Source organism: Cryptotermes secundus, unplaced genomic scaffold (genome assembly GCF_002891405.2).
Source record: "Cryptotermes secundus unplaced genomic scaffold, Csec_1.0 scaffold1754, whole genome shotgun sequence".
Taxonomy (NCBI): domain Eukaryota; kingdom Metazoa; phylum Arthropoda; class Insecta; order Blattodea; family Kalotermitidae; genus Cryptotermes; species Cryptotermes secundus.
In genome coordinates, this window is record NW_019729940.1 from 85,680 (window position 1) to 153,269 (window position 67,590).

At 37.7% G+C, this 67,590-nt stretch overlaps 4 protein-coding genes across 9 annotated transcripts in view; 2 read left to right on the top strand and 2 right to left on the bottom strand.

Moving 5' to 3' along the window:
- LOC117282430 (transcription factor RFX4-like) overlaps positions 1-3,177 on the top strand; it is a 20,354-nt gene extending 17,177 nt beyond the window's left edge. Inside the window, exon 3 of the mRNA XM_033752030.1 lies at positions 2,898-3,177. Within this exon, the coding sequence (XP_033607921.1) occupies positions 2,898-3,121 (224 nt within the window). The 3' untranslated portion in view covers positions 3,122-3,177. The remainder of the gene's footprint in view (positions 1-2,897) is intronic.
- Positions 3,089-10,748, top strand: LOC111865904. Its single transcript, XM_033752031.1, has 4 exons — positions 3,089-3,110; positions 3,562-3,750; positions 8,284-8,396; positions 10,299-10,748. Exons 2-4 carry the CDS (start codon positions 3,573-3,575, stop codon positions 10,452-10,454), a joined length of 447 nt encoding a protein of 148 aa, XP_033607922.1. The 5' UTR covers positions 3,089-3,110; positions 3,562-3,572; the 3' UTR covers positions 10,455-10,748.
- A 5,960-nt stretch (positions 10,749-16,708) lies between these two features.
- LOC111865905 (5'-AMP-activated protein kinase catalytic subunit alpha-2) lies at positions 16,709-55,582 on the bottom strand. 5 transcript variants are annotated; one of them, XM_033752029.1, is made up of 13 exons: positions 55,502-55,582; positions 52,743-52,884; positions 52,012-52,105; positions 45,229-45,373; positions 41,214-41,420; positions 39,400-39,505; positions 34,659-34,764; positions 32,381-32,609; positions 28,712-28,807; positions 24,389-24,459; positions 18,647-18,839; positions 17,110-17,206; positions 16,709-17,015 (listed from the first exon to the last, which is right to left on the bottom strand). In XM_033752029.1, the coding sequence occupies exons 3-12, from the start codon at positions 52,069-52,071 to the stop codon at positions 17,115-17,117; spliced, it is 1,305 nt and encodes a 434-aa protein (XP_033607920.1). In that variant the 5' UTR covers positions 52,072-52,105; positions 52,743-52,884; positions 55,502-55,582; the 3' UTR covers positions 16,709-17,015; positions 17,110-17,114. The 5 variants fall into 5 exon arrangements, with proteins under 5 accessions (XP_033607920.1, XP_033607919.1, XP_033607918.1 ...); XM_033752028.1 differs by lacking the exon at positions 55,502-55,582 and adding an exon at positions 55,109-55,471 and having other exon boundaries at positions 28,712-28,804; XM_033752027.1 differs by lacking the exon at positions 55,502-55,582 and adding an exon at positions 55,109-55,470.
- Positions 55,583-64,880: 9,298 nt separating this feature from the next.
- The window catches only part of LOC111865903 (mitogen-activated protein kinase kinase kinase 1), a 53,138-nt gene continuing 50,428 nt past the window's right edge, over positions 64,881-67,590 (bottom strand). For both annotated transcript variants that reach the window (XM_023854341.2, XM_023854342.2), the window contains exon 15: positions 64,881-66,241. In XM_023854341.2, the coding sequence (XP_023710109.1) occupies positions 66,074-66,241 (168 nt within the window). In that variant the 3' untranslated portion in view covers positions 64,881-66,073. The remainder of the gene's footprint in view (positions 66,242-67,590) is intronic.

The window sequence follows — 67,590 nt, forward strand, 5'->3', positions numbered from 1 at the left end:
CCCCTACTTAGCACATCACATCACATGGTCTTCATCGCTCTCAACTTCTCGACAGACATGGAAGCATCTCTTCCCTCAAGAGAATCCAACTAGCCACACCAGTTCTTCGTCATGTCATTGACGTCAGTAGCCTGTCCTCAACCTACCGGTTCTTCTTGTCTACCGCACTTCCTAGTGCTATTGACCTCACGTTTCCTGGATTAACTGGCCGTTCCCCCACCCTCCCTCAGTCAACACAACACCATATATGGTCTTAATCGCTCCCCGCTGCTCCCATTGGTCCGTTCTCCCTAACCACCCCCCCTGCCTACTTCGTATATAAGCAGCGATTTCACATCCTATCACTATAGCTACTGCTCTCCGCATTCCAAGCTATTCAACTGCTCTGAAGATGGAGGCGCTACGTTCCTCCGAAACGTCGGCCAAAACGAAGAACACACGGTGCCTAAACCCAGAAGACGACTTTCTTCATTGTCATCGCCGTGAAAACCTCAAAACTTAAGAAACCTCATCTTGTTTAATCAGTGCAGTGGCTGAGAATAAAATATAAGCATATGAAACATGGTAACTGGGATAAAATAAAATGAATAAAATTCGACAATTAATTTCTTACAATAGGTAAAAGTTCGCGTCACACCTTCCACCTTGTGATGGCACACCGGTTGCGGAACACTGCTTTAAAGTACGTTCTTTCATTAGCTAAACATAAATTTTGTCTATCAGCAATAATTTTTCTTTTCTTCGCCTTCAAAAATTTCTGCACCCCACCCTGTATGAAGCCTGTCTGATGTACATGTTTTGCCTGATAGAAAAAATGTATTTAGATTCAGCATTAATATTAAAATGAAAGGAAATATGTTTACACATTGCAACAGCATTACCTGTATAACAGCAATGCAATGTATGAAGTTTCACAAAAAAACTGTGAAGGTGCTCAAACTATATAATATGAGAAATTTAATTTAGGTCCCAACATGAAGCAGTCCTTAAAATAGCCAACTCTGTGCAGCAGGGTCCTTCATGATCAGTTAGCCAGGACATTCTCCACCTTACATGGAATTCAAACGTTCACTGCTGTGTCCACAAGAACCTGTCACTGGTCATTACCATGGGTCAGATGAACTCAGTCCACACCCTCCTTCCCATTCTGTTAATATTTAGTTTAATATTATTCTCCCATCTGCACCTAATTCTGTCAACAGGTCTCTTCTTTTTAAGTTTCCCAAATAAAATTCTGTATTTGCTTCTCATTTCTTCTGTACGTGCTCAGACTATCCAGTCTTCCTTGATTTAATTATTCTTAAAATATCTGGAGGACAGTGCAATTATAAAAATTATCATGGAACCTTCCCCAGCATCCTGTCACTTCCTTCACATTAGGTCAAAATATTCTTCTCAGTGACCTGTTCTCGAATACCCTCAGTTCATATCATTATTGCACCCTCAAATACATACAAAACAATACTATATTAAAAGATAAAGGTAAAGTTTTCCCATGCTTAACTGACGATACATGGGGGAGTGAAGGTTTAGTTCCTCCAATCTTGTCCTCAGCACTAGAGGTAAATGGTCAGCTTTGTGCCCTGCAATATTATATTATAATTTGAATATTTTAATCTTCATGATTTTAAAAAATCAGTATGGCTTGAAAAGACATCGTGTTACTTGCTTCTAACCATCTGACTCAGACTGAGTATGTTACTGGCATGAGGCATATTACTTGTAGGTTGGCATGCAATAGATGGATAGACATAACAAAGCAAACTTCAAAATATTTTTGCATCTAGAAATGTCAGCCAATCAAGAGAGCATGCAGTTAGTGTCTAGCATGAAATAGGACTCCAGATTTGAATTCTGCACAAATGTTCTGTCCTCATTATTCAGTATTCTTGTGCATAGTCCTAAAGGGGCCAAGACCACGTAATGAGCGACATCCCATATAAGAAATCCTCTTGGGTGTCCTTAATTAGCCGAGTGTCTGATCACCTACATCTGAACTGGCCAGTATGTTTCATGCTTGAAAAAGGAATGTAGACAAAAGTGTGACATTTCCATGAAAAACAGTCACCAACTTAGTGTATAAAATTATGACAAAAATAAAAACATATGAAACTTTATATGAAAAGAATGGATCACTACCTGTGGTCACATTAAATGCCAGACTAATGGTATACAAACTGTTCCTCAATTTATATTACAATATTTTCTCAAATTCCATGAAAGTTGCATAAATAACTAATGAGAGCATGACTGTGAAAGATGCCTGGATAGTATATAAGAAGAAGCAACCACACTGTACTTTTAAGGTACTGTACCTCAAGAGACAGTAAAGCAACAAAAGAATCAAACAACCAGTGTTTGAGCTGGTATTTCATGAATAAGAAGCAGGCAACCTAAACACTACATCACAACATTCAATATTCATGATTCTAAACAATATATCTTTTTAATAGACCACCTGGATAGGTATAAACCATAGTGCATTAATGACATCTTCTGGACCTCTATTCAGAGGGTTCATATACAAGTTCATCTGTATACATACACACAGTATGTACAATATGTTATAAATACATGTACAAGGTAAGTTACACTTGGAACAGAATCTGTGGCTGGACTGTTACACTTGCTGTATGGGTGATCCCAAAATTGAGGGATTGTGATGGTGCATGAGATGACTGGTGTGTAAGAAAATGCATGCCATACCCAGGATTCAAACCTGTAATCTCATCATTCACTCAGTCTAGGACCATCCTAAATCCATGAAGTTTCTGAAATCAGAATTCTCTGATCTGACTCCAGATACTGGGGTATGCAATTCAGTTCTTTTAAATATATTCTCTTTAATTCTTAGTTAATAACGTAAGTATTAATTATTAAAATATTAATATCTGCAGTGTTCAAAGAGTTTGAGTATCTACTGGAGAGGCAAGCTGGGCCGGATAAGTTGATGCAATGGTTTGAGACAGTGGTGGAGCGTTATGTGACAGCAGCGGCCAGAAAACGTGGTTGCCCAGTGAGACAGATTGCTCGCCACTTCTTGCTCATCTGGGTCACTGTAGGGACCAGAGTCCTTCGTGATCTAACTCTCGCCTCCACACTTTCATTTGGTGAGTCATGAAAGTCATCTAGTCACACATGTACTTCATCTGCCTAAGAAAAGCTAAGAGGAATCTTTTTTTTCTCTCTCTCATCAGGCATGAGTCAATAACAGCTTAATTCCAAGTGAGCAATCACTCACACATTCATATTTCTGAAGCACAGTTTTTCACTTTTGCAAATATGTTGTAATACATAATGTTCATACCCTGAATTGATCATGGATGGAATTTTCATACCTCAGAGAGTGACTGTACTGAATTTGCCTCTGTAATACTGTTGTACCTATGTATAATGTCTCCATCCAACATCAGCTCTGAATTAAATTTTCATTGACAAAGTTAGGGAAAGGCATGCAAAAAAAAAAATTTGCATTGGATCCAGCTACTCTCAAGCAAAAGAACTTTCGTTCAAAAGTCTGGCATATGTAGTTACTTACCTACTATTCTGTGGATTCCATAGGCTCATTCCACATGCTCAGTCTGCTAGCCAATGATTATCTGGCACACACTGTTGAGTTGCTGGAAGCTGAAGAGCGGACATCTGAAATGATGCAGAACATCTCAATGGATGGTGATGCAACAGCAATTCCAGAAGCACCTGGAAAACAAACTGTGCCCTCATCAACCAACACAAGTCAAGAAATTCTAGGTGGGTGTAACAACAAACTTATTTATACATTTTCAAAAATGTTGACTCTGGGCTACTTTTGTACAACCTTCAGCATACAATATTTACATCTGATGTATGAAAATTAGCCATCCCATTTGGGAACTGTAGGTAATGTATTTTGCATTATAGAATATTATTCTGTTCTATGCCATGCATAATACAAAGGAGAGCCAGTAAATAGGTCAAAAATTAAAAATAAAACACTTGCAATGGATGTAATAGGTTATCTATGTGTGTCACTAGATAGCAGCACAGTCCAGATTCTTGAAATTCTAGGTAGCAGATGCACATGTTCAGAGGCTGGTTTCAGTAGTCAAAATGGCAACTATGCTTGAGGACTGTTCTACTGAAGAACATCATTCTTTTGTGCATTTCTTGTGGCCAAAAGGACCCAATGCCAAGAATATTAATAACGAAATGTTCTCTGTTTACAGTGGGAAGTGTTTATTGCATAAGGCAGTCCATGACTGGGTTGAGAAATTCTCTCAAGGTCATTCAAAAGTCGCATATGATGTCCAAGTCACCCTGTTGAGATTGCAACAGAAGTAACTGTGCAGTGGGTGGAAGAGTTGATTTGAGCTCACAGGAAGATAATGATAGACAGTGTAGTAACTTCACTAGGGTGTTCCCATGGTTTAGCATACAGTATAATGCATGATCGTTTAAGTTTTGGAAAGTGTGGGCATAGTGGATGCCCAGAGAACTGAAGGATCAAGAAAAAATGAATTGAATGGGTCTATCCTTGCAACATCTCTTATGGTATGCAGATGAGGGAGGAGATATGGTTAACAGGGATGTTACTGGGACAAATCATGGGTGCATCACTACCAACCTGAATCAAAGCGTGCTTCTATGCTTCACATTCTCACTCAAGCAAAAAGTTTAGGGTTATACCATCAGCTGAGAAGGCTATGCTTACCATATATCAGGATTCTTAGGGAGTACTGTTAGCTCATTTTCTGAAGCGGGGTGAAATGTGAATTCTGCATCATAGTGTCAAGTTCTGTTGAAGCTTCAGGATGCAATTTGCAGAAATTGTCCAGGCCAACTGGCAAGACAGGTACTGCTTCATCATGACAATGCAAGGCCCCATAGCGTCCAAGAGCAGCCCAGGAGAAATTTCAAGAACTACAGTGGGAACTTCTTGACCATCCACCTTAAAGCCCAGACTTGGGCCCTAGTGACTTCCATCTGTTTGGTCTCCCAAAGAACTGCCTTGGTGGCAAATGTTTCACTGATGAAAGAGAGCTTGAAATGGAGGTGTGGAAGTGGCTGAGACAACAGTCAAAAGACTTCAGTGCTGCAGGTTTCGAAGCACTTGAAAAGCGATAGGCCAAGCGTATCAATTTTAGTGCAGGATATGCAAGAAACAAATGTTTTTCCAGGTTCAAATATCACATATTTTACATTTTATATTCATTTGTGACCTATTTACTGACTCTCCCTTGTATGTTCCATTTTCAGAGTCAAAGGAGAGTCAAGTGTAAAAATAAATTATGCAATTTCATAGGTCACAGAGAGATGTACATTCAGAAACTACAAAATCAAAAAGAATCACTATTTCAAGAAAATTATAAAAACTTATTTGAAACATTTTTTCATGGTTTAATCAAATTACATCACTAAGAAATGAGGTTTCTTCAGTCCTGAGAGTGTAGCAAAACACCAGATTACGAAAGAAATTTGCCAAAAAAAATCTCTCAAATATCACAACACACTGTATTATTCTATGTCATTTTGTTCATAGCCTTCCTCTGATATTCTATTCTGCTCTGGTATAACTGCACATGATCACAATACAACTTAGTCTTATAGTATAGTTTTCTTCAGTGTTCTCTGTTTTTTTTTTCTTCCCCATTGCACTCACATACATCCACAAACATGAAAAATAAAGAATATGCTTAAATCTGAAATCTCTATTTAGAAATCAAAGGTCAAAGAAAAAGGGAGTGTGAGGGTTGGTTAGTTAGTTAGTTATTGGAGAGGGTGGGTTTCCCCATGCACTGAGACCTGTATTGGTCCATTGTGCTTCCCTCTATGATTTCTACCAGTCTCTATATCCTACCGGTACTGGTGCTTACCATCAGTCCCTCTCAGCCAACGAGACCGGCTCTACTAACTGAGAGGTATCTATAATGCTTCCCCCATCTACCAGAGGTATTAGAGACTGCTGTTGGGCGGGAAACGTCCGTTAATTTGGCTCAGTGACCTCCTTTGGAGATATGAGGTTCTTTTACGTGCCGTAAAGCTACGACACGGGACCCAAGGCTTAAAGTCCCTCCCAGAGGACTTGTTCCCTGAATTTTTCCGCCCTTAAAAATTCGACAACCTCCGCCGGGTATGAGTGTGAGGGTTAGTTTCATGAAGACTCTCACAATCTTATCATTACCAACCAATTCTTTCAGATAAGAGTTCATGTTACACTGAACAAGAGATTCATAAAATAAACTATACAGAGATTTTTGTACATCTCAGGTAAGTCCTGTCACACTGAGCAAGAGAAAATTTGGTTTTGATAGCTCCTCTTACTATTGTAACTGCCCTTACATTGTTCTTCATTTAAAACAATCATCTGCATAGGCCCTGACAGGGGTGCAGGGGGTGGGATGCAAGGCAAGAATTTGCCCCATCCTCTACAGTTCTGGATTAAAAAAAATATATATTCAAAGAAGAGAAGGAAATATACCATATATTAGTGCTAAAAGTTAAAATTATTTTTAAACGTGGCATCATCAATGTTTGAACACCGTGACCCACAACCCTAGGGTGGTCCATATAAATATTCTTGAACACCTTAAACACAAGTTTGTTCAGAACATTTTCTGGCTGCCATCCCTTGGAAAAAAACCTTCTGGTGCTCATGATCATTGGTTAAACTACTACAAACTTTCTGAAAGGTGGGATAAACATTTTAACTTCAATGTTTATTATGACTAGTGAACAGAAAAACTGGTTTTTATGTTTCTAAAATTGTCAACATTCCAGTAATATAACCTAGAAGAAAATTAAATCTTTATATGACTTCATACATAGCAAGGTTTTATTTCACAGTCCATGCCAATCTGCTGAAGTGGTAATGCTTCTAACATGTATTCTGTAAGAGCCTGTTTAAAATCTACTACACATACTATCCTAACTGAGGGGTTTCATGGTTTTCTTCAGTCTGTCCAGGAAATTTTCAGAATAACACCTCCAAATTGGTCATGATTACCTCCTCTCCAGTCCACCAAATGCAGCTGTCCTCTCATGTCATTAAACACTTTAATAATTTTCATAGTTAATATACTGTCATTAACAATGTTTCTGAATTGGTGGGATGTCCCCCACTGTTTGGACTTAATGGTTGGCTGGGTAGGACACAAGATCTTAAAAATAATTATTGAGTCACACAACACTTTCCTGCATTCTAACCAAAAGAAATCTATTATTTCTGCACTATAATAATATTTCTATATTGTCTTATATACAGTCCTTCTGAACTTCCATTAAGGATTAGTGTAGTATTAAAATGTACATAATTATTAAATGCACTTTCTACGAAGAAATAAACTTTGTTTTTATTATGGTGGTACTATGATATTTTGACAAAATGATCTGTGGGATACAATGTGCAAAAACCCACTGCTACAGGGGTCTGATAATGGTAATTACATTTGTATTTTATTGTATAGTAGTGTGTTGACATGGGAGGACAACCTCCAGTCATCCATTAAGCACTCAGACCTCTACTGAGCCCCTCGTGAACCCTCAGTTTTGCTCAGGCTCTTTCAGAGTCTCAACCTTACCTAGAGCCAAAACCTTCCAGATGCATGTTGCACTTAGTATTACTAGTTTCCTGAAAAACATTATAAATGTTCAGGAGTTGGATCTGCTTACCTGGATCTCACTGGTTCAGTGACTGGTACTAGCTCTTTTAAATGGACCCAATTGAATAGGTAGAACTCACCTGAGAATGCTAGCAGATCGAACTCCTGAAACACTGTGTTCTTGCTTTTAGAATATCACATGATGGACACAGCAATACTATGGAGAAAAAGGTTGAGAAGCAGTACCTTCAGTACCTTCCATAAGCCTACCCTGTAGAGACTCCTGGCTTTCTAAGTTTTGTTTCTCAGTCATGCCAAAAAATCCATCTAAGTTCAAAGCCCTTTGCAGTATTCTTAACATACTAATGATTAACTGCAAGAAGTTATTAGTCCTATACCCAACACCCAATCTGGAGTCCCAATCCTTGTCTTTGGTCCACAACTCCTTATTCAATACTTCCCAACTACCAGCCAAATTTTACTCAGGTAAATTATCATACATCATGTCCTCTGTATGATGAAGAGGCACTCCATAGTCATTCTGACAACATTGCCCACTTGAACTATATACAACCTTAACACGATTCACTGACTACAATAATTTAATTTATTGAGGTGTGCGTTTCATGTTTGTGATGATTTACTGGATTAAAGAATAAAAGTGTCTTGGCTCTATTCAATTAATAATTACAAATTAAATTTCCAGAATATCATGAAGAGACAATGATAGCAACATCTGTGCCATTTACTTACCAAGCAGGTTTGAACGGGGGATCCAAAACTTCATACGACTACATATGCCTGTCCACTCAGCGTCAGGTATGAACTAGGGCTACAAAATTACTCTACAATCTTGGCTGCTAGAAAGAAACAATCAGAGTAAGACTTAAAAGTGGTCTGTTCATAACAATTCATTTCATGTTACTGAATAACAATATACACAAAAATATACATATATATACTGAGTTCATAATTAAGTCACAGTAAAATAATTTACAGTTGACTGAAGAACTGCTGGCAGAATTTTTGTCCCAGAACCTTGCATCCTGTAAAATATATTCACAAAAACTTTCCTTTCACCTGATTCATATATTCCTATTATATTAATGTCTGTGCTCCATGTAACTGTGTTGTCTGTATGTTTGTATAACATGAAGATGATACTGCTTTCCTCCTTTCACAACTACTCATATCTTTATAATGGAAGGACAATTCAAGTGGGGTAAATTTTCTGAATGAATGTTCTAGAATATAAAAGAAAATATCTTATAAGTTACCAGAATTCCCCTTGCCAAGGTGATTCTAAACTTTCAGGAGTCTTCCACTAATTTCTTTTCAATTTTCAACTTCCTATGAATATCCATTCATAAATTTCACAATAAACTTCAAAGGATTAAAGGAAACACAACATCAGACATTTCACTTAATCCTTATACTCTTTTAATCTAATTAATAGTATGTTAGACACATAAAATGTAAAGCAATACCATAAAACAACATCTTAGAATTATTATAGCCGCTTACTTTATGTGTGTAATTCTGTAATACTACATATGCAGTTATTTTGCCAGGAAGTCTGATAAACTTAACACAACCAAAATAATACTTAGAAACTCATGTTATTGTTTTGAATTAGAAATACATGGTATGGGCAAAGTTTGTGCAAAACATTAGAATCTTAATAGTTTGCATCCTGTTGTGTCTCTCACATAAAACATTAGAAGTTTCTTCTAAAACAACACAGAGCTGCAACCCAAAAGCCTTAACAATTAATTCACTAAATACATGAAACTGAATTATGTAAATATAAATACAAACCACTCCGTCCAATGTGACATATAAGTTTTGACTACATTAAAACTTATCTCCCTTATATGTTTCGGTCCTTACGGGCCATCTTCAGAAGAAACATCATTACAAACTGGAAACTACCATCACAATAGGTGTTTTGATTTAAAATACATACAATTATATCCTATAAGGCACAGTACGCTTAAAGTCGAACGTTTCACAATCACAGCAGCTTCCTGGTGTTGTAAAGTTTTTAAAAGTTTCTAGATGTTATTTAAAAAAACCTTTGTTGTCAATAGTTAAAAAAAAAATTTTAAACCACGTAGGTTTGTGTCTGTATTCCTATCATCGTCCTTGTATGGGGCAGATTTTGTGCCGCCTGTCTATCTTGATGAGGAGGTTCTTGATGTCGCCCAGGGTTTGTTCGTGAAAACAACACAGCAAGCCATGAACAAACCCTGGACGACATCAAGAACCTCCTCATCAAGATAGACAGGTGGCACAAAATCTGCCCCACACAAGGACATTAGGAGTACAGACACGAACCTACGTGGTTTAAAAAAAAAATTAACTATTGACAATAAAGGTTTTTTTTAAATAACATCTAGAAACTTTTAAAAACTTTACAACACCAGGAAGCTGCTGTGACTGTGAAATGTTCAACTTTAAGCATACTGTGCATTATAGGATATAAGTGTATGTATTTTAAATCAAAACACCTATTGTGATGGTAGTTTCCAGTTTGTAATGATGTTCCCTCTGAAGATGGCCCATAAGGACCGAAACATGTAAGGGAGGTAAGTTTTAACGTAGTAAAAACTTATATGTCACATTGGACGGAGTGGTTTGTATTTATAACTGTGAGTGTGACAGACCACAATGAAACAAATCAAATTATGTAAAGTTTACAAATAACTGTATCTGTTGCAGCCCAGCTATGCAACCAAGGACTTAGCTAATGGCAGCTTGTCACATGACATCCACACCGAAGACTGTCTCTACAGTGAAGGAAGAAGATATGATTTTGTAGATGTAGCATCAACTTCATTCATCTGTACAACTCCATACACATACCAGGGTTACTAAAAGTGTACAATGACAACAGACTGTCATAACAATTTTTCAGCAAGTCTACCATCCACATAAAATTAACTTCCACATTGAATGCAACTGGTTTCAGTGAAAGGATATATGCAGTACTTCTTCCAGAAGAGAACTGAGGAGGCCTGTGCAAGACATCAGTGCAGCACATACACATCTGTCATAATGAGGCACATGTCTGCATCAGAGTTTCAAATTTCAGTATGTCTATAGTTGATTGAGAAACAGTGCTACAAGCCGGAAGGTCGCAGGATCAAATCCCAATGAGGTGGATTTTTTCAATTTACCTAATCCTTCCAGCTGCACTATGGCGCTGGGGTCAACTCAGCCTCTAACAGAAATCAGTACCAGGAACATTCCTGGGGATAAAGGGCAGCCGGCGCATAAGGCTGACAACCTCACCATCATCTGCGAGCTGATTTTCTAGAAAATGTGGGAGCCTCAACACCTCACAACCCTATGGGCCTCCATGGCCTCTTAAAGGGATACCTTTACTTTTACGATGTGACCTATTATCAAAAAAGTCTTACAAAAATATATCAAACATCATTCACAGATATTATTTTTTAAAGCAGAACCAAAAATAAGCCATTAAAGAGCATAACATTTATTAAAGCAAGTAATGCATCGATATTCTACATCAAATAGGTGGTGTACAGAAGCTTCATATCTGGAATGTGTTTGAGAAGCCATCTGATGTAAAACTGACATTCTCAAAAAATTCTGTTACCATTACATATTCCCTATACAAAAGAAAGTCCCATGCAATATTCTTTTTCAGTATATGGAGGAATTTTATGTGACTTACACACGCACCAACAGTGCAAATAAAAAAAGTGACATCATGCATACTTTCTCATATATGATTGACCCTGACTGCATCACCTTAGAAACGAAAGCAACTGTCACCCAGTAGGCCATTGCATTTTGCTGAATACTGAACAACAATGAAAGTCATCTCACCAATAAAGCCAGTTTTGAGTAAATCAACACATTATGTTTGGACCCCTAGTCTGCATACCATTATTTTTCTGAAGATACCACCTATGGAGGCTATGAATTCCATAAACTATTGAAATTTAATAAAATCAATCAAGCCATTTTCAAGAAAATCACCATTGTGTATTTTGGTGCTTATCTGAAAGGCCACTCTGTTTGGACCTGGAATGCTCAGTTTTACTGGGCACAAATCTAGGATGGATAAACCTTTGAATACCAAACATTAATAACATCTGTTCACCTGTTCAGATTTCCAGTATATTGAGAACAATTTTGCCATGACCACTATACTTTACTGTGTGCATGAGAGTGTACAAATATGAAACTTCCTGTACTTACGAGATAGTGGTAGTAGAAACATTCTCATCATTTTAAACAAGCATGAATTTATTTGAATTCATAATCAATTTACTTTAATACTGTAAACCACAAACTCACCAATGCTTGTTTTCAACAGACCACATGACATCATATGCCAGAAGAGAGAACCATGTTGTATTACATCAAATCAATGTGATATACAGAGTTGGGGAAAAAGTTGCATAGAAGCCTTATTCTTGCATGATACTGAAATGATCAGAAAAAAAAACACCAATAGAACAGTAGTTGCTATGACAAGCAGACATACATGCCACCTAACACAAAGTCACTACTATGCCGATAATGTATCAGGACTGGATGTGAGAAGAGTGCATTCATTACTATGCAGATGATGTGTCTGACACTTATCAATAGAGTGGATTAATTATAGTATTTTGATGAACAGAATGGCACTGGATATCAATGTAGTGACTTCATTACTATGCAGATTATCTACAAGTACCGGATGTCAGTACAGTGCATCCATTACTATGTATTTTAGCTGTGTGGCATTGAATATTGGGAGAGTAAATTCATTACTGCCTGTAAGTACAGCGAACTAATTACTATGCCCATGAACAGACTGACACTCTATGTCAGTAGGGGGAGTTCACCACTATACAGACATGCTAACTTGCCTTGGGTGTCAGCATAGTCCTGCAGGACAAGCTGTTCTTCAGCACACAATGATGGGTGAACTCCTATAATTAGTACATGGAAGGACAATACTAAAGGTATGTAAAGAAAAGGGAAGAAATCATAAGATTAAAATAGGCTGTGCATATTAACACATTGCGAACCGGTTGTTTAAATATTTAAATCACCCTGGGGACCGGGGTTCTCAAGCCTAGCACCCTAACTTGCGCACTGTTCACTTTAAAAATTAATATAAAATCTCCTAATTAATTTTATGAACTAAAATTTTTGGAGAACACTTATCAGAGCTCCTAGAAGTGCTTGCATGTGTGATATCTCTGGAAACTTTCATCAGAGCTCTCACTTTCACTGGACACAATATTTTGTGGGGCCCTGTGGCCCCTGTCACTGTCACTTTCACTGAGGCTGGCCTCGCTATCGGAAGACAAAGCAGTTGGCAAATCTGACAGCTCATCGGAGAACAAATCTAATATTTCTTGTTCTCCGAGAGAACGCTTCGCCTGCAACTGCTTTCATCTCTGATCAATGTTGCACTGCTAACTTCCTGGTTCATATGTGGAAGCTTGGACTCGAACAAAGGCTTTTTTCTTTAGGGTGTGACAGGAAATGAGCGTGACCATGTTACTGGCTAAGCTAGCAAACATTCCCAAGGTCAACTACACAGTAGTTATGATGCAATGTGGCCACACAGCGAGATATAGTCGGTTGTAACATAACACGTCAGAAAAGGGCCAATTGGCCCGCCTGGTCCGCAATGCTATAGAAACGTAGAGGGCCAATTGGTCCCTCCAGTCCTGAATGTGTTAAAATGCTGTTATATGTGGAAATAACTTTTAATCAGCATGAGCGTAAACTTCAGCTGTGGGTGTTGGGTGAATCCCGGTTTTCAGATTTCAACTAGATCAATATTTTCAGGAATAGAAACGTACAAAACACTGAAAAATATTAATGTAACTAAAGTACAAAAGTTGAAATCAGAAGCAGATCTAGGAAGGAAAAACGTAGCAGCTGTCCTTGACGAAGCCTGGTTAAGAGAGGGCCAAATTGTTAAATATAGTGAAAGGTATACTTTGTTTATATAAAGAAGAAAGCAGTCTTCTGGGATTTGGCGCCGTGTAACATTTGTTTATATAGTCCAGTGGAAACCTGACTATTCCTCTGCCAAGATTCATTACAATAAACATTTTCCTGCTCAGTAAATCCAACAGTTTTTGGATGTTGAATTCATTGCATAATTTTCAACACTGAACTTACTGCAACTAAATTTTTAGGTAATCAATTAAATAATCAAAGTATTCAATGCCATGCCCCTGCAGTGGGATTTTACCTGCAAAACCATTCATTTTTTCCATGAAAACTGGGCTTTTTAATTATACCACTCTGGAATGGTAGAGAACACATAAAAAGCAATCAACAACTGCTATATATTCCAATTCTTTCAAGTTACCTTTAAATTTACTCTGAATTTGATTGACATCTGTAACACATAATGACTTTTATGTACACAGCAGCAACAGCCTGTCAGTTGGCAGGGTTGGTATTGGCTTGCAGTAAACTTCAGCCTTTCAGGTGATGGGAATGGCAGTGAATGTGTTAATATAGCAGAAACACAAAGTTGCATATTTTCAGAAACTGAGGTGCAACAAGAAGCATTTATCAGCTAAAAGTAATTAAGAAACGTGTTTTAAAGCTACTGTTTACTAGAATGTGTTTTTCCTTGTATTATGTCTGCTAATGAAGTACAATCAACATTATCAATGGAGCAACATTAAATGGGTTGCTGTTGTTTATTCAATATGAAGCGGGCAGTAGATTTTGAGGTACTAAAGACTGTAGCAGTTATAAGACAACAACTGTGTAAGATAAGATTTAAAAACATACAAATATGTTTATGTGAACATAACTTTGCATTTATATTATTACTGGCTTCTGCTACAAGTAAGCTTATAATTCCTGGAATATTTTATTATATATTTTAATGTGAATGATCTTATTTATTACCGTAATAAATGGAAAACATCACCAGGAATGATTGTATGATAACCTGTACCACCAACCCTTCTCTCTGTAAACCAAAATACTCATTTATATGTACTATGTGCACGTGTATAAATGTGGAAGTTATATCTGTCTGTTTATGTGTTTAAGTCAAGGACTACTAGATGGATTTCAATTAAATCTGGCACTGATAGTCCTCATTTTGAAGTACCAGATGAATTTAATTTTGATAAGTGTTGATCATTCACTCCACACTTTACACGCAGCGCAAATCAAACTTCATGTTGCTGAAAATCAGTTCATCTTACAAAGAATTAATACATGATATCAAACACAAATTCCACGTGCATTTAATAACATAAATGGAAAAGTAACTTCTGACTATGTGCATATCACCAGTAGTGTGATTACACCTACATCGTATTTGTTCTCCAACAAATGACCATTACAGCCAATTAAGAATGCAAAATTCCATACGGTGCAGTTGGAAAAGACATGTAACATACAACTATGAAGCACATTCTACATTTCATCCCCATCCATACCACCACATTCTTCTTCTGCCTGTCAATATTGCTGCTTTCACTCTCGTCATCAATGACGACAACACATTATTGCTACAACTATTACCACTGTTCTTATAAATACTGTCACAAGTATGAGTGACTATAGAAGGGGTTTGCATTGATAGCTGGATTTATTGAACACTCAGATCATAACTACAAGTAAATATAGCACTATCACTAATTCACACACTCTATACAATTCACTACAGCACGCATTAAGTCTTCTCAGCCTGCTTATCTTCACAGGCTGTCACCCAGTAACAATTTCCACCGTTGTAGCTTCCAGAGCTTCCCTGTTCATGTCCTTACTGGCCAGCAACTGTCTCACAAATAACTCTCATTGCTCCTACTGACTAATACCCAGGCTGGTGGCCAACTCACACCAACCTCCTGCTATCTTCACTGCCATCTTAAGATTCTCTTGTAACTGCTCCCACTCCTCATTATATAGCCTTAGCATGGACAGCACAGAAAACACCTCCACCAACAGTTCCTCTGTTATTGCATTCACATCTGTTGACACTATTTGCTAGCAACAGCTGTTGTTTACAGAGTCATTACCTAGCAATGGCTGTTGTATAGTTTTTTACTACATGGTCTACATGCAACAGTATCTTTTACACTGAGAATTCTGACCTACTAATCATACTGAGTAAAGAAAACCACTACACTCACCCTTATACTTCAGCTCAGTGCATGACTAAGAATATGTAGTAGGTTTTACATTGCAAACAAGGAAAAGTTAAAAGTGGGGTGATATAGCAGCCCTTGCTACTATGGCCTCAATTGGGCCTACTGCACCAGCCTCAAATGATACATGGGCAACTGGCTGGGGTAAAACTGGGTGCTGACACAGAAACCTGCAAAAGGGCCACTTCGGCCCCCCATATGAACTAGACTGCGAGCGAACCAGACCTCTGTGACAAGAAGCTGGTGACTTAAGTGCCAGAGTTATGTCAGAGCCAATGTAAATGATGTAATTAGTGAATAATAAATTTCAGCCAATACATATTTTTGCTTCTCAGCCTTACATTATTCAGATAGATGGACAGTTCAGCAGTTACTTCAGGAGAAACAAGGAAACAGTATTCCCTGAAAGCAGTCCAAACTAGGTTCCAAATATTACTGTATTAAACTGTTAAGACCAGCACTCTGAGACTCATGAAAAGAAATTCTTTTATTGCCATAAAAGAAAATCATATACTTTAAAGAGTCAAGACATCCCTATGACATACCATTTCAAATCTGGTCCAAATCAGTATAAAAATTGTATGCTATATGTACATACCACTAGTTGCCAATGTTCCAAAATGCCCAATGCTGGCATGCCTGGAAAACCTGCATGAAGCAAAACAGTGTCATACCAGAATATCATCACTGGTTCATCTGGAAGAAGCATACTACTATATATCAAACCTATTTTCTGGAGTACCTGCCATTTCATAAACTCACCATCTTTGTTGTCACGACTGAGAAATGTGTGGTGTGATCACCATATCTTTGAATCATTCTATTTAGGTGAAGGAAAAGAAAATGCTTCATAAACACATTACTGAAGAGGCTAGTATGTCTTAACTATTAAAATGATTTCACTTGTTCTTCTGCTCTGAACTCAAAGCTAAGAAAGATATAATTTTTGTCTTAAGAACATCATAAAAATCTTATATAATGTCTTTATTTTACTCAATTACACTTATGCTTCTCAACAAATTGAGAAAATTTGTCAAAGAAACATAGTATGAGGACAAATTCCATGACTTTAAGGCAAAGAAAGACCTTTTCTTTCATTCCACATAACTAAATCATAATGACTACTGGTTGTCTTAGATACTGGCATATTTGATATACACATATTAAAATTCCTTCCAACTATAACAAGCAATATACACAAGATGTGCAAGTGATTATGCTTCGATGTTATATCAACAGTTCTGTGTAGTTCTTTCATGTCAGTGGACACTGGACACTGAAAAGAAAAAGGAAAAACGGACCTTAGTGTGACAGTATATGGTGATTTGAAATACTACATTACTTTGTCTTGAATGAAAGTATGAACTAACCAGACTCAGCGTGCAAGCTGAGTTATGAGAGCTGCACACATCTCAAAGAATTCCATTGTATGATGGCCAGTGTTTTGTTGCTGGCAAACACTGGGATCTGAAACAGCAAACATAGGCACATGGGCGAGCAGAACCCAACCTAATAAAGGTCTGTTTCCGTTTACTTTAAAAATGTAAACTGTGAAGTGGTTTCACCACAATACTCCATATGAAATTTGAACACAAAATCCCTCATCATACCGATTTACTACAAATAATTCATAATTTCACTTTTTGTTCTTCATTAAACAATGATGATGCACCCTTACTTAACCATCCTTGCTTAACATCTGTATACAGCACAAGGCTTCAAGGCCTTTTAGGAATAAGCAATGATGCAGAAATATAATTGACAGACTTAAAAAACATATTTTTGGTAAAATAAAGAAGTTTACTATACATATATATAATTTCTCCTCCTCCTAGTCAAAGGAGAGGCATAGGGAAGGAGTACCTTTATGGAATGCCACCTATAAATAGCTTAGAAGGCAGTCTGTGCAGCTAGACTGAAATCTCTCATTATGAAGGTGCTAGAAAAAGTCTTCATTGTGTGAGCACACAAGAGCCTTTTGTTTGTTTGTAACTGTCAGTGAAAGCTCTAAATTACACAATTTCATGTTACCCATCTCATCTTCTTTGACTTTCTCACTCTAATTATATTGGGTGAGGAATAGAAGCTATGAAAAAATAAGTAAAAGACTGGTGCGAAAATATATGTTCATAATATTGTCACAGTAAACAAGCAACTTCATTACTTCAACATAGTTCATGTGTACTCTTAAAATTGTTTTTCTCAGTGAGAATTGATAGCACCACCATCATAAATAAGCAAACTGACTATCACAGTACAGTTCATTATCAGAAAAACCATAGAACAAGCATTTTTTCTAGTTCCATGCAAAAGTAAGGAAAGTGGGCCAAACAAACTGCTACTCCAGTCACAAATTTCTGAACTACAGGAGTGGTGGCTTCATTTCCTTTGTTTGGACATGCATCAATGAATTTACGCTGCACCAAACATGGGCTAAGTTTATAATCACGGCCATAAACGGTTTTCCATGCTTCCATTGCCTTTGGGAATGTGTGATCAAACAGCAATCCTTAGACGAAATAAATTTGTCAGTGCAATATGAGTACAGTTCTAACATTTCTTTTCATGTGAATTCTGAAGTGTTCTGACAATGGTGTATCACACTCGGGAATACTGAGTTCTTGGATTCTGTCCATCATACAGTATCCTAAAGAACACAGCAGTTTGGAAAATGGATTTGATTCATCCTCAGATGAAATGGTGCAAGACACCTGCACTGTTGTGTCCATCGGAAAGAGATGATTTGAGGTTAGCTGTTTCTAATGGACCCCATAGAGGAAGCACCTCCCACCCTTTTGCCTGAGGATAAAACATATCCAGTTCCTAAAACATTGGGTTCTTTAGAATAATGGATGAAGGACAAAATCCAAAAACCCAGTAAGCCTGAGAATTACTTCTCACACTAACCACAGTCGATATCTGCACCTGTTACTGAAGGTCCATCATTCTCTTCATTGTTCTCACTGCTGAAGCTCTTGAAGTCCAACAAGTAGCTCTTGTAGTCCACCTGATACAGCTGGAGGGACATTTTGACATATTTTCCACTCAATGCATTTTTGTGTCTTACACGCACATGGAAAGGATTAATCACTTTCCACTCCTGAAACAATATTCAAACTGTTACTGGTTTTATGTAAAAATCTGTACATGGCAATGTCATTAAGCACCTAATTACATAGTATGCAATCTTCTATGGGTTGCTGATAGATATTTAACCAGTCAAGAAATTCCCTTCTTTTACTGAACTTGAAAGTTCATCACCATATTCACGAAAAACACACCACTGAAACACATCATGGGCCAGCACAGTCTACTTCACATTTACGTACTATTTCTCTGAGACATAATATGATATTTTCCTGTCATCTACTTCAAGGTCTTCCAAGTATTCCTTTTCCTTGATAGTTCCTATATGTTACATTCATTTCTTGTATCATACAAGACATGAGCTATCTCAACCTTCTCAATTTAACTGCCACGTGGGCACACTGGTAAGAAGAATGTGCTAAAATTAATCATTGGTGGGAGAGATGTAATTTAAATTGTTTGATATTACAGACCTTTCCAGTAATCTTTCAGCAAGTGTTTGACTTTCAAACTATGCCATTATTTATTAACCTTTATCGGGTGAATGTCACATATATACGACGCAAGCAGCAACCCGAGTTGACCAAATGACACATATATATGACACAAGACATCTGCACTCTTTGGGAGTGCTGACAGTTTGACCTTGGGTTTGAAACCAAAACAAGCCTGCATGAGGTCATGTCAGTGGTTCATTCCTTAGCTCAGTATAAAGAAATCGTTTATCACGGTACTGGTTTTGATACTATTTATGTTTAGATATGACTGTTTATGACCTGGTCAGTCAAATACAGCCCAGATTTGTTTCGAGAAGTGATGAGGAAATATTCATCAGTGCTTGCATGTGAGTGCTTCCAGAGCCTTCAAGGAAGTGTGATGCATTCAAGGATTGGTTTTCAGTGACAAATTATGAGTTAGAAAGTCAGTGTCAGACTGTCATATATTTCTTTATATATCATTTTTATGTTGCATCTTGGAAGAGGTATAAACCCACTGAGCCAATATTACTTTGTGAGTAAAAGGTATCTTCGCCACTGCAATTTTCAGTATCAGTGTCAGATTGGCACTCTTTTCGACTAGTATTATAATTACTTTGCATCACTATTTTGCGAGTATTACCAACAGGTGAGAGTGTTGCTTTGTCAATCAACATAATTTATTCAATTCTGCTAGAAACCCCCCTCCCCCAAGATGATTCTTCAATCACACAAACAGAATATCATGGACAGTGGCGTTTCTCGAGGGAAGGCCAAAGTTACCAGGGGGCCCAACTGAGTTGACTGGAGGTGAAACATTCACAACACTGGCCAACCAAAGGGAAACAAAGACGTCATGTGTTTCGCTAAATAAGAAAAGCAGCAGCACGCTCTTCTATTGTAAAATGGGTGGTGTCACTCTGTGTGAGGTGGACTGCTTCGAGAAGTGCCACGCGCATCAGAGTGTATCATAAACTGTGAAGTGACGCAGTTCAAACTCGGGTACAGTCTGAACAAAATATTATTGTATATAGTGTGACTATATTTACAATATCACCATGATTCAAGGTTGAAGAAAAAACAACGGGTAAGTCATATAATAAAGATTATATTTTGCATTTCATGACAAAATAATCACAGTTAATTTTAGTTTGTAAAAATTGCTCTTTTGAGTATACAGAAAAATTTATTGTCTTTCAGACTGCTTTTAGTTCGTATTTCTGTGTCGCACAGAATGGAAAATATGCGTTTTTTTTTCTGAAAGTTTGCAATGTTAATTAATTAGGGCAATTTAAATACTGGCCACAGAGGGCTCCCAGCAATTTAAAAGTCCGTACATTAAAGGTTACAGCAAGCGACAGTTTTTAAAACATCACAAGACCATGACTGATGGTGTATTCCATCCACCACACCCTTGGCTGAGTAAGTAAAATTTACTTTCTTCTCATTCTTCTATTGGTTGTTTGAAATGTGAATGAAGATCAGAACTTCATTTTTCAAGGAAAAATTCACCACAGGTTAGAACATTATGCATATGCTCCAGTGTTGTGATGATGAGAGGGAGAGAGACACTGAAAATAACACAAAGTCTGAGGAAGAAAAGATCACCACCCATCTTTGAATGCAAATCTGAGCATAATGTGGAATGACTTGAAATCAGGATATCATCAAAATGATGCCTGGGTAAACACCAGATGCAAGAATTACAGAAGACAGAAACGCATTTCATATGATGTCTGATATAAATGAAGTGGAGGAGACCATGAAGTATGCAAATATGCATGTTTATGGCAAACAGCTGAAGGCTCCACATCACAGGGAGAAAGAGGTGAAAGAAGCTACAAGAAATGAGACAACAGCATTTTTGGGGATGTTTTCTTTTTTCTTCATGGATAAAGAAAGGAACTCACAAGGATGTCGTTAAACTTTGAAATAACAGAACATGGAGTGAAATTCTGAGTGTGTATGAGCTATATGACTGGAACAGCCACAGCAACGGAGTAAGTGCATATCATCCCTTGCCAAAGAGCATACATTCATACCTGCCAACTTACAGGCACCCAAATAAACTGTAATGGCTGTGAACAGAAAGAACTGCTAGGCAGTAGTGACAAGCATCTATGCTTAAGCAAGCAATGCAACCTCAACCTTTGATGAAAGCAAGTTTCCACTGTTGACAGCACGTATATTCGACAAAACCATAATTTAATGTGGTTCACTGGAGGGATTATCCATAGAAACAGTAGCTAGAGACAGAATTTTTTATTTCAAAGATTCCACCCATTTTTACATCTGAAATCATTCAGAATAATGTGCAGCTGTGTACTAACACAAGGAAATATAATGTGCTATCAGAAAGTTCTCGGACTGTTATTGTTGTAACTGCCTCGTTGATAGAACATGAGTGGGAAGGCTAAGGTCACACTTCCACAAGCCTACATCAGTCTGCCACATGACACCACGCTATGAACACATTGTTTTTATATGAGTGTTTTCTTGACTTTGTGTTTCATTCTGTCCCCGATGGATGGCAAAAATTCGAGTAACATGTCTGCATCAAGTTTTGCGTGAAGCTCGGTAAATCCGCTACTGAAACCCTTGAAATGGTCTCTAAGGCTTTTATAGAACATTCTTTAAGCCAGACAGCAGTTTCTGAATGGCATTCACATTTCAAGGACTGCCAAGTGTCAGTTGAATATGACAAAATTTCAGGGTGACCAAGCACCATAAAAATAGAAAATGTTGAAAAAATTTGAGAACTCATCCATGAAGACCATCACTGAACAATCCATGAGCTCGGAGACACCACTGGAATCAGTTACTGAGTTTTCCAGGAGACCTTAACAGAAAATTTAACATGCCACAAAGTTTGTTCCCAAACTTTTATGAGTATCTTTAGGATCATAACAGGTGACTAAAGCTGGATTTACAGTTATGACCCAGAAACAATGCAACAATCATTGAAGTGGAAGAGCCCACAATCACCAAGAGCAAGAAAGGCATGGCAGGTCCGGAGTTTATCAAAAGAGCACGCTCATTGTTTTTTTTTTTGACATGAAGGGGATTGTTCACCATGAATTTGTTCCCCCTAACACTACAGTCAATTCTTGACTTTTAATGTGACATTCTGAGATGCATGAGAGAAAATGTGCAATGAAAAAGATGGGAACTTTGGCGCAACCACAACTGGCTCCTTCATCACAATGCACCCACCCACACATCCCTAAAAACAACAGATTTTGTGACTGACAACAACATGGTTATCATTCCCCATCCTCCCTACCCGCCAGACTTAGCAGCCTGTGATTTCCCTTTTTTGCCCAAATTGAAAATGAAACTGAAGGATGGATATTTTGAAACAGTGTCTGACATCCAAAGGGAACTGCAAGCAGTACTTGAGATAATTAAGGAAGATGTCTTCCAAGGTGCTTTTGAAGCATGGAAAAACGATGGTATCACTATATACATTCCCAAGGAGACTATTTTGAAGGAGTTAAGCCAGCATTTCTTTCTTGACCTAGTCCAGGAACTTTCCAATAAACCTCATATTACATGATGTACAGGGGAAAAGTGACAAAAATGTCTCTCTATTGCTTACTGGTGAACCAGACAGTGGTTATTAAGATGCTCTGTTGCCAGTTAAGAAAAAGACTAAGTTGTTTCAATATATATTTGCCAAGAACATTTCCTCTAGAGAGCAGCACCGCTCACTGCATACTATCTTAGTACAATACTGTCACGTGTTACACCAGTGTAACGTGTCTTGAGTTCGAATCCTGTAGGTCACGTGTGTAAGTCCAATCCTACTTCTGACACCAAATTGTCACGTGTTACACCAGTGTAACGTGTTTAGTTCGAATCCAGTCGGTCACCTGTGTAAGTCCAATCCCACTTCTGACACCAGTGTACCGTGTTTAGTTACTGAAGACGCTGTTCAGATTGTTAATTGGTTTATTTAACAACCTACAAGTATCGGCTACAATTATTTATAACACTGTTGTGGGGTTTCACACTTTATAACCCCACTCACAATAATCTCTTCACTCTAGCTTCAGTAGGCTACACGTATTAATTACGACACGGGAGCTATGTGAGCGTCCCTGTATCACACACTCACTGTCTTCGGCGGCTGCTATATTTCACAGCACCACTCCTTAACACACACTAACTCATTCACTGCTGACTGGAGAACTCACTTCGGCGGCTGATACACTTTAACTAACTTCGGTGGCTGTGTAATTCCCTTATATAGTTGCAGCACCCGCCTGTTACGCAATGGGTACCGCTGTTGCCTGTTACCCATGTCACAGCTGTGCTGCGTGTTACATCACCGCGGGGAGTAACGACAGTGCTACGATGCCACCACGTACTGCTGGGGGGGAGGGGTCCTCCGTTGCGCAACATGTCACAATATAAACACGGCTGTTATCACAGAGCTTTCAAGTTACTGTGAGCAGACATTTTTTATGCTGATCCTGCTCTTGGGTCTTTGCACTGTGTGGTTGTCGCAATGTTTCCAATGTTCTGGAAGTACATACTGCTTCCATCTTCAGGGTGAAAGTGAGTGGGATGAGTCAGTGATGTGTGTATATACTCACTTTGGCCCTGAAGATTGAGGCAGTATGTATCTCTGAAATGTCAGCAACATTGCCCACATGGTGCAAAGTCCCGACAGCAGAATCAACATCAGCAATGAACTACCACATAAGTCTAAAATCAGTAATTTGACATTTTTGATATCTGTTTTTAATAATTTCCCACAATAATTTTCATGCAATTTATGCTAGTGAAGTTCATAAAAACAAAATGCAGCACTCAGCTGCGTGTCTGCATGAATGTCAGTAAAACTACACACAAGAGAAAATAAAAATGGAAAAGTCAAGAAACTTCAGCACTGACTCCCTGAGACTGGATACTGAATGAGTCACTATACAAAATTGCAAATTTAGCTATTTATGCAAGTGCACACATAGGGCAGGCCTCATCCCCCCACAAAAGGTTTAATTTCTATATCATTAAACTGTGATATAATTTATAAATATGATACAGTTACTACCAAATTATGCTTCAAAACCAAAATACTTACAAAATCCAGTGCTTTCATTGCACGATAAACTTCATTCATTATATCATTCGGCTTACTCTGCGATCGAATGCCTGTAACAAAAAGGGTGTTTATATGAAGACAGTTAGTTATTTATATATAAACTTTACAATAAACAAAATGTACCACAAATAGATGTGATTAATATCTAATGTTTCTGCAAACTAATTCTGACAATGCTGGTCATGGTAGCCGAGCGGTCTAAGGCATGTACTGTTTTCGCTCGCTTGGAAACCGGGATCGTGGGTTCGAATTCCACTCGGGGCACGGATGTTTAGTTTGTGTGTGCGTGCATTTTTCAGTGTTTGTGTACAGGTAGAGGCCTTGCGACGAGCTGATCACCCACCCAAGGAGTCCTACAAAATGTGTAAGATTTAGAAAAACAGAAGTGAACGAAGAAGTTCATGGAGGTAGGCCTAGGCCCACTGGGGCTGTAATGTCAAGGATGGGGGGAGGGGATTCTGACAATAACTTATATCATTATCATCATCATCATTCCATTAGGTACCAAGCCACATGACATGATATGGCTTCACACTCTCTCTTCAGTGGACCTCCTATTCTTCTGTTTGCCCTAAACCTGCACATTATCATGCTAACAATTTCAAAGCTAAAAGCTGAAATGCCAGCATGGATCTGGTATCTTAGAATTTGGGTCTCATTTGCAGCTCCTTCTAAATCACTACATTACATAACAATGTCTCCTATTTACTTGTAACTCCTTCATGATCATTGTGGGAAGACGTGAAGTACAGCATACAGACCATTGCTACAATCATGATCCTCTAGAGAGGTCTATGACAAAGACTTAATCATTACACCACAACTATGTTGGCCACTGTGCACCGAATGGCTTATGTTTGAGATGCAAAATATTTAAGACGTCAACTCTACCTCTATCTTCAAGTGACCTGAGTGATTGTAATTCGACTACGAGATAGTTTTAATAGTTTTGCTCTTTAAGACTAATGGCAAGGATTTTGCTCAAACATGTAGTCCTTTGAACATTAAATTTCTCTGCTAACAACTTGATCATTATAATACTCAAACTAGTGTAACATCCACTGAGAATTCAGCAGACAGTTTTGTCATACATTATATAAGTTTAGCTCCCCCTGATTTCTCCTACCTTCATTTTCAGTTTTACATGTTATACACTGAGGCTGATGTTTAAAGCCATCTGCCATGAATAACATGCACAAAGAGTCAATCATAAACCACCTCTTTTATACAGCACACTACACCACATACCCCCACCAAAATGTCATCACTACCAACTGAATAAGCACAATATACTGAAACTGAAAAGATTGCTTCAATTATTGTGTTTTTGGACATTATTCATTATCCACAATGGATAATGTCCACAAACACAATCATTGTATTAATACATATACCACTGTCACAAACTTTTCAAAAACTGCTTGCTCATTTGTGACCTATTGCATAACTTATATTTATGCAACATTTGACAATTCATTGCTATGGTAATCCAAAATTGTGTTATTTCGAAGCTTTCAACTCACCATTATATTAGTTTTTTATGTATACAAGGGAATGTTTCTGTAATGAGGAGAGACATGTGACAGTTTGTGCTAATTGCAATAGGACAAGAAACTATTCTGCATCTGTTCACAAGAGCACAATGAGTGCCACACAGCATTCATATTCATGCTGCAGGAAAAGACAGGAGGAAGACCCAGTCCTTTGTTAGAAGTCATCAAATCCTCCTCCATTTATCCACCTCCTCTTTCACACACTCATCTTCTGATAAATCCCATTTCCTTTTTTTAAATTTTCTAACTATGTTCTTCACCTGATCCTTCAATCTTTCTCTTGGACTTCTTCTGGATAACCATTCATTTACTTTCATGGACCATTTCATTTTTCACAGTCAATTCTCATTATATATCCAAAAACTAGTCTTTCCTTCCTCTTTTAGTTCTGTTTTGATCCATTTAAGAGAGTGCCCTGAACACTGTCAGGAAAAGTCAGGACAGCTCAGTCAGTATGGTGATGAGTTATGGGTTGGATGCAGCTGTTCAATTCCACACAGGTGTAAGAGATTTCTTTCTATTCCACAGCATCCAGATTGGCTCTGGGGCCCACCCAGCCTCCTATCCGATTGGTGTTGGGGGCTCTTTCCCAAGAGGAAGGGGCCGAAGCGTGAAGCTGACCATTCACGTCCATCTAGTGCTATGGTCAAGAATGATGGAGCTATGCCTCAGTTCCCCATACATCTTCATGGAATGGTGCTTAATTAATTAATTAAGCACAGATACAACTTGACCTTTTACCTTTACCCCAGATACTATTTCAACACACCTTCCTGTGTCTGGAAACATTTGCTGGGAAAGAGGTGATTCTCTTGGAAATTAGCTCTGATACCACAAGTTTCCATGGGTTTGCTTTTCAAGAAAATGAGAAACTTTTAAGAAAAGTAATGGCCATATGAGGCAACATAGTGTAAGTACTATGAAAGGTGCTATAAAACATTTAATGATACAAATACTACGGAACAAGCATGCACAGCTCAGGAAGCAAATGACACTACAGAACGCATGACTGACAGTTTATCTCCAGCAGGGTCAATAATTCTCCTTGCCACCATATCAAGACCGGCATTATGGCACATGCAGACTCTCATTCATTGGGTATCATCAGGACCACTTCCCACAGGAGTAAAACTGCCAGAGTCTGAAACTCACTGCTCACCTCCAGCTGGTACCTAAAATTTACACTATGTGGAGCTACCTGCCTCTCAGACCCATATACCTTCATGGCATCATGCTTATGTATATGGATAACTTTACTTTTACCAGATGGTAAATAAGATGATAATCTGAAGAAGAATAATAATAAAAGAAATATAAGAAATAAAAGATATAGAAGCCAACGTTTGTAGTTCTAACCAGCAGCAAAGATTATGGAAAAGTATAATGGTGTAAATTATACCAAAAAAGTAAGACCAATATAAATGTACTAATAAGTCTCAACAAACATTATACTGGAGCCTAGGTAGCACAGTTAATACAGCGACTGGATACAGGCTGGATGACGGAGGGGCTGGAATTTGAGTCCCAGTAGGATCAAGAATTTTCAATTCTCCACATTGTCCAGGCTGGTTCTGGGGCCCAAGAAGTCTCCTTTCCATTGGGTACCAAGGGCTCTTTCCCTGAAGGTAAAGTGGCTGGAGCGTGAAGCTGACCACTCACCTCCGAGTGGCAAGGTCAAGAAAATGTGAATTTATACATCCACTCCCACATATGCCTTCATGGCATAGTGCTAACTTAGTCAAGCATCTTTTACTCTACAGACAAACATTATATTAAAGTATTACTTTGCAATATGATAGTACTTAAAATTATTGTCTGATTTGCAGTTTTCCTTCATTCAGTGAGCAACTACAATGGACTTCGGTGTTATATTACACCTCTGAACTTCCCCTCAGTTTAATGTTAATATTTATTATTTCTGCAGCCACACCATAAATGAACACAGCACTGTACAGACTTTTATGAAAATTTACACACAAGAGAAGTTGAAAGCAGTAAAGTGGCTGGATGACATCAGTCCATATGTATTCCCAGAAACTGGCTTGAGGTCCTGAATTATACTGGGCCTCAGGGATTGCCCCAAAAGCATAACCTATGGGAAAAGTGGAGTACAGGGCTCTATAAACACAATCTAAATCTGGTAGCAACTTAGTCAAATCTATTCACTTCTCTCTCTCCATGCACTTCATATAAACATGTGCTTTCACAGGGGACATTTAAAATCATGTAAAGTTAACAAAATAAAGGATGAATCTGCATTTTGCATCTTTCAGACAATAAATTACATGTTTACTGAACTTTAATAGTTCACAGCTAAAATTGTATTTGCTACCAGTCTCCACTGTGATGAGTTTAAGAGTATATTTCCTAAGCCCTCATCAGGTAAGAGGGAGGCCTGTTTTATGGTTCTCCAGTATTTACTATGGGGGACCATGCACACTGAGTCATGATCAAGATGTAACCCAAATACCCTAACAGCAAGCAGGAAATATTTGAACTCAACACAGTGTCTGATACCTCTGCTGGGAATTTAATCCTGTCCTATGAAATCCACGTATTAAAACATTTAAACCCTCCAGGGTACTTCATTACCACCGATGACTGTCCATTTCTTTCTTATTTCTGATACAATTCTTTTCTAATTGTTTATATAGTAGAAGAAGAATGACAACAAATGGCAAAAGCACCAGGTTGCATAGTTTTCATATCATGACTAATTTCAATTGTGGAATAACACAAAAGCACGTACCCAAATGCCACTTCGCCCTCTTCACCGGAGTTCCCCTGGATGGTCTGTCACTACCTCCACCAGAATTGGGCCCCATCACTCGGTCCCGTAGAGCTGCTGAGAGAACAGCACACTCTCCTCACCACCAGGTATCATCTTCGATTAGTGTCACAAATAAAGAGGAATTTTGAAATATGGTAAACAAAACAAAGAATGCTTAAAAAACTGGGATAATCAGGAACCTTTGTATTAGCATGCATGGAAAAAAATTACAACAATTATAAGCTACATGCGCACTTCGTTCACATGTAAAATAAACTCTTTCACTCATTAACATTCCTTGCTACGTATTGGAGATTGTGACATCAGATGTGTTCATATTTTTAGTATTTAAATAAACAAATGCAGTCCATAGCACATTATCTAGTCATCACCATCTTCATCACACAATTCCAAATTGGTAACAATATCAGAAACTTTACAGCAACAGTTTTCCTGTGCTGGATTCATATCACCAATGTTACAGACAGTAATGCTGACCAATTGTTTCATTTGACAAATGGAGAATCCAAAAAAAAAAAATATGATATCAAATAAGTGTCACCAAATAGACAAAGGGGGTAACTTGAGACGAATATTCTAAATCAGAAAAGCTCTAAGGGTATGCATGTTTTATAAGATCAGTTTACATAGGGACAGTGGACTATCCGACACTACATTCTGTTTATCAGTGAACAGCAGTAACTACGAGGGGGTACCCAAAAGAAACCGAACTTATTTTTTTTTTAAACTTATTTATTCAAATTTTAAGCACAAACCTTCAATCCCCTTCAAAGTACTCTCCACTTACACTAATACACTTGTCTAGTCTTTTATTCCATTTTTCAAAACATTGTCTAAATTCATCTTTTGAGATGCTTGACAGCGCCTCCGTCGTTTTTTCCTTCACCTCAGCAACATCAGCAAAACGCTTTCCTTTCACGTCTCTTTTCATTCGAGGAAACAAAAAAAAGTCGCACGGGGCAAGGTCGGGTGAGTATGGAGGGTGAGGAACAGGGGTCATACCATTTTTGGTCAAGAATTGTCGTACAGACAGGGCTGTGTGAGCAGGGGCATTGTCATGATGGAAAAACCAGTCACCCGACTGCCACAAATCTGGCCGCTTCCGCCGCAAACTGTTGCGCAATCTTTTCAAAACTTCCAAGTAGAAAGCCTGGTTAACTGTCTGACCCTGCGGAACAAACTCTGAATGGACGACTCCTCTCACATCGAAAAAACAAATCAGCATTGTTTTCATGTTTGATTTCACCTGACGAGCTTTCTTGGGGCAAGGCGAACTTGAAGTCTTCCACTGGCTTGATTGTTGCTTTGATTCAGGATCGTAAGCATAGCACCAGGTTTCATCACCGGTGATAATTTTGAAAAAAAAGTTTTGATCATTTCGGGACTCTTCTTTCAAAGCACAGCATGCTTCCACGCGACCTTGTTTTTGTTCAGCAGTCAGCAGTCGTGGCACGAATTTCGCAGCCACCCTTTTCATTCCCAAATCTTCTGTCAAAATTCGCTGAACTGAGCTCCAAGTCACTCCCGACAGCTCCACAATTTCTTCAATGGTCCGTCGTCGATCTTCCTTGATGATTTCACGAATTTTTTCAACATTTTCATGTGTTCGGGCTGTGGAAGGACGACCAGAACGAGGTTTGTCATCAATTGACATTTCACCATTTTTGAAACGGGAAAACCACTCAAACACTTGAGTTTTCCCCATAACATCGTCCTTGTACGCCGTTTTTAACATTTCAAGGGTTTCTGTTCCACTTTTCCCAAGCAAAAAGCAGAACTTCACTGCCGCACGCTGTTCACGAAAATCAGCCATTGCAAAAACGACCATCACACAAAACAGTTGTCACTATAAACTCTGCCAAAACTAGTCCTTACCTTCTGAAGCAACGGTAGTCGGCTTATCAACTCAGGAATGTTAGCTCTATGCGCTCATAGCGGCAAAATGCGGTACTACAAAAGCTCTGCCACAAAAAAATTAGTTCGGTTTCTTTTGGGTATTCCATTGTATAGAAGCATATCATCATTATTAACATCATACAAAATTGTATCCAGCATTATCCTCTCATGGTTAAATCTACATGCAGGCAATATTAATGGGTGTGGATTTTGATGCAATAGATCAACTGCTGATCAGATTTCCTGCATTTTTCAGACATTGCAGAAGAAATGGGAGTACAATGGGTCAGTCCAACACCTATATACAGACTTCAAGAATGCCTGTAATTCCAATGGGAGAGAAGTACTGTACAGTATTCTCATTTGCTTTGGTATATGCATGAAACTTGTTAGACTAACAAAAACATGTTTAAAGAAAACCTACAGTAAATCCTTCGTAAGTACGAAGTTGTCCGATATGTTTCCTGTTCAGAACGTCTGAGATAAATAAAAGCTTTGCTGCCATTGCTCTTAAATTGTATTTTAGAACACACCACTTATGAAAAGCCAAGAAAACAAGAAGGGATGGAAATTGAATGGAAGACTTTAACTTCTAGTCTATGCTGACATTATTTTATTGCATGAAAACAAAGAATAACACAGGTCCATTAGACACTAGGAAGAAGACTGGTCTAGAAGTAAAAACAGACAAAACAATGTAGATTCAAGTTTCATTACCAGAATATAGGATAAAATTAACAAGTCCACTGCAAAATATTTAGCAAAAGTAAAATATTTGGACTGGTAGTAACAAATCAAAACTGCATTAGAAAAGAAACTGAAAACACAGTAAAGCAGAGACTGCTTGCTACTGTTCAGTTCAGAATATTTTATCTCCCTGCCTCCTATATAAAAACATAAGGACTAAAACATACACGAGTAAAACCATAATTTGTTGTGCTGCATGAGCAGCATGGTCTCTCACATTAAGGCAACACACTGAAGACTTGCAGGGCATGTATCACATACTCGTATAGGCCACATGAGAAATTAATACAGAATTTTGGTCAGAAAATCTGAAGAGTGACCACCCAATGATCCAGGCACAGATACAAGATAACACTGAAATGAATCTTAAAAAAAGAGTGGAAATGTGTGGACTTGATTCATCTCATTCATTATAGGGACCAACTGTAGACTCCTGTGAATTCAGTAATAAATATTCAGATTTCATAAAAGGTGAGGAACTTACTATGGAGCTGAGCAACTATTCACTCCTCAAGAAGGAATCTGCTCTGTGGATTTGGCTGACTGGTTACACTTCATTTGCCAAACGATGAAGTTTTTCAATTCCTGCATAAAGCTTTGCCGAGTGCTCTCACCCATTTACATGGTATCAGTCAAATGTCTGCAATTACAACTGCACTGCCAACTGTCCCCAGCTAGAAACACAGCCACTTGACAGGACAGCAGTCTTGTGCACTACCTTCTGCACAGCTGAGACGTTTTACATTACTTCAGTTTTGTCATGTGAACTAATGGACAGCTTACTGCCTCATGTAAATTGGCCATTAGCTAAAGAGAACTCAGAGAATGCAGATGTGAATGTGTGACACACTTCAATTATAGTTAAACGCATTCTTCTCAAAAATGTTATGCTGAAAAAGACTAGAAAAAAGTTTAAAATTAAATTCTTCTAGAGTTCTCTTTTACATTGGTTACACTGTATTTCAAACCACAGATATAACTTACGGGCTATTCTTTCTGGATGTGGTCGAATGGGGCTTGGATTTAGCTCACTGGGGCTGAATGAGATTGGAGGAGGACTACTTGCAACATAGAAGTCCTTCAGCTCTGCCTTTGCAGCCTCATCTGCTATCCTCTTATTATCGATAATCAAATGATATGCAATCGCAAGCTGGTCATGTGGATCTCCGCTGAGGAGGGCACTGTGCACTTCTTGCTCTTTCACTCCAAATTTCTGTAAAAGTACATCCCCTTAACCACTTCCAACCACCTCCCACCACAGAATACACAAGTTCATGTCACTCAAATAAAAAATAAGAAGTTCTGAAAAGAATTTGTATCATTTGCTTTCTTTAACCACTTCAGAGGCATTTTTGCAAATGTACAAGAAAAAATGTGAACCCTTTCTTGCAGTCTCAAACCAAAATATACATTATTAGCATAATATAATTTATTTTAAGGCCATACTTTTCAATTACAACTCCAAAATTGTTACTCATTTGTATGACTATAAATAATGGGAAAGCTCAATTACAAGTTGCACCTCATTTGCATATTTCTGAGAGTCTATTAACATAGTTCACAATTACCAGATGATAAGCATGATTCCACTATGACTGAACAAATTAAAAATAAAAAACCTTTGTGTCTGTTGCTGTAGTAGGCCACACATCTTTTTGTCTGATTCTTCTATTATTGGTTAGATTCATTTGTATTAACCGTTTCTTAAGCTCAAAATTATCTTCTTCCTTATTTCCAGGATGTCGATTGTTATTGTTGTTGTGTTCCCTACTTGATGTGCTATGCTCTGCTGCACGGTCTAGACTAGACAAAACGATGCAGAGCCTACTATGTGCCTTCAAAATATCCAGCTTTCTCAAAAGAACATGGCAGTACACCCCAGAAAACCATACTCTTTGAGACTGCAGAGAATTCCACATAGTGCCAGAACTAATAGAACAAGTACTGTAGTACATCGCATGATTCATGAATAGGATAACTGTAACAACCCAGAACAAAACTGTGACAGCCAGTCTTCATTCTGGATAAATCCAAGGGCTGGGTTTGGTTGGGTTGTCTTCAGTTATGTTACATTGCATTAGTAGCCACTAAAGTGTATTAACCTTTATAAACGCCAGACTTTGGAAATGGTGGTAAGCTTGAGCTGGCCAGAGTTTATTTAAATGCCTGCTGCTGGTGCACGTTTAAATGCCCGTTGCTACTCTGCATTTAAATGTCCATTCCTATTGGGGTGTTTAAACAATTTTAAGCATGCTGTATCTAACACAGTTTTTATGATAAATGGATGGAATTAACTTTGTTTGTATCAGCAAAGAATACAGTGTCACATATTATAATATAAGATTTGCAAATTTTTATACAAAGAGTTATACTTTATTTTCAATTTTTTTTCTTTTAATTTTGATGCATACTGTAAAAATGGTTTCCCAGTTCACAGAGCTGTTCTGCATTATAAAATCAGTCCTGCTTGTAACACTTGACATACTTTAGCAGTCCCTGGTGTCATAAAACAGATGGAAGCAATAAAATCATTTGGTCTACTGCTGGCAAGTTTCACATCTTTCTTACACTCTTCAGATTTTTTAATCTTTTGACTAAAGGACAAAAGAATGAAAGCATGGCTATTCAAGAAAAAGCTAGAGGGGTCCCTTCTTCAGTGCTAACACCTGCAAGAGATTATTGCCCCTTCTAGGGTCATGAACAGACAGTTGCATTGTGGCTGAGATACAGAGTGTGATCTGTTCTCTGTGCATTTATAGTGAAATCGAATACTGTAGTTTCATTTCAGCCTATATATATATATATATATCAAGCAGATAACAACAAAAAAGGTATGTGCATCGAATTTTAATATATATTTTAACACATTAATCTGCAGAATCTGCAATAAAAGTACTGGCTCATGGATGAGTTTGGTTTATAACTCATACATATACTCTTTTTTGTTTTTGTTCACTTAGGTATCATTTTAATTCCTCTATTAGGGTTTTACTCAAGTCTGTCTGGTAATTACTACATTTAAAAATAAATATTTAGGACTGTGTATGTGTTGCTACTAGAGGTGTGTGTGTGTGTGCGCGCTCCAGCAGCGGAGTTCAAATGCCCAACTGGCCAAATCGGGGTACTTTGGCCACAACCATACTCATCACTGGCCCGATCAGGGCACTTCAGACATTAAAGGTTAATGTAATGCTATGAAATTTAAAAACATTATTATCTTTGTCTGAAACCCTGCATAAAAAATTATACAGCACTGGCTTACCTCGCATACTTCATTCACAGCATCAGTGTCTATCACAGAAGAGTCCTGCTCTACTGGAGACGGAAAGAGATATGCAGGAAGGTCACGCTGGAACCATTCATGTTTTCTTGCATGAAACAAACCACAACATTTTTATAGCTGGAAATACATACAGCTGTGCATAAATAAAACAGTACTCTCTTACAGGAAAATGTTCACAATATTTTATGTAAGGTGCACTAGGAGGATCTTCCCAAACTTCTAGGGAACTTTGGTCAATTCGAGATGAAATAATCAAGCATACCCTCTCCCGAGTTTAAGTGCTATGGAGAAAAAGACAGGAGAGGTTTTAAAGCGAGTTGTTCTGTTGTGTTGAAAGTACGTCTGGCAAACCTGTGATATGAAGTAAAGAGTGACTGCACACCACACTGTGCAAGTTTGTGCTTGCTACTGGCCAGGCACTAGTAAGTTATGGTGACCCTTCATAAGGTGCAGTAATGTCAGTTCAGTGACTTCATACCAGTTACCATTAGCACTAATGTGACTGCCAGCAAATATTGTGACATGGATTTCATCTGTGAATTTTGCAATGGCACTGCACACTCTACTGCTGTAAAATAATAGAGACATTTCTCAACTGAAGACTACAATTATAGAATTATTTAACAATGTTCAATAAACGCTTTGTGAAACTGGTTCACTTCCAAGTGTTACGTGTGTGTCATTCGAAAGTGAGGAAGTACTGCCAAATGTAGACGCACAAGAAAACGTTTCTGATATGGTATAGCATAGTCCACAATTAAGCACTCATAAACTTTCCAGTAGACCTCGTTGTATATATGTATGTCTGTCACTTGCTCACAGAACACCCATAACTGCAAAGGAAAATTTTAATCATGGATGCTTCCTTTACACAGGACACTGTAAATATGTGAAATGCCCATATATGGTCACATGTTCATCCGCATATAATGAGAGAAAGTTACTTCCAGAGGAGATTCTGAGTGAATGTATGGCGTGCATTACTGGATTGAAAGTTAACTGAACAAATCCCCTTTGATCACCACCTAACAAGAAACATTCAGGAAAGGTTTCAGTGTTTCCAAGAATTGAATTAGAAAGTCTGTTAAAAGATGTCCTGTTAATGATGACATGCATGATGTACTTTCAGGATGACTGGGCTCTCCTACACTACACTCAACATATGAGGGAGTATATATGAGTGTTTTCCAAATTGGCACACAAGTCACAGCAGACACCCAGGCATAGCCACCAAGTTTGCCATACCCTAACCTTGCTAGTTACTTTCTTTGGAGTCACATGAAGAACTCAGTGTACAAAAAGACTGATCAAAACCTGCACAGCTGTAATATTTTTGTAGCAGCCCAACACATACTCAATCAAAATGAAACCACTGCTGCAGGTAACCAGTCATTACTCATGCGTACTGAGAACTGCAGACTTTCAAGGAGGAAACTTTGAACAATTCCTGAAATGTTGTTCTGTATACTTAATGGTTCAGTTGTTAATAAACATGTAAAAATCAATTTCATTAAAACTTCTCCTGTCTGTATCTTCTTATAGTTAAACTCCAGAGAGAAGTATGTTCAATTATTCTGACTCAAAATGACCCCAGGAACATTTTCTAGAAGTTTGGCAGGAACCTCCTGGTACATCCTGCATATACAGGATCAACAGAAAAAGACTCTTGCAGTTTACATTGCATATTTTTAACTGAAATGCTGAATGGTGATTAATAATTTTACTGCCAACTTACATCAGAGGTTTCGGAAAAGTGTTGTTGCCCATTGTAACTTCCTGAATCATTGTCTGACAATATGGCATACACGTTAGAACATTAATGAGGTGCCATTACACCTACAAAAATGCACAATACAGTACACTGTTTCAGTCATAGCAACTGTGATCCAGTTCTCCTCATCAATGCTGTGACATCTGAACATTATAGGGCAGTAAATAAAGAAAACACCCATTTCTCCTAGGCATACATTTCCAGTTCAGTGACACATTCTTCAAACACAGTGGGGCTCAGTCACATAGAGAGAATGCGGTTACTGATGCCCACAGTGAGACTATGACAATCATGCTATTTTGAGTTCCTTCCCCAGACATTTTGGCTATGGATAGTCTTGGCCAGCATATTCTATTTCAATGTCTGCAATTACTTTTTATGGGGATATGTGAAAAACAATGTGTACAAGAAGAAGCCCACAAACCTGATGAACTGACAGAAGAAATTTCATCTGCTGTCATCAGAATTAATGCAGCCAATCTAAGGATGCCACTTGTTCTCATACTGAACATGTTTCCTATTGGGATTATTCTCCCAAGTCTTCTTTGCTAATTAAACACTAAAATCATTCTTATACCATAAGCATATCAGAAAGTATATGCATTTAAAACTGAAGCATCTGTTTTGATTGACACTGTATACTTCACATTTACCATATCTGACAAAATATAATGCACTCTTTGCCTACTTCAAGCACCTCCAAAAAAGCACTGAGATAATAACTAACTACCACTTCTGTGCACAAAAATCTGCACTGCAATTTCAGAAATCATTTTTGTTGTTCATGGTAATTCCTTACACTGCCTGTCAAATTTGATGGGGGATAATCACTCACCTCTTCCTTTCATGTATCTCTTTTATATTCTTATCTCCTTCCTTTCTTCCTCCAGTATTACTTTCCATCTCTCATCTGCTCTATCAATATTCCCCTCCTACTTCCTTCTCTCTCCTTCAAGTTAAAATAACTCCCTCTCCTTCATTCTTCCATACCTTTCATCTTTTCTCCTGTATTTCCTTCCCAATTAATTTATGCTGTGGTGTGAGCAAGGGGCATGGTGGGGTGTGTCACCTGGCCTGCAAGCACCACTCAATTGGAGTAAGATCAAAGCCCCACACCCTGAACGTTTTATAACCGTTAAATGACGATGATAGCCAAAGCCATCTGAGAACCATCTAAAATTTTCCAGATTTGGCCACCAGGAAGTCAAAGCAAGTGAGTCTGTCTGAGCTTAGAAGTGGCAGAGTGTGGACATATGTGGAGAGCCAGACATGAAGCAGAGTTTGCTGGGGCATTAATGTGGAACAGTGGTGGACAAAAGAGAACTGACATCAAGATCATAAGTGGTGAGACAATCGGTGAGGGAACAGCTGTTCAAAATAACAATAAACATCACAACTAGCATCAGAAGTGGGATCAAGGATGGGTCCAGCACTGCAAGTGTTATTTTGAAGAACAGAAAAAGGCCAGAAGTACCAATCAGGAACACAAAACAACACATGTTCCAGATAACACAGAAGAGTGGCTAGCCAGGAAGAACCAAAAAGACATGAGAGCCAGCCAACAGAAACTAGTGGTCTCTCAGGGGCAGTGTACAAGCATATCACTAAGGCACTGACGGATCACCGGCTGGCAGCAGTCTATGAGTCTCAACAAAAAGTCAAGACTCAGCTGACTGTGCACAGCTGAAGGGTTCCATGGAGGAGGTAAACACCATTTTGGGACCAAACTGGAAGACTGCCCACCAGGAAGGATGTGTGCCAGTGTGCAGGCCACATGCCTCACCCCCGGGTTCCTCATTCATGAAAAGACAAAATGCTCATCCTATCAACATCCCTCACCATTATTCAGCAATGGGAGGAGATAATCTGGATTTTCCCCCATAATGCAAGTCTTCCCTGTATCATACACACAGGAGATTATAGTTTGAATTTTCTACCATATTCCAGCAGCAGCAAGAGATATTTTGGGCTGTCCCCCATACACCAGCAACAGCAGAAGATAGTTCACGTTTTCTCCCGTATCCTTGCAATCCCATTGCTGTCATGGCCCCAGTGCCTTTCTTATGGATGAAGTAATGGAGAAATAAGTTGGCAGGGACTTGAATCCTATATTTAACAGCAAAACTAACAGTCTTTCCAGGGTATTCTATGACAAATATCTTTTGTCTTTAACAGTCTTTTCTATGATGCACCATTTGGGAGAAATAGGGTGGAACCAACAGGCTTTGGTGAATATATATACAGACAATAATTATTCCTTAGTTATAGTTACTAGCAAAATACCCAAAAGAATTGAATGTGCATAAATATATGGGAAGTTTCATTTTTGTTACAGTATTTGGAGCAGAAAAATATGTATCACCTTCAGGTGGTACTTATTTCTGTGGGTACACAGAGTGCCTATAACCTGGTTTACAAGAAGTGGTACTAGAATCATATCCAAGTATGTAAGGCCTCATGAACATTGGGTTGGAACTGTTACTTGATGCAATAAAACAACAAAGTAACCAGGAAATCACAAAGTGGCTTAGAAAGTATTTACACACTTGCCTCTGCTACAAGAATGTGCTCACTTTAGCCTTGTTACATTTCAAAAGCAGTTACTGTAAATGCACAGCTGAGACTGGCAGCTGTTATGGTAACTGTTATGAAACTGTACAACTATTTGATAACAGTGACTAATCTCAGGGTTTCATATCAGACTTTCTCCATCAGTGGAGAATCTATCAACTGCTCGAGGTACATGATATACCACAGTGTTGGAATTATCAAATATTGTACTATGGTGAAACTATATAACAGATTTAAAAACATAACATCCTGTTAATGCAAATATTGATGCAATAAAGGAAAAGGCATGAATGACTCACATCCCTCATACAGCAATCAAATATTTCTACATTACTATTTGCTAGAAGTACTAAAAAAGCATATTTATGTTGCACTCACTTTATATCTTCAATGGTAGCTCTCTTCATTGGATCAATCTGCAGCATATGGCACAACATACTCACAACTGTTTTATTCAGGTACTCAGGGATGGGGAATACTCCAGCTATAACAGAAAAAAGTAGTTACTCTGTTGTGGAGCACAAAGAAAATACTGAAAATACAGTGAAATCTGTAAAATTGGCCACCCCTGAATGTTGGCCACTTGCCCAAGTTCACCACACTCCTGAGGACCATAAAACACAGTCAGGATAAAACCTGGCAAAGGCAAAAAATATTTGAGACATTATTTTTGATTTTTTGTCTGTGAGCACAAATATCCATGTTACGTCGCATTCATTTGGCTTCAACCGCATTTTGATGCCAAAATTATGCACTGGTCAATATTTCATCAGGGAGCATTTCTGTCCTAGTTTTCATCTGGATATTGTAGTAGAGTTTCTAGGTGTGAATATCCATACCATGTTGTCACATCAGATTCAACTCTAATGGCACCTGCCCTGATAATTACCTGCCAGTCAAAAAATTCTATCAAGGAAAATTTTCTTCCTGATGTTCATCAAGATATCATGTGGTAGGAATAAATACAGATCCTGTACTGCCACATCACATTCAACTGTAATGACAAGTGACAATAAATAACCTCAACAGAATGGCTGAAACAACTCTCACAATACTGTGGAGATTCACACATAAGAAACTGGACAATGGACAACTATGTGTGGTGTAAGACGTAACTTTCGATTTGAAAATTCAGTAACACAGCAAAGGCAAGAAGCACGTGGGACTTCATTTCCTGAGCTCTTCTTCTTGTAGTTACTATAGGATTCTGACGATGGTGTATAACACACTGATATATTGGGTTTCTGGACTTTATCCATCGTCCTAATTTTTAAGATAACAAATAAAAACACGACGTTTCGGAAACTGGATCTGTTTCCGTCCTCAGGTGAAGGAAAAGGGGAACATCTATTCTGTTGGGTCCGTTAGAAAGAGCTAGCCTCAATCACTGGACAAACCAATGTCACAAAACATGAAGATTATAAACACCTGAGACCAGGCTAAGTCCATGAGAGCTAATAAGAAAAATGTTTTCATAACAAATTGTAGCAAACACATATCCTGGTTCCATGCTTGTATGTGTTTGCTACAATTTGTTATGAAAAATTTTTCTTATTAGCTCTCATGGACTTAGCCTGGTCTCAGGTGTTTATAATCTTCATGTTTTGTGACATTGGTTTGTCCAGTGATTGAGGCTAGCTCTTTCTAACGGACCCACCAATAGGTGTTCCCCCTTTTCCTACACCTGAGGACGGAAACAGATCCAGTTTCCGAAACGTCGTGTTTTTATTTGTTATCTTAAAAACTAGGACGATGGATAAAGTCCAGAAACCCAATATATCAGTGTCTTCCTCTTGTCTATCCAAAATCTGTATTATGCAGGGTGGGATGAGAAGTGACTCAGGTGGGTCATGCAGGATGGGGTTTAGAAGAAGTTTGGCTTGACTTCGCTTAAGGATGCCTGTCAGCTGCAGAGGTTATTTATTAGTGAAACAGATGAGATGAATAATATGATGCACTGGAGATAAACAGGTGAGAAGTGACCATCATTCTGAAGTACTCAGCAATATAATAGCTAATGCCGCAGTTGAAACTGAATTCTGTACCATCTTTATGTAAGACAGACATGTTAATTACAGAACTAATCACCTCTGTACTTGGCTCGACCAGTGGGACACAAAATCATACATAATATGGTCCTAACATGACTGGTTAGGGTAAGCAAGACAAAAATTCACTCCATTGCAACTTACATTTTATTTTTCGAAAGAGTGTTGGCACATGTTCATCATCAAATGGTAAAGTACCACATAGTAAGGCATAAAGGATCACTCCACATGACCATATATCAACTTCAGGGCCTGCATACAGCTTGCCTGAAATCACTTCTGGGGCAGCATAATTTGGAGATCCACAGCTTGTACGAAGGAACTCACCATCCATCATCATGTTGGACAAACCTAGAAAAAATTCAACACAACTTCTACTCTGGTTCAAAACCCTAACTAGAAGCAAAGAGTGCAAAATACAGTATATAAACTTTCTCACAAGTAAAGAGATCTATCTTCTGGGATATACTGCCGTGAAGCACAGAAGTCACATGTGTAGGTCCAAGGCATGCAGCAGAAGATAAAGGAGAAGAAACAGCGCAGGGAAGCCAGGAGAGGTGAGTGAAGGCTTAGGGTTGATGAGTGCCAAGACTGGACATAGCTGGCACCTTGATAAGGGCACTGTGGATGGACCTACATGGCCACACAGAGAACCCAGCTCTAGAACCCTGTGAAAAAGACTTCCTATGATCTTTCTAGCAAGAGATGAGAGGTTTTCATGTCTTACTAAAAAGCCATTCACCCTCTCCCATATCTGTGGAATGTATCCTGAGAATGAACTCCTAGATGGCATATAAAATATTAATCCAGCTACAGGAGGATTTCTTACTTTTTATTTTCATTCAAAAATAGGACAGTGATTATTCAACAAATGCCACTGATTCACAGTCTTATGTGCAACGCATCCTTCTAAAATGCATTTAAAAGTGTCATCTTATATCCACAAATATAGCAAAAACATAAAAAAATTAAAACAATGTCAATGCTTCATGGAAAAACAGACATATGGCAACTATGTAACCATACAACATCAATACATTTCCAAAACAGTAATCAATGAATTTTTGTTATCACACTCCTACATGCACACACAGTTTATTATATGTCTCAAGCCATCAGAATACAGTTGGTGGCTCTGCATCTAAGGTACACTTCATAATGTTCATATGTTTTTTTCATATTTACATCTTTGCTTCCATTTAACAAGAAGAATGATATTAGAGGAAGAACAGATGCTTGAATACTAAACATCTGTTTCTTAAATGGTCTGGAATTAGAAGTTATTACAGAAAATGTGCCTACTTAAAGAGAAGTTTAAAATACCAAAATGCAATCATGAAAGATCTCCATACAATACCAATACCAAAATGTGCTGTTAGCAGACTAATAATTGCTGGCCATTGAGTGAATACAGCTTTTTTCACACCAGAATGCTGTAATTGAAGGACAGAGGCAACTTCCTCCAGAAAAAAATTGCAGACCTAAATTAACTCATATATAGAAGTGACCTAAAAGTTAAGTCTGTGAAAGAGAAATGTAAAAAAAAAAAAATAAAGAAAACAGTAAAGGTATCCCTGTTACAAGCCAGGGAGGCCCATAGGGTTGTGAGATGTTGAAGTTCCCATATTTTCTAGACAACTAACTCATAGAGGGCGGTAAGGTTGTCAGCCTTACACACTGGCTGCCCTTTACCCCCAAGAATATTCCTGGGACTCATTTCTGTTAGAGGCTGAGTCGACCCCAGGGCCATAGTGCGGCTGAAAGGATTAGGTAAATTGAAAAAATCCACTTCATTGGATTCGATCCTGTGACCTTCCGGCTTGTAGCATAGTGCCTCAACCAACTATGCTACCACATGCCCCGAAGGAGAAATGTACCTAAGAATATGTTATTATCTTTCCTCAAAACCTAGCACTGGAAGAGGGGGTAATCATATAGTGCTGTTTTTCGCACTCCATGTACGATTAATATATTCTCCGCTTCAGTGCTAACTGGGCTTATGTTCAGATCATAGGATGTAGACTTGACTCTTTCATCTCATAATTCTACTATACCAATATACTCTCCAGCCCAGATTATTTTTGTGTTCAAAGTTCTACTATTTTTAGTCTACTTTCCTTATTTTGAAAAAATAAATGTAGGCTTACGAGACATGCTGTCTGTGTGTCTGTGTATCCCCCTATCAACTTTTGAATACCTGAACTAATCTTTATGAGACCTGGTATGTATATCAAGGAACCTGAGCCCATCTCAACAACATACTTAATAAATTCTTTCCATTAGTCTGTGTGTCTGTATGTGTACCTTCCCATACAGTTGCTAGGCAATGGCTCGGTAGACATGTTCCTGCAGTAACGAATACACACAACAGAAGACCTGCTGGAGGCATTGTTTTCTATAAGATCTGTGCCATATCAAAGGAGAGTCTGTGGGTATGTCTGTGTATCCCCTATCACTGCTAGGCAAAGGCCCATTAAACAGATTCCCGCGGAATGGAAGAACTGTTGCAAATGTTGTATTCTGTGCCATCCATGCAGTATCAAAGGAACATATGCATTCAGTTCTTATCAGAACTTCCTGTTCTTGTTATTCTACTGATCTGGCAGGGAAAAATGCTTTCTACCTTTTCAACTTGCATCCTTCGAACAAGTACAAAAATTCAGTTGTTCATACAACATATAACACTAGCGTATTCAGCACCAATGTGTGGACAAAACAAAACCAACACGAAATGGGCATATTAAGGGTTGACCAAGTGGACATGCTACATAGACATGAGCATACTTTGGGTTAGTTCTGAATGGGTTAAATAACAGAAAAGGCAAGAATAAATTCTGCTGATCCATTCAGACAAAAGAAGAGTAAACAGTCAGGCAAAGAAATGATTCTGAAGATTACTTTTTATAAACTCTAAGATACCTGAGATGTACATTTCTAATGAGATATCTTTTTGTCATAATTATTTCTGTGCACAAAGTTTATGAGAAAGAAAAATGCAACCTGCTGCAATGATATAATCACAGTATCATACTTCTTGGTATTGTAAGTGCACACACTGATCTGAGGTTTGAGAACAAATGCACCCCTTGTGGACAAGACTTTCTTGAAGTATTTGATTTAGGCATTCATTTTCTCCCCCTTCCTCTTAATCTCCTTTCTGTAGATCAGGGAGTGAATGTACATGTAGTCATTTCCTACATAGCTAAAAATTGTGGCCTCTAAATTCCAGGACTACTATAAAAATGAAATGGAGCGTCAATTATTCTGACTAAATACGAAGATATTCTGCTGAACTGTAATGTGTAATTACACATCTTCACTAAGAGTCTGTATTTAGAGGCAAAGAGCAATTCTTAAATTTTTCTCAAAATACAGTTTCTACTTCAATCTCCTTCTTCTAAGCTGATTTAGTCTTTTATGGGACTAAGAATAAGGAGAAACCAAACCACTTTCCCTTTCTTCTCTTTCTCTTCTCTCAATTTCCTATTCTTGTTTCCACCTCAGTCTGCTCCGTCCATGCAGCATTTCCAGTGTTCCACAAATCCTCCCTCCAGAAAGAGATCAGTCCTTCAAAGGTCAATTTTTCTGTTCACTTTATACTGGCTATCATTTGATAAATCACATGATGCAGCTCCCACTGACCCAAATATCAGCACAAGCCACTGTGTAGTCTCTTTGTCTTGAAGATGGTGACAGTAAGGAGCCCTTAAATGTCAATAATATGCCTACATGTGCATGCATTAGGACACACACTGCAATTTGCTTATGTTTATAGCTGATTAAAAACACAAATAACAGTAAGGTAAGGAGAGAAAAATTGTGCAAAACAAAAGTAAAATAAAATATTTCATCCCAAAATTTTCACTACAAAATAAAATTAATAAACAAAGAGCTATATCTGCTCTCCCCTATCCCCCCTCACAAAAAACATGTTTGCCAGTACTCTCATGTTCAGTTTTAGCCTCAGAATCAAAATATACAATGTGCAAGCAGGTGTACAATTTTTCAAAAGTTGCTGGCAAGCACAATTCCTTGCTGGTATGCGTACTAGCCGAAAATAAGCACCAGCTTTATACCACACAAATCAAAATTTAGGACAATATGATAAGTGCATCCAATGGTTAAAAAAGCTAAAATATTATAAATTTAAAATTCATACCAAAATCTGCTATCTTCACATGCAGATTGTGGTCAAGAAGCAAATTTTCTGGCTTCAAGTCACGATGTACTATCATGTGCCGGTGACAATAATCTACACCAGAAATAATCTGCTGGAAAAATCTACGCGCTTCATACTCCTTCAACTGAAATTGAAATAAAACTCACTTATACACTGTCTTCCTCTTCCAAGCAAATGAGAACAATATTCTTTCACCACCAACATCATTAGTACCCAACTTTGTTATGCGTGGTCTGACTGCCAACATATGATGAGATTGATCTGAATTTCAACTTCTGAAGCATGCCTCTTATTAGTATGTGCCTACAAACTGCAGTAAAAAAAAATGAAAGCTGTCATTTAAAACCACACCCTAATGAAAGCATATAAAAATAATTTTAACTTCACAGCTGGTCAAGTACATTCTCACAAAACACTTTCTCTTCAATACCACTTACAACTTCAGCCACATGCCTAGGTTGAAGCAGAGTCACAAGTCTCGCCTTTATATGTATTTCATTATATAATCCAATTCTGTTACAATGAGTTTCTCTGTATTGCACGAAGGTATTTATTAATATCAAAGATCATTATAACATTAATTCATGAAAATGTGTATAAAACCTTACATATAAAACACTGCCTTAAATATGTAATACATACTTTTATGAATATAAAGTGAGTGATTTTACATTTGAAACCTAACTTATACCTAGCTTGAATTTTTGTGTATATTAGTCCTCAAGCCCGCAGTGAGTAATAGTGCTTAGATAAAATCTAACCTACTTAAGACAATTATGTGTGCAGTCAATTATCACAACTAGATATAATAAAAAGCACTGCAAACAAATTTTTCATACCAAAGATACAAATATGCCAACAACCTTAGAACAACTTAACATCATCAAGCTTCTACATTGAACTCCTGGAATAGGAATGGCTAATCTGGGAGATGAATGCTTGTGTGGTGCAAGTTTAAAACAGGAATTAAAATGTGCTATTCTTGAATTGGAATCGGCTACCAAAATCATTAGAATACTAAGGGAGGAGATATTCAGTGATATTTTAGAGGTTATGAGCAGCTTAAAAAGTGGACTCAGCAAAAAGAACGAAAATAAAAGTGACTCCTCCCAAAATAACTGGAAAAATCAGATACAGAATCTAGGAAGCTGGCAAAGTGAGACTACTGTAGAACGGAAAGTTACGTTTAAGGACATTAAGGATCCCCATTCGAGGGGATCTGTAAGAATTATAAGTGACTATTTAGGGGCTGTTTATTGAACGAAAGCTGATCTGCAGTTTTCTGCATTTAGACCCGTTAAATCAACATACGCCGAAGATGAAACAATTCATAAAATCCCTACTATCATTAATGGTGCGACTAATACTTGCTCTAATGATGGAAGTGAGTTTTCAGAGAGTGATGAACTGCATATCAGTGATTGTGCCTTACACAGGAAAGCCGGTAACAAATTATTGCCTTTGAAAAGGAAGCGTAAGTTATTACCAATTGGAGACAGTCATGCAAGAGGATGTGCAATGAGAGTCAAGAACATGATAAGTGACAAGTTTGAAGTTTGTGGACTGGTAACACCGGGCTCGGACGCTGATAATTTAACAAAATCTATTAATAATGAGGTTATGAATCTATCAAAGAGTGACATATTGGTTTTTGGGGTGGCTCCAATGATGTGTATAAGAATAATTCTGAGATTGGTTTGACTCATATTCTAAATTTTGTTAAAGCATGTAGTCACACTAATATCATTCTCTTAAATGCCCCCCCATAGGCATGATTTGACTAAATCCTAATGTGTCAATAAGGAAGTAACCAGGTTCAATAGAAAACTAGCAAAATGTATAAAATTATATGAGCATTGTACCCTATTTGATGTTGATCTCAATAAGGATCTTTTTACTAAACATGGATTTCATTTAAATGGGTTAGGAAAAGATGCAATTGTGAAGCAGCTTGTGTGTCATATTTGTGATAGACTGTTTAAGGTGGCCTCAACCCCAATTTGTCTGGGCTGGAAAAATGATCTTTCCAATCAAGACTTTGAGGGAAATTCTTCTCCTGATGAAGTGGAAAGTTGTGTGGAAGTCAAACAACTTTAAACTTGGACCACTCTTCTTTTGATGAAATGGAAAATTGTGTGGAAGTCTCTAGTCAAACAATTTTAAACTTGGACCATTCTTCTACTGATGAAATGGAAAGCTGTGTGGAAGTCTCAAGTCAAGCAATTTTAAATTTGGACCATTCTTCTCATAGTTCTGTTTTAAATTCAATTAATTCTGTAGCTAATAGATCGTCTAATACAATAAGATGAACACCGGTAACAAGAAATAGGGAGTTTTTATGGTGACTCAGTCTCCTGGGTCAGTTAGTGATCTTACAAGTAATGAGTTTAATTTGTTTCATTCTGGTCCGTCACAATAACAATTACAAATTATAAATCACTCCGTCCAATTTTATACATTTTTTTAAAACTTACATTCCCAGGAAACTGCTGTGTTTGTGAAATGTTCTATTCTGTGTAATGTGTGTTGTAACATATAAGTGTACGTACTTTGCGTGTAAACAAATTATGTGATAGTGGTTTCCTATTTGTAGTGATGTTTGCCCTCTGAAGATGGTCCACAGAGACCGAAACATGTAAGGGTGTTAAGTTTTTATGTAGTAAAAAACTTACAGGTCACCTTGGACGGAGTAATTTATAATTTGTTACGAGTAATGGTTTAGGTAATTTTAACAATACTCATAGACGCAGTGCTAATTTTGATCATAATCATTCAAAATTAAATTCTCTGAGCTATGACAGTAAGAGATATAAATTTCATTCTTCTGGTGATAATTCTCTTAATTTATATCACCAAAATATCGGGGCTTACAAGGTAAAAGCAATGAATTAATTAGCTCCCTACATCCTGAGCTGCCGCATGTGTGATGTCTAACTGAACACCACTTAAATTATAATGATCTGGGCTGTACTTATATAGAACATTATAAATTCAGTGTTGCTTTTTGTAGGATAAATTTTAAATCAGGTGGATCATGCATATTTGTACAGGAATAAACTAAAATTTTTACAATTATAAAAGACAAGTCTGTCCAATGTGACTATTTCAGTTTTCTCACTTGATGATTCACTACTAGCCTTACATGTTTCGATCCATTTGGATCATTAGAAACCACTATCACAACAGTTGTCATATCAAATACACATATAATGTCCAAGTACACAATGTTCCATCTATCACTCACAGCAGCCTTTCTGGTTACAAAAAAAATTAAAATTGTTTTAAAGTTTTAAAACTTTGTTAAAAATTAAAATACATAAACCATAGGGTTCGTGTAAATAACCCGTCAATTTAAGTGCCTTTTGTAAAGATAAAGACCTTGAAGTTTGTGCAGTGAAACTTCCTTTTCTGCATGGTAATATTTGTGTTCTATCTATTTACAGAGCACCATCCAGTAACTCTGCTTATTTTCTGATGGCATTAGACACCATTTTAAATTTCTTGCATGATACTAAGTTAGAATTGATAATATGTAGTGATATCAATATTAATTACTTAATTGATAGTAATAACAAGAAACAACTGGATGTTCTATTATCTTCTTTTAACCTTTCTAGTATAGTTCATGGTGCAATCCAAAAGTTTCCGAAATATATTAATAAAAACTATTACATCTTACCTAGATCTTAGTCTGTACCATCACCTTCAAAGTAGTCCCCTTGGGAGCGCATACACCGATCCCAGCGTTTCTGCCACTTTTCAAATGCATCCTGGAAGTCTTTCTTTGTTAGGGTGTTTAGTACCATCTGCGTTTCCGCTTGAATTTCCTCAACTGTATCAAGTCTTCGCCCCTTCAACTTTATTTTCATCTTGGGGAAGAGAAAGAAGTCGCATGGAGCTAAGTCTGGCGAGTACAGTGGGTGGGGAACAACTGCCATCTTGTTTTTAGACAAAAATTCCTGCATAATGTAAGCCATATGGGTCATGCGTTGTCATGGTGGAGTACCCAGTCGTTCGTGCACCACTTCTCTGGACGTTTTCTCCTCATGTTCTCCCTCAAACGCCTTAGAACATCGTGACAGAACTCTACTGACTGTCTGACCAGGAGGGACGAACTCCTTATGAACAATCCTGTCAATATCAAAAAACAGAACATGGACTTAATGTTGCTCTTGACTTGTCGAACTTTTTTTTGGCCGAGGTGAAGAAGGGCTCCTCCATTGCGATGACTGCTGCTTGCTTAGATGGTCGTAGCCATAAACCCAACTTTCGTCACCAGTGACAACCTTTAAAAGAAAGTTTGGATCCTCTTGAAGCTGTTGCTGAAGTTCCCTGCAGACTTCCAAGCGATGCTGCTTCTGTTCATTTTGCAGCAGTTGTGGCACAAACTTCGCCGCAATCCTCCTCATGTTCAGTTCCTCTGACAAAATTCATTGACATGTACCATAACTTAGTTCCAAGGTGTTACAGAGGTCCTGGATGGTCAGTCTACGATCTTGCAAATCATATCCATAACTTTCACGATATTTTCTGGTGTTTTGCCCGTTGACAGCCGTCCCGAACGATCGTCATCATCAGTCAATGTTCAGCCATTTTAAAAGGCTTATACCAGTTGCAAGTTTGTGTCTGGCCTAAACTGTTCTCAGCAAAAGCTTGCTTCAACATTTTGTGTGTTTCTGCAGCGGTTTTCCCAAGTTTGAAACAAAACTTTATACAGACGCACTGCTCTCTCAGGTCAGCCATCACAAAACCACAAACTCACAGAAACACAACAATGGAAATACATTTACCAACAACAAACCCAACCACTCAACTCGACACCGCTTGCCACACTGATTCAAGAAGGATGTGTGAGGAGACACCTAGTGGTATTTCGATGTACTCATAACCATTCGCATGCAAAATTCAAATTTCGGAAACTTTTGGATTGCCCCATGTAGATTTTCCTACTAGGATCCAAACCAACTCAGGCTCTACTATTGATAATATTTTTATTGATCTTCACAGACATGGAAATTATACTATATGTCCTCATGTTAATGGACTGTCTGACCATGATGCTCAGATCTTATATATGAATAACATTGTTTTACAGAACCGAAATAGCTGTAGGCATTTTGTGAGGAAATTCAGTAAAGCTTCTAGAAACGAGAACTTGACTCAATTAAGTTATGAAACTTGGGATAGTGTATTTGTTGATCAGAATATTGATTCAATTTTCAACTCATTTCTTAATACTTATTTAAAAATAATTAATTTTAGCTTCCCTAAAAAATGAATTATGAATAATATGAAATATAACCTTTGGACAAAGGGCATAAAGACCTCATGTAAACGTAAAAGAGAGCTCTATTTGTCCATGAAGACCAGTAATGATCCAAACCTTAAATACTATTTTAATACTTACTCTAAAATTCTGTCTAATGTCATTAGGGCAGCCAAAAATCATTATTATAATGGATTAATTTTGAATTCTAACAATAAAATGAAAACCACATGGAATATTATTAAAACAGTTACTGGTAAGAGAATCAATAATAGTGAAGTACAGTTCTTAAATGTTGAAGGGAAGCTAAATGATAGTCACCAATTAATTGCTGATTCTTTAAATAACTATTTTCTGACTATAGTAGATAAAATTAACAGCAAAAATGCTATGAGTGATCATTTTATAGAGTTTGATATTGATAAACATTGGAGCTATTTATCTCATGCATTTCTGACTCCCTTCCCTGAAATTAAACTTAAACCTAGATAGACTAAAGAAATTGAAAACATAATTAAGTCATTAAAACACAAAAATTCTAATGGGTATGATGAAATTTTGGTCAATATTCTAAAAAATAGCACACCTGTATTATTTCTCCTTTAACTTATATCTGTAACAGAGTACTTTCAACGAGTGTTTTCCCCACTCGTTTGAAATACTCTGAAATAATACCATTATTTAAAAATGGCGATAAAATGAATACGATGAATTATAGACCTATATCGTTACTTACATCCTTTTCAAAAGTTATTGAAAAGGTTATATTTGTAATCATCAACAATTTCAAAAACAGTCCTAGCTATAGTTTACAAAATGCTTTACATCATATATAACCTCATTTTTGTTGTGTCTTCTTTCAATGAAATGCATACAATTCATGTATAATGGTAATGATATGTCTGGCTGTCCATCTATCCACATACTTCTTAGAAAAAAAAATATGTTTTTTTCTCATGTATCACCCAAGTGCAAGAAGACCAACTATGACATTTCAAAATGTAAGGCAAGACTAGAAAACCAAAGTATAACTACAAGAGTTGAGGTTTTAAAAATGATCTACATGATTAGAAACTTCTTATTAATGAGCCAATGACTTAGGAGAAGCAAAATAAATACCAAATATACATATACACAAAGAAACGCTGATACAAACACTGATGCATGGTGACAGCAAATAAACCACCACTCTTTTATGTTCATATACAATATATGCAGTTTTCACGGCTCCTTTGTGTCACTGACCTACTGTAATGATAAAGATACAGGCTATATAATATTAAAATACATAATTATATATCCCCTGCCCTGCTTATTGCACCAAAATGTAGTACATAAACATCATCTATACTGAGAACAGAACACAGCATGCATAAGTTGTATACCAAAGCCTTGAGAAGTCACATACTCAACCATAGGATTTCCTTCCAACATTCACTTTACAACCTGGTAATTTAGTAATGCAATTACTACTACCTTCTTTTATGAATGCTTACCTTCCCATGTTTAACAATGTAGTCGAACAGCTCTCCTCCAGACACATACTCCATAATCATAAATATATCAGTTGGGGTACTGATCACCTGATAACTGCAGAGCAACACACATAACATCAGCACAATACAGAACGGTGTACTTTGCCAGCTGTAGGTAGAACTAAATTACCTGCACTGTCATGGCAGGGACAGACGATCAGGATAAAGGACAAGACAAACTCTTGCACCAGACATGTAAATCAAAACAAAAAAAACAAACTCTGTGATATTAGTCTGCAAACGGACTATACCGACCGAGCAACCACCGCTTATTGGCGAAGTTTAGTGCCAACTTTTATGGATAGAGGGTGTCGCGTGGTCAGCGCAACGAAACCTCACGGCCATTAATTTCGGTTTCCTAGACTGACATTAAAAACTGATGTAGGACTTGAGGTTCTCACAGCAGTGCTTATGAAAAGTAATATCTTCTAGGATATAATGCCATGTAGTCTGCTGAAAGCAAACTAAAGTTTCTGAGGAACATATTGCCTCCATCTTTGTGGCTGAATAAGCCAAACTTTCAACACACAGGGTTCTAAGAACTGGTCTTCACCTGACCACCACACTTTGAGTTATTTCAGCACATCTAGATTCAGATAACTTATGTAACTATGTAAAATATGAAGAATGGGAATATAGGTTATATAAAGAATTAATTAACATTTTTCAAATAATTCACACATCAAACTCACAGTTTTATTATGTGTGGATGCCGGAAGAGTTTCAGATTTTGGATCTCCCGACGTATTTTTCCAACGACATCAAGGCTCTTGATTTTCTGCCTATTTAGAATCTTCACAGCCACTTTATGCTTTGTAAGCTGATGTTCACCAACTGTGAAGATAAACATAATAGGTAATAGGTAACCTGTTGACAAGGACCTTGCCTGAAAGGCATACACACGATATGAGTTAACTCCAGGCATTCTAGACCTTGGCACCAAAACAGGTGAGTGATCACCTTCACATTCTAATTACTTTACCCTTGTAATTAAAACTCAGTTCATTAAATTAGTTGTTTATAAACAAACTAGTTCACACTTCCAAATTTTAACACAGCAACAACTGATTTATTTTGTTCTTAATTAAATTTGCTACAATGTGGTATCCATGTTAGGTGAGTCCCCTGTCACCATGGAATGGAGCGTCCTTAGGTTGCAGATGGAGATGACCTCCAGGTATGGAGAGAAGCTGCGAATATATTGAATAAGCAGTAGCATACAGTCGACAAGGGGTGGTCCTCCAGCTTGGGGGTTGGGCATGCGGCTAACAACTCCTCACCATAAAAAATTACTTTGTTATGAAAATGAAAACAAAGCCTCGGACATGGACAGATCCTCTGGAAGACCAAGGCATAGGTGGGTGTACAATATTAAAATGGATCATAGAGATTTTCATTTCGTGCATCCTGTTGTGTTGTGACAGACTAATAAAGAAACTGGACCTTAGAGATAGGATGGGATGGTATGGATTGGATTGATCTGGCTCAGGATAGGGACCAGTGGAGGGCTCTTGTGATCACGGTAATGAACTTTCGGGTTCATGAAATGCTGGGAAATTCTTGAGTAGCTGCAGATTTCGCTTCTCCTCAAGAAGGGCTCAGCTCCATAAGTAAGTATAATGTGGTATATCATCAAAACCAACTGAAGTGGGGAGCATGAGCCAAGCTGCAATGTTTAGTGATTCTGCATGCATTCACTTTACAACACTTTATCAAAAGATTATGTTACGTAGTCTGAGATGAGACACAGTAACATTCGGAATTCACAGAAGGAATACTGGAAGCAGTTATGACCTATTTTAACATTCCACACAGACATTCACTTAGGAACTGAAAAATTACATATATCTTGACTATGTCTGTCTTATTACTGTGCCTGCCTGCTCTAATATAAGAAATGAAACAACTTGATTAATTTTAAAATTTGAGTTCAGTGACAGCCTAGAGGGTTAGAGTGGCTTGGGTGAGGTGTACTTCCTCTCTTAAAAAGGCTTAAGCTATTCAGCCAAAATGATCCGAGGTCAGAGATCTCAATTTTAGTTCTAAACACCATCAGCTAAGAAACTGGCTCAACTGGTAACATTTCTAACTTCTATTTGGGAGGTGCCTAGTCAAAATTTTGGCAGCACACCAACTATCCAGAGGTACTTTGTGACTTTCCTCACTCATTCATGGCAAATTCTGGGATATTTTGAAATAGGCCATAAATATTTCTCCCCCAGTTCTTTCAAGTGTACTGAATACAATCATACTGTCATATTATTAAAAGTGGAATAACTACTGTAGTTGATACAGCATCATCAAATTGCCTTCTGGCTATCCATGCCCAGCACTGTACACCCTGTCAGCAACCAACAAAATGATTAACTGTATAAAGAAATCTTCTTGCATATAAATGATATATGAAATTGTTTAACAGTTCATTCTCATTCTGTCTCTTTCCAAAATTCTTCACATTATAAACACACAAAACAATTTTACCAATCGTTTTGTTTTGCTGTTTTTTTATCACTTATATCCTATACAATATAAGTGGTAAAAACTTTTGCTTGTTTTTGTTTAAATAAAGCATTCACAACTGAAGAAATGCAAAATTCTTGTTTTTCATAAGGCTGAACCAGAACTTCGGCTCAATGAATTTATTTTGTGATAGTGTCGGCTTTCAGGCAAGTGAACTCCAACAGAGAACTACTTTCCTGCATGAATTCATATAAACTCAAGTCATCTGATGTTAATTACACGTATTATGAGAACCACTCATGGTAGCTCATACAGCCATTCGAACAGCTCACAAACATGCAGAACAACATCCCAACCCCCCGTCAGGAAACCAAGAAGGCTTAACAACCTCTGATGGCTCATGCTATAGTAATAATATAACAGAAGAAAATTCTTTGCGCCCTCACGACAATGTTTGGCGCCACCAGCATATCATTTAATCTGCTCATTTCCTCATGGCTCATTATGGAATCAATCTTACTCCTATGTGATATCCTTATGCTAGGCCTATATATGATACACAATTACAAACGTTCGGAGAGGGTCTATTTTCACTTACTCTTTACTTTTCCAAATGTACCTACACCTAACGTCTGCCCCAAAGTGTAGTGTCCTATCTTCACAATGGGCTGCTGTGAAGTCTGCTGCACCTTCTCTGCCATTGCTAATAAAAGTTCACAACGTCTTCCGTAATTAAGGTAATTAATATGACACTAAACCAAAATGACTGTTGACAACAGATAACTGACGTAACCTAAAAACTGTTCCAGTGCAACACACAGATAAATATACATTATGAATACACTACGCATCCTTGACTGATACGTATCCCTGATGTCAAGCCATGGATTGTACCGTACTGCGGGTTGCGGGCATCGGAGACGCTAAACCACCGCGACTTCATTTCACAGCATTTCTGCTCACTCATATCGGCGCTGATGTCAAAGATTACCTCTTATTTTGCCTACGTCAAAGTGGTCGAAGTCGTCCAAGTCACTTTACGGCTGATGGGCAGTCAGTAAAACGCACGCATCAATCCCGTTTGCAGTCCATTCATTAGTCATCATGGCTGGGTGTAGTCCCTTTCTGTCGAGCCACTGTCAAGTTATAATACAACTCATAAGATGATTTTACTATAAACCGTTATGTTGCTCCTGGGCTTAATGAATTAAGCACCAAGCCATGAAGACGTAGTGGGGGGTGGAAGTATGGCTCCACCATTCTTGACCTTGGCACAAGGTGGAGGTCAGTGATCAGCTTCGAGCCCTGACCGCTTTACCATTGGGCAGACAACCCCTGGTACCCACTGTACAGGAAGCTGGCTTGGTCCCAGAGCCGGTCTGGACACTGCGCAGAAAAAAAGAAGTCTCTTGTCCCTACCAAAAATCAACCCTGACCATTCAACCTGAAGGCCGTCGCTATATCGGCACCAGAATTTACGTGCCAATAGTACGTCGTGTTCTCAAGTGGTCACTCATTCAAGAGCTAACCACGCTCAATGTTGTTTTACAAACAAGGTGTAGCCGTTCTCTCAATATTATCAAACTATTTAAAGAATTAATTATGCACATTAAGCATATTTGCATAGTATGTACTATTTTACATGAGACATTTGCCAGTACATGCTTTGTATTTAGCTAGACCTACAGCAGCAACGTAGTCATTTTAACAATCTGAAGTTTAGCCCCGTCATGCTGGAGTCTCTTACGTTTTCTGTGCCCGCATTCGACTCGTCATGTGTTAGCAATGCATGCACTTTCGTCATTTTGCGTTATTCTTCCTTGCTGTCTGCGTAATTCTACGATAAAATCATAGCCTACGTAATTTTGAAATACAAGGGCACATCGCAGAACAGTTGGTGCCTTGGAAGGTTGTGAATTGTGAGAACCATGTCTCGTAGTAATGGTTTTAAAAGCACTTCAACAGCATGCTCGTAGGCGTTGAAACACCAAATGATAATTATCGACGCGAACTCCCAAGCTTTGCACATATTCTTTATTGTGGGTGCTTTGTTGTTGGCTAGTTTAATGTGAGCTAGTTAATAGTTCATTCTTAAAAGCAAATAGACTAAAGAATTTTTATGCTCGCATTCGCTTCGGTCGTCTGGGTATTCTCAATATAATCCTTCTACTAAAATATATACCATAATATTTTGTTGTTTCCAATAGGATAACGTGTTCGTTCAATGCACAAGTAGGCTCAGCCGATATTCGTACACCCAAGAAATAGATAGCATGTGTCTTTTCCTCGATCACCATGACGCCACCGAGGGGAGGACGCGCTGCAACTTTCTGCACGCATGACCCTCTTTTGGATTTGTATCATACTCTCACGATTTACGGGTATGAATATAGATGGGGTATGGATTGGTGAATGGGTTTATTAACCACTTATACAAACGACTATGAACCGCAAATAACTACAGCGCTATTGCTAATCTCCACAGTTTACAAATCACCACAGCACCTGCTAAACCTTTTCCAGCTTGCTGTCTTCACCAGCCGTTCCCTGGCAACAGCTTCTACCAGTGGAGATTCAGCTTTACGCACTCAGGTCCTCTTGTCAGAGCTGCCCATGCAGAACTCTTTGTCAACTGTCAACTCAGCTATAGTGCCATCTCTTCTCAGCCTCCTTTACAGAACTCAACTAACTGGTTGCCCAGTTTCTCTCCTTCTCTTCCCCACTTGCATGCGTAACCGTTGCCTCGGGATAAACTACAGTAAGTCAGATCATTATGACGTCGACAGAAATATGACATGTGGATAATGAACTGAAAAGGCTTGGAACAAAGCGGTAATAGCCTAACTGAAGGTACTGTCCTGGCATTTGCTTGGAGGCGACATAGCCACGAAAAAATTCAGCCAAGACAGTAGGTGTCCCGGTTTAAATTCCGAGCATGAGGAGGGTGCAGTAGGAGTAAACACCGTGCAAACCGAGCCGGAGGGGGGCCACGGAGTATAGATGTCACAAGCATAGCTCTCGGCAAAGAAACGGTGGTACGAAGCCTGGAGGAGGACGCAATGTGGCGTACAGACCCGTTGCTAAACGGTGGCTCTGTAAACAGCTGCAGTTGCTAGGTAACGCCTGTAACAATGGAAGAACGGTCTTCTGTGGTCCACACAGCGGCCGTTTCTGGGCAACGGACACGAACACAAAAACAGAAAAGCGTGTTCTGTGTATCCGTGCTGATATAAGTAGCACAGTGTGTTCAGTCAGTTGAGATTTCAGCTGAGTTCTGCATGGGAGGCCGTGAAAATATAAACTGAGTGCGTGAAGCTCAAGAATCTACACTGTTAGAAGTTGCTGCCAGTGAAAAGCTGGTGAAGACATAGCAGGCTGGAAAACGTTTAGCAAGTGATATGATTTGTAAATTCTGCAGATTAACGGTGGTGCTGTAATTACTTGTGCTTACAGGTCCCATGTATAAGTGGTGAAGTCACACAGACACATGACAAATTATTTTAATATATATAGGCCTACAAATTTATATGTGAGGNCGTGGTGCTGTAATTACTTGTGCTTACAGGTCCCGTGTATAAGTGGTGAATAAATCCATTCACCAATAAAACCCCATCTATAGTCACACAGACACACGACAAATTATTTTAATATATATAGGCCTACAAATTTATATGTGAGGAAGCTTCCTACAATTATTATTGAGAGTATGAGACTTCAGTAATCTTTGTGTGCACTGATCAACCAAGTTGTGTATTCCTTTTGATTAATGATCCAGAAGACTTATGGAGAAATTATATTGGACATAAATGTGCTTCATTCTTCTCTACAACTCAAGTTCAAAACATTTGTCACTCTGACAAATATTTAGCAAGTTATATACTCGAGTTATGTACAAGCGCACTTGTATGTGTTCACTTAAGGGTTTAATTACTTTTGTCCGATTTTAACCAAAAGTAGAAATGGTGAACAAATTTGAGTAAAACTACCCAGTATCAAATTTCATGAATATAAATTCAGTGTTTCTCAAGTTGTTTCATACATTTTGACAGAGCAAACTTAGGGATACCATAAAGCTACAAACAAAGGCTAAAGACTGGTGGTATTCTACCAATTACTGCACATTTGTATGAACTTCTGCATACTGTCACCACATATACACAGGAATATTCAGATCCCACAACATAAAAAAATTTCAGTACAGCAAGAGGAGATCATGGAGAAGTGTCATATGGGGTTAATAACAGGTCTCAACAGGAGATAAGAATACATTCATATACAATGTATTTTATTCCAATTTTATAAATTGTATACACATGTACTGTATTATAAAACTATCATAAAAATATGAATTGTCTACAAGTTACAGTACTTATCTGGCTTTTAACTAAACAACTGTAACTCACTGGTCCCTCATGTTATAACTAGCATGACTGTCATGCAATTTATAATGGAAAAAATTCCTGGTCTGGAAGAAATTTTCCATCCTTGGCTTTGTCAGGTACAATAAACAATGACATGACTGCTAATAACCAGTCAGGAATGTGTTACTTCAATAAATTCAAATTTGTTCTGCTTGTAAAGTAAAATGAATCAATGTATTTATATTAAATAGTCATCCTGTTCATAACTTCATTATTAAAAAGACATTCTTAACAATCTCCAAATTCCAACATCCCAATCTGGAATGCATTCATTATAAAAGCACTTTCAACTCAGCAACATGATAAAACCACCAACAATATTCAAAATGAAAACAAGTTTTCTGAATATGTTAGGCCTACAAGAATAGCCTTGATATTTTACTTCTTTATATAAAGGTCACTTAAATCTTAGTACAACATTCCTGTACTTTTTATGAACAGTGTCATGAGTAAGGGCTATAACAGAGTGTTTTGCCATACTAATCTAACAGTTCAAGATTTGTGCTGAAAAGCACAGGAGCTGGTCAACTACAGCCACACTTGATTACTTGATTTGAAGTGTCATAAATACCGACAATAAGCATTAACTGTAGTGGGAAATTTTTAAAATTTCCTGAAATCTCCTTACAATGGACTTTTTTAAGATACTGTAATAAAAATCTGACACAGTTCAACCACCAACATAACTGAAACTGACTTCAAAACATTTCAAATTATGAACGCTTTCCATGCAGTAGCATTTCTAAGACTTCAGTATTTTGATTTTATGGGTACAGGAATAGGTTTTAAAACACAAATAAAGTATAAATGCATATAACTGACATAAATTCCATCTTTCTTTAGGACTTTACCTTCTAACTATATGTAACTTTAAAACCCCCTTTTAACATCAACCCACATATTTCCCAGACCGGGCTGTCTGATTTCCTCCAATAATGTGAAAAAATACGGATCTGAATCTAACAATCCAGCCAAATATCTTCAACATCCTATGATGCTATTAGGAAGACGACAAACAACCTAATGTGTGAAAAACAAATATTTATAGATTTACACGTCATAAAATATACTCGTGCAGAGAAATGAAATCTGCAAAATTCCCACTTCCTTATTCATGTTCATAATTGAGTCTTAATTATTGTGCACAGCCTAGGCCATGTGACCCTACAATATCTAATGAGGGGGTCTGAACTTCCACTGTGAAACACCAAGGTCTCTATTTATGTATCAGTTGCTTCCTTTAATTCCTCTCATCATAAGTTACCAGTATAATGCAACTTTAATGCCAATGTACCCTACAAATTTCCAAACTTGTCTTTAAGTCTACCATTTCTGTTATGATTTAAGTTATACACAACGCCTCAAAGGAAATTAACTTATTTTATAAAAATAATAAAGACTTGTCTTCCTTTCAGCCAAATATATCAATCCCTTCTCACATCAGACCCTGAAATGCAAAACAACAGCAGTTTTCAGAAAATTCTCAACCTCTGGGACTGAAAAATGGTTGTTCGAATCAAGAATGAGAATCCTTTTCTTGGTTCAATTTTGAAAATTTGAGATCCACACATACCTAGTAAAGAATACAATTTATTGTTAAGACAAGAGTGACATTTCAGTCTTCTGTTCTCTCTCATGAAGGAAACTGAGTTATTTGAAGATATTTCCAACATCTTGGAATGTACCTTTGGACCTAAAGACCTTAAGTCAAATTTGACACTCACTCATATCTAATAGGCACAGAATAGTGTAATCTTACAACTCAACATAAACTGTATGTTTCATGTTAATGTTGATAGAGGAATCCACAGTCTTACAAACAAGTTAATTTCAGAAAATTACAGCCATTTAAGTAACACTTCAATAACAAACTAGACATATCTCATTTTGAAACGGGTCCTTCTTCCTTGGACATCTTTTGTGTATTATATCAATACAAAGAAACCTACCGTTTTCTCATATAAAGCTATTGCAGATTCCTTCAAAGCAAATTTATGGGTTATAAAAATGATCTCTCTCAGGATATCAGATATTTATACTGCAGGATTCATATAATGGGTCATGTATGTTTCACTTTATTTCTAGAAGAAAATCTACCAAATACGTGTAATTTGAATGCCAGGACAGGTTACATAATACCAAATTGGAAGGATGAATATGAATGATAAACCTGCAAAGGGGTTGACCTATCTTAAAGCAGTACCCCATCATATTCCAAGAGACACTAAGGAAAATCACAAAAGCCTGCCATGATAAATGGTTCCCCAGATAACATGAATTTGGTAACATGGAATAGGTATGCTAAAATATGCATGTGTGGTATTTGTATCTGAAAAATTATAAAACATTTCATTCATATATATTCATGTGTGGGTCTTTGTTAAGTACTTCTTTCTCTCTTACCTGATTTATTAAATACATGAAAACTCACCTGTAACAGAACACAAGATCATTTAACTAATTTCAGCAGGTGAAAGACTAAACATTTTAGGCATAACTGTACGTAAAAAATAACATCAATTTTGCGTGACAATATTCTGACATGAAATTATCTGTTAAAACCCAGACCTACACAAACAGTCACATGACATTGCTGAGTATGAGAGTACATAAAAATGCATTCAAGTGCACACATATGGGTGAACATGCATGTGCCGCATATATTGGATATTCCCTTAAAATAAGCCACAATTGCTTCATTTCTACTTTTCAATTCATTATTCATAATCACCATACTACTCCATGCTGTACAACCTATGCAGCTATAAAAATAATATTCAAAACAAAGAACACCAAACCTTCATACGAAAATCTCAACTGTGGATGTTACACAGAATGTCAGATTGGAAATTACATCTGCTTTGAGCAGTACTACCTGTTATCATCACACCTGGTATACCATATTCCATGCACTGATTGGTAAGACTGTCATTACTCTAAACACACATTTAAGTATAGTGGCATAAGGCAACAACATAAGATGGGAGGCATGTAGCTTACTTCACCCTGTAACTTTCAACAGATGGGAGCAAGGTGAACAATACCACTGCCAGCCTTCTGAGTTACACATTTCAGCATTAGAAACATCTAAGTAATCAGCCTCTATTCAACTCTCTTACTTTGTTCTCTGTTGTTTGGGTGAGTCAAGGCATGCTCTAATTCAATATCTGTCACCAACAAATACTAAGATACAAATGGGGTTTCAAGAAAAGTTTTATGTATGTAACTCAGGGAATTACTGTACAGTAAATTATTTTTCATTTAATCTCAAAAAAGTCGGACTGCACTTCACAGGCATATACAATCTTCAGAGACCTTGGCATGTGACAGGAAATTTCTCTAACTTAGCACTTGCACTTCTTATCATCCCTGTGCAACCTTGTTGATGTATTAAAATTTACACTTGAAAGGCATTCATCTCTTCCTATTATTCAAACATTACATGTTTCAGCCCAATTGGCCATCATCAGGTGAATAAGTTGTAGAGTTAACTGCTGCTCCATTCTCATACTGCAACACTTTGCATTTTAAATGTGTAAAATACTTACAAAATATCTTTGAATTATTTTTAAAATATCATGCCATAATTATTAAGCTGTATATATGTGCTGTTGGGCTCATCATGGTAGCCAAGCAGTCTAAGGCAGGTACTGTCTTCACTCACTTGGAAGCTGGGATCGTGGATTCAAATCCCACACAATGTATGGATGAATGGTGTGTGTATGCGTTTATTCTGTGTTTCTGTTGTTCTGTGTTTAGGTAGAGGTCTTGCGACAAGCTGATCACCTGTCCAAGAAGTCCTACTGTCTGTAAAAATGATCATAAAACTGAGAAATCAGCCCTAAGCTTCACAGTGGGAGCAAGAGGAGAAAAAAAATTTGTTCACACAAAAGTGGCATCTACCAAATGAAGTGCCTAGACTGCCCACTAAAACACATAGGTCAAACAGGCAAAGCATTCCACGCTAGAAACAAAGAGCATATACAAGCAATTAGAAATAATAATACTAATCTGGGATATTTAAACCATATATTAAACATGGGACATATATATGGAACAATAACACAAACAATGGACATTATTAGAACACAGAAAAAAAGAATACCACATATACCAATCAGTAAAAATAACTTAAACATGAATGATACAAACATTGTCAGACACAACCCAATAGTCAGAACATTACAGGAAATGAACACCAGTTAGCAGCGCACACATCCTACATTCTACATAAAAACAGAACCAACTGCATGAAACATTCAGAACAGCTATACACAGCACAAAAAAAATAATATAAAAATAAAACACACCAACAGAATGTAACATTACAGTGCTAGAGCAACATTTAAAAAAAAAATATTCACTTATAAACAAAACAGTAATATAATCCATTATTATATTGTCACGTCTCCTGGTAACACAACAAGAAGTTAATGGGTTCTGGATTAGGCGAAGCTATTTATGGACAAGTCAATTACAATTACAATCACTCTGAAATAACGTCTCCCACACAATGCAACCTGGCTAGTCTGTCGTCTTCTGGTTCTTAGCTGAGCAGGTTTCTTCTGTTCTCAGCTCTGTTCTATTCACTTTGTTCTGATCTCTGCTCTAGTCCGGTCTCTCATCTTCTGCAGTCAGACAGACTAGAAGACACCTTCTTCAAGGGTTCCATTTCACATGTTGTTTCCGCCAGTAGCTAGTGTATTTGTTGTCGCGTGAACCTGTTTCATTGTCATCCTGACAATAGAGAACCCTGAATACCGAGCCGTTGCCCAACAATAGACACCCGCTTTGACTCAGATATTCTGGTTTTTAGGCAGCACACCATAATATATTACAAATACACCAGACCCACAACACATGCATACAACAAAATAATTACAGCACATTTTAAAATATTTTATATGTATTTACACCTTTAAAATGCAAAGTGTAGCAGCATGACAATGGGGCAGCAGTTTCCTCTACAACTTGGTACACTTGATGATAGCCAGTTGGGCCAAAACATGTAGTATTCAAATAACAGGAGCAGATGAAGGCTTTCGAAGTGTGAATTTTGATGTATTGACAAAGTTGCACATGTACGGTGAGAAGTGCAAGAGCTAATTTAAAATATACAGTGCAACAGGATGATGAAGTATAATCTTATGCAGAGAAATTTCTGTTTTAGAATATCACAGCTCCCAATTCAATTGGAGTTCCAAACAGAACCAACAATGTAAATACCAATTTCACATTAATATGAAATAGGTATTTACATTATTGGTTCAGTCACAAAATGGCATATTCTTGTATGTTATACAGACTACATTTACAACAAATACTCAGTCTCCAACCATTATTACATCATACTATAATTTTAAATACATTCATGACACTTCCATTTTAATCTTCACAGTGTGACATCAACATATTTTTAACTTAAAATATGCACCTGACTCATGATGCAGAAATTAAACAAATAAATTTTAAAATAAATATAAGCTTGGAAAATAACAGCAGGTAAAATAATTTTACATACCATTTTAGTTTAGTAAAAGTCTAAGATTGCAATATTTAATTTCAATCTTGATGCCAACTGACCATCAATATTCTACAGAAAGCCATATATAAATACAAGGTGTTAATCTTGCCATTTTGCGTTTCTTTGCAAAATTACTTTATAAAACACTGTGACCATTTTACAATTGCTAAAAATGAACCAAACAAACAAAAACAAACTCTGTGGCTTTATTCTGCAATCAAACTATACCAACAGTGATTGCCGCTTGTCGGCAAAGCTGGTGCCAACTTTAAGAGGATAGAGTGTGTCGCGTGGTCACCACAACGAATCCCCACGGCCATTAATTTTGGGTTTCTAGACTGGAGCCTCTACTTTTCCATTCAAGTAGCTCCTCAATTATCCTCACAAGCCTGAGTGGACCCCGTTCCAGACCCACTACTTCTCAGAAAATCTGGGAGCGCCGGGAATCGAACCCAGGACCGCTGGATCTGTAGCCAGGAACTCTGACCACTAGATCACGGAGGCAGTCTTGCTAAAAATGAACTTCAGCATAAAATTATTTATAAAACATTTCATGGGGTTAATCAGAACAGTTCCTTTTGTGAACTTTGTATAGCAGTTAACTATAAATGTTGCTATGGAATCACTCCACTGCATAATAATATCAACCTGCCAATACCTGTTAAATAAATAAAATAAATTAACATAAAAATACTGCAGTATAACGCAAATGCTCTTTTGTCTGTTTCATAATATAACGAGACTTCCTTAATATGATAATTACTGATTACTTACCAAAGACACACACAAACTTAGGACAGACTATGGACTAATTCTTTATGGCCAGTGTTTCAAGCGCACAGGCAACAAAGTCCATCGAGACATTTACAGTCTAAACGCAGTGGCAACAGAGCCCAGATGCCACACAGTAAGTCAATGCGTTCTGAAAAGTGATGATCAGTGCTAATAGAACATGCTGTTTCACATTAAAGACATCTTAAAACAAGGAAATTATAGCCTAAAATGCAGTGATGTCTGTAATAGTAGGTGTATCAACAATATCAAAAGAAATGGCATGTTTCAGTAACCACCAGTATTTAATGGTATCTTCATCTTTAATCTTCTGCATGCTATGTGCTGACTAAACTGGCCTGGTGTACTTGCGGTAAAGTCATCACATCTGAAGAGGTCAGTTTGTTGGTAACGAATTAGTAAAATTTTTGCTGACAGATGGCATTAAGTGACATACCACTGTCTACAGGAAAGAATAAATTTTAGAGGAAATATGTGAAGGTGCTCTGAGGGAAATATTGTAGGTTTCTCTCTGCAACTGCACATACCACAATGCAGTCTTGGCATTTCTAGCAGGCACTTCTATGGAGGGCCATGGCAGTCCAAGGGTCAGTAACAGTTCCACCAGGTAAAAGACTGGTTAGTTACCAAGGGGATCTTAAAAAAAGGAAACCTGCCAACCACCTACTGATCCACCAACTAAGCTGCAAGCATTCAACCAGAATATGCTTACTTCCTCAGCAATGTTACTGTCAGCTGAGAACAGTCTGATTTCCTTCCTTAAAACTCTCCCAGTACAACATACAGTGTGCTGTCAAGATGAATCCTTATCCACCTGATGACCACACTACCTGACCACCACAGCTGTCTGCCAGTTACCAAAGCAAACATGGTGTAGCAGCTCCTTGGCAGATGGCCGCAATGCCGAGCTGATACGCAGGCACTGCAGTGCCAAATCTTTAGCTGCCCAACTCAGCTTGTCAGGAATTAATGGAGGATCCTTACTAGATGCTATCTGTAACATCATCATCAAGTGATCAACAGGATTAAGCAAAATAAGGTGACCAAGGGACACTAGTATCTACCACCAAAGTTAAAAATGCACAGATATTTGTTTCATTTTATGGTTTACTTTAGAGTGCTGTGTATGGTGGGTACTTAAGAATATTAAACCACACAGAACTAGGACAACCAGACTCATTTACTGGAGATAATTAAATTTACAATGCAACCATAACACCTCATGCATTTGTAATAACTTTCTTTATAGTAACACTCATCATAGTTGAGGGATTTGGTAAGTGACTCATGCCTTTAATGTTAAATTATACTGGGTGTTCCAAAAGTATGTTTACAACTCTGAAAGGCTGTACAATTTGAAGAGAAGTACACTCAACTCTCGATTAACCGGGGGCAGATAAACTGGTTTGCGGCTTAACCGGGGCTTTTTTGAGGCTTATATGTTGTTTAATATTCATTCACTTCTGTTTCACATGGTGAGTTGTAACACTATTTTCAGACTAGTGTGAACCGAGCTCTGCATTTTTTGGTCCCGTTATACTAACACAATGTTCTAGGGTAGGGGTGAAAGAATGCAAGGATTTGCGGAAAGTTTCAAGGACAGATACACCGCCCCAGTTAGTTTCTTTGTATCGATCTTCAAGTGTGTTAGCAAAATGTCAGGGTGTAAAAGGAAGCATGTTGTGTTAAGTATTCAACAGAAAAAGGAAAATGCTGTGAAAAAGTAAAGGACAATATTAAATTTTTTTAAGTGTTAAGTGTGAATATTCGTAAAAAGTGTTGGATGTTGTTGAAGACTGTGATTGAAATAACTAATTCATACTTCAGTGTAATGTAAAAAAAAGTATTAAATAGGCCATGAGATGACATAAAAATGAGGTTGAATAAATTGAAATACAGGTAGGCCTATAGTATTATGAAGGTACAGTATTACAGTACTACTTTTAATAAAATTTGTCTTAACCGGGTTTTCGATTAATCGTGATTTCCATCCCCACCATTATCCCGGATAATCGAGAGTTGAGTGTATGTGACATGGGAATGGAAAGTGCTAGTCTTTAAGCTGTTTAGTGATTCAGTGATTCAGTATTGAGGGGGTGGGTTTCCCCATGCACCGCGACTGATAGTCTATTGTACATCTCCCTTTTAATTTCTACCGTCTCCATCCCCTACCGATACTGGTGCTCACTATCAGCCCCTTTCTGCCAGTGAGGTTTCTACCCTTTACTTGGCAGTGGTATCTAATAGTCCCTTTCTGTCAGCGAGTTAGTCCCTCCTCTGGCAGTGGTACCTAATACTTTAGCCCCTTTCTGCCAGCAAGGTTTCTACCCTCTACTTGGCACT

Bases quoted from the DNA above. Each gene is read 5' to 3' on its own strand.
- LOC111865904 (XM_033752031.1), top strand. From the start codon at position 3,573: ATGCTCAGTCTGCTAGCCAATGATTATCTGGCACACACTGTTGAGTTG. The intron at 3,751-8,283 runs GTGGGTGTAACA...TTAAATTTCCAG, and splicing joins CACAAGTCAAGAAATTCTAG to AATATCATGAAGAGACAATG. The intron at 8,397-10,298 runs GTATGAACTAGG...TATCTGTTGCAG, and splicing joins GCCTGTCCACTCAGCGTCAG to CCCAGCTATGCAACCAAGGA.
- LOC111865905 (XM_033752027.1), bottom strand. From the start codon at position 55,211: ATGGCAGAGAAGGTGCAGCAGACTTCACAGCAGCCCATTGTGAAGATA. The intron at 45,374-52,011 runs GTAAGCATTCAT...TTTCAATTTCAG, and splicing joins ACATTGTTAAACATGGGAAG to TTGAAGGAGTATGAAGCGCG. The intron at 28,808-32,380 runs GTAAGTTATATC...CTGTTCTCTCAG, and splicing joins ACATCCAGAAAGAATAGCCC to CAGCTCTACGGGACCGAGTG.